Source organism: Diadema setosum, chromosome 18 (genome assembly GCF_964275005.1).
Source record: "Diadema setosum chromosome 18, eeDiaSeto1, whole genome shotgun sequence".
NCBI lineage: Eukaryota > Metazoa > Echinodermata > Echinoidea > Diadematoida > Diadematidae > Diadema > Diadema setosum.
The window spans coordinates 2,076,069-2,136,176 of record NC_092702.1 but is presented as its reverse complement, the minus strand read 5'-3'; the positions used below and the strand labels follow the sequence as shown (position 1 = coordinate 2,136,176).

Genomic DNA, 60,108 nt, shown 5'->3' with positions numbered 1-60,108 from the left:
ACATGATCTCAGCATAATTACATGACGTGTGTGTGTGTGTGTAGTGTGTACATATACATGTACAACGTGTATAGATGTAAAAGACGCACGAGGTGTGCAAGTGTCCACAATATGCTTTGAAGAACAGAATACCAGCCACTGCTAAATGTTGAACTACATATGTAAATTTACATTAGGCAGGCCATCTGTGCACTTGTCAGTCCTGTGTTTGTTTTCATCTGAATTTCATGATAATCTTTTGTGGCCAACAGACTGATTCCACCTAGTGCCCTCGTTGTCCAAATGCACACAATTCATCTGATAAAAGTGTGTGATACCGGTACCTCCTTGATAAAACTGTCGCACTAAATAGTGGTGACTTGTTCAGTGGTGCCTATGGTGTGACATGTGCCTGTATACATCCCAATGATTATGAGCTTGATAACTCTATGATAGAGAATTTCTAGGAAGATCCAGAAGGCTGTCAGTACCAAATGTTTCTGTTCCCAGATGGAAGATGTAGAAGAACACAATGCTCATAGTGTACAGTGGTATGACCCTTTTACAGAAAGAAAAAGCAATAAAGTTGATGAGAGGGTGACAGTACGGCTGTACGTCACTTACATACATGTACATGTACTAGATACCTCAACAGAAATGTTACCGTATGTCCATGAAGTATCCACTGGACAGGAGCTAGTGAGAGCTTTCTTGTCTCCGCTGTTTGAGAGATAAGAATATCAGATACAAAGTAATGTGATTAAAGCGCTGACAAAAATGATAGGTAAAGCAGGCTTCTTAGCTCACTGTAATACCAGTCTCAATATCAGTCAATATAACTTACTGTAACTATTTTTTTTTTTTTGGGGGGGGGGGGTGTTGTTGTTGTTGTCAAACCTGTCATTTAGTGATCAGCAAGGTTGTATCCTGAATAACTGTTCTATGGATCTAGGTGAAGATGTTGTAAATTGACTATTCTGAACAGTCATTCACTTCAAGTAATTTTGATCACAGTGCAGTCTGATATGCTGTGAGCCAGCCTGCATTGCAGGAGGGAGGTAAGGTGATGTAATCTTCGGAACAACCATTCATTTTTTTCTAATGTTATGCAATTTGTCGATTGTGCCTGTACATAATGCAGGACGAGGTCCCCGTCAGGCGTCATCTATTCTGTACAAGTAAATACATGTGTTCAGGCACTATAAGCTACAACAGCTGATCAAAATGAACAATGTGGGTAATCAAGCCTATCAAGCTATTGACTCAGTATGCCTTCTGCTCTGTGATTGGCTCACTTAAATAGAGCTGGGGTCTAGGTAGTCTCTGTAAAACAGACCTTTGATGATCATAGGCCCTTTGTTACTGATAGTACATGCCTATAACCTATGATGCTAATTTTTGGCACATACTGTTAGATTATTTGTGTTTAGAGTGGAAATCTCTTTGTTTGCCCCATTATCTGACCCGACAAACTCTATGGTACTATACAAGTCATTCAAATAGACTTTACAATGTCACACACTATTGTACAATTTTCATTAAGGTTAATGAGCATGTCTCCATTTTCTAGCCTATTTGGCATGGATTCCGTTACCTGCGTGGCATTATTTATTCCATCAAGTTCGTACTTGCTGAATGTAACAATAGTAGTCAGGTCAAATTCCCAGAAAATTCAAACATGATGTTGTGCACACTACTTGGAGTTTTTAAGACTTCTGTGGGCAAACACACTCCAATCTTTGTGCTCATAAAATTGTTCATAGGACTTTTAGCAATGCTGGCAATAACAGAAATGTGTCTATGATTAACATGTCAATGCAATCATTTTTGCATATTGCAGAAAAAAAAGGAAAAAAAACTCAAAGGAGATCATTTTGTGAGATGAAGTTTTTTTAATGCTTTTATCAATTTTAGTGTAAAATACCTACCGGTACTATCAATTGCACGGATGAGAGTAATTATGCGCGTTTAATTCTGATATCACTCAAAATATTTACTCTGTACAATGAATGTGCTCTTATTTAGCAGAGTGGTAAACTTACCACTGTGGTATTAGTGATGCTGATGAATACATAATTCATTCATTCAAGTAGCCTGCAGAAAGCCTAAACCGCGTACCAGTGCTACTGACTACTTTCGCACTAAAATTCAGTTAAGTCACTTAAAATTACAAATGGACTTGCTAGGTTCAACCACTGGCCATCTGTGCGAAATGTATTATGCATGCACTTCTTCAAAAATAGCCTGCTTGTTGTGGAAAGAAAATTTTACTCAATCTTTTCACACAACTTTCAACTGCACTGGAATTCTCCAAAGGCTACAGTATGTGCTTTCCAAATTCACTTTAACATGTCAAACCAATCTTTGCAGTCACTGAGTGAAAGGTAAAATACTAGAATTAACAACTAATTATGTGATTGTGAGTAAGCAGTTGGCTCAGTCGGTAGCGCGTCTGCCTCACGATCACACGGCCCGGGTTCGAACCCGAGTCTGGACTGAGCAATGTTGTGTGTAAGCATACCGTCCCCTCTAGCAAGAGGCAAAAACACTCTGTCCCTCGGATAGGACATAAAATGGAGGTCCCGTGTATGAGAGAGTAACAACTCATGCACGTAAAAGAACCCGCTTCATTCATTCATCGCAAAGAGCAGGGTGTTTAACCCGGTGAAGTGGTCCCACCTCACATCCAACTGGACCCCATGGAAGACCAGCTTAACATAGCTGAATATGGGCTATCCAGCCATCTTCACAGATGGAAAAAAAAAATGAACAAAAATGAACACTGTAACATCTTCACTTCTGAATTTGACACCATTGTCATAACACAATGTTTTCAATCACAATAAAATGCCTTTACTAGCCTACATTATGCACATTGACGAAAGGATAGTGGTGCAATGTTTCTGTCTGCTATTAAAGATAATAAAAAGTTTTGGCACCTCAAAAGTGTCCTTGAATTTCCTTGTCTTAGTTTGTGTTTCAGGTTAAAGTACCTTTCATATAACTAACACTGTGAGACTTACTCACCCCAAAGTGCTCTCATGTCTTAGTAATCATGCAATTAACTGCGACCAGCAGCCCCATACGCATAGCGACCAGCAGTCCCATACGCATAGCGTAATCGGGCTTCGCATTGTAGCATTCAGGATCATGACAGATTTAGTATCGCAGGGTAAATGTCAACTTAAAATCCCATAAATTCTTCAATTTGAAGACTTACCAATTAAGTTGAAGTATTGAAAACAGGCTTCGGGCAACGTTTGGTTCTGCCTATAGTCCCTTTCTGTTCGAATTGATGACTGAATGTGACTCGGTCGACAGGACCTTAGGAGAGCTACATACAGTACAATGAATACTACAGCCAGTGCCTGCGAACACATCACATGCGCACAAAATTTCAAATCATGAGATATGAACGGATAAGATGTTTGTGTGCGCACGTGCTGGCCATAGTATCCAGTGTATGTAGCTCTCCCAAGGTCCTCTCGACCGAGTCACATTCAGTCATCAATTCGAACAGAAAGGGACTATTGGCAGAACCAAACGTTGTTCGAAGCCTGTTTTCAATACTTCAACTTAATTGGTAAGTCTTCAAATCGAAGAAATTTTCGGATTTTAAGTTGACATTTACCCGCGATACTAATTCTGTCATGATCCTGAATGCTACAATGCGAAGCCCCATTACGCTCTGCGTATGGGGCTGCTGGTCGCAGTTAGCTATGCGTACAATGGGCTGCACGCTGCTGGTCGCAGTCAGTGGTTTCGTACAGTATTTATTGACGCTGTACAGCGTCAGCTCTGGTACAAAACCATGATTGCATGATTACTAAGACATGAGAGCACTTTGGGGCGAGTAATTCTCACAGACAACGTACTTTAACCCGAAACACAAACCAAGACAAGGAAATTCAGGGGAGCTTTTGAGGTACCAAAACTTTTTATTATCTTTAACCCACTGAGGATGAGCTGATTTTGCTATAAACACAGTCCAAGTATACTCTGGACTAGTCTCCAACGGGTTTAAGCCTTTAGGTGATCTTAGAAATGAAATACTCCACATGTGTTACCACCTATAATGATTATCAATGGTATGCCAGGGTGATGTGGAAGTCTACTGACATGTGACAGGAGTACTGGATCCATGTGAAAGTGAATGGACAAGCAAACATTGAACACAAGTGCTGTGTACTATTGTGACTACAGACTAGAGATTACTGTGGTTGATTGTGGTCCAGGGCTCACACAATAGGCTTGGTGCCTGATAATCACACCACTTCACATTGCTATCATAGCTTGCTACTGACACTCCTGTGACCTTCTGCAAGTTCAAGCCATGGAATATTTGACACTCCTCTCATATAGTGTATGTGTGCAATTACATCACAACCCCTACTGCGGCCCTACCCCCCCCCCCCCCCAAAAAAAAAAGAGAGAAAACATTTTAATGAATGACACAAAAGTAGGATGAGACAGAATTCTTTTAAGAGACAAAATTGTACTCAATCATAACATGCTATACTATTAAACAATTACTGTAAATAATGTTGCCATCGTCATAAGAAATTACTTATTGTATTGATAATTTTGTTGGTTCCTTAAAACACATTGATCCTGAGTTTGGCATGTCACCCATGATACTAGCAAAATTTAAGGGAAGTATCATCTTTCAACAGACACTTTTTTTTTTTCTATTCATATCAGGATTTATACAGATCTCAACAGACCCACCTGCTGACATGCTCAGCTTTGACTCTGTTTGTTCATGACTGTCAGTGGAACAGTGATGGCCTTTAAAACAGGCTACACCTCTCCCCAATGCAAAGGCCAATGGTACATTGTACCAATTGTGTTTTTGTTTTTATAGATACTATATATGTTCTCCGACAGTGACTCTGACAATTAGCACTCATACTTCATTCCTTTTTGATGCCTTCAGTGTATAAATTTCTAGTGTACATTTTGTGATTTGCAATTCAGGGACATTTTTTTTTTTTTATTCAAATCTTACCTCTGATAAAAACATAATTACATGTATGAATGTTGAAAATCAAGAAAACAAATGAAAATTGATAAATTTTTTCAGTTAACTTTCTTGACAGAGTAAGTGTTGGGCTATGCCCAATGTCAATGTGCATGTCTTTGTGTGTGTGTGTGCGTTAGGGTACCAGTACATTATTGAAGTATTTGCTCTCTGCTTTTGATGGACTTTTTTTTTCTTTTTTCTTTTTTTTTTACGGAGCAGCTCATGTATATGTCAACAACTCTGATAAATGGCATGTACATGTATGTACTGTAAAAGTTGATATTTTCACGTGACAAATTTTTCGCGCTTGGCCGGTTAAGATGAGTTTTTGTGTGTTTTTAATTCTGTGGAATCGAGACATCAAATACTCAAAATATATGGCAAGCAAAAATATTCGCATTCTTTTATTTTCAGGCTAGTTTGTGGTTGCATGAAATGTGCAAAAACACCATGAAAATTTCCACTTTTACAGTACTATTTTTTTTTTTTTTTGGGGGGGGGGGGGTTAAAAAGAACATGTACAATTGTAGGTTTAACTGTAGATTAAATGTATCCCATTTTCCATTTGAGGAATACCTGATTGCCTAGCGTTTTGTCACTTTGAACAAGAGGAGGAGTCAGTTTGAGAATCAAGTTCACAAAAAAAAAGTTCCCTCGAAAAACCTTAACACATACAGTTCTTCATAGCTTTAATGGTTAAAAGTTGTCATATTCTTTTTACCATTGTCCAGTCTGCATTTGAGCACATGAAATTGACATCTCACGTCTGATTAAGCCTTACAAATTTCTGTCCTGATTATTGTATTGTAAAAACAGAGACCCCAACTCTCCCGCTTTCGACGGGAGATCTCCCGCCGAAAGCTTATTTTTGAAAATCTCCCGTTCTTCCGCTTGAGATTTAATTCCTCCCGCCCTGGCTCTGTGTCTCCCGCTTGAAATGATTTCTTACTTAGTGTCATCGTACATGTTTGTTGAAAAATAAGCCTTAGATAGCATGAGAGAGCGTCTCGAATCCTAGAGCTTCCGGGGCCCTCAAGAGGGCCCTGGACCCTGGGCTGCAAGGAATTTCACGCTTTGCACTCGTGATGTGCGCCTTGAGCACATCAAGTTGGAGTCTCCCATTTGCTAGGGGTTTCAGGCGGGAGAATCTCCAGATCAGAAGGTGCTTGGGGTTGGAGTCTCTGTAAAAATAGTGATAAATATATCTGGTTAATTTTTCTCTGTGTTCTCTCCCACATTCATTTTCTGATCATCCTCCTTTTGTATAATTTGCATTTTATTTTTACCTGGCCAAATGGTAAATCACATCTTTTGTGAGGAATACAGCTCTTGCATACCAACTTGTGCAAGAAATGTGCACAGTGATAAATCAGCATGCTCATTTTATGCATTCACAAGGTAGACAAGACGAGGCTGATATGATGATCAAAACCTTCCAGCATTTTGTCTCTAGACAGTGAAATTCAAATGAGAAATTACTGGTGGTTGCTACTAGTAACCGATTTCTCAGAGTAATCCACAAAATGGAGAAATACAGTATATTTCAGCAATAGCACAGAAACCAGTGAAACAGAGACTGCCAAAGTGAGAAGTGTATAATGTGGAATAATGCATATACACAGTGTATTGCAGTTGATAGCATGATGTTATACAGCCATTGTACATCATGTCCCACTGAATGAATGCAAAATATTTTGATTTGTTTTTGTTTTGTTTTTTCATTTAACCAATCATCAAGGCAGTGTTGACAGAAATTGTAATTCCATCCTCAACATCAGTCAGCTATACACAGCCATTAAGGGGCTATCTATTAAACACACAGAATGAATATTATCGATCACACCCATCATACAAAATATGTACATTGTGGGCTGTACTAAAGGTATTACACAGTGGTGGTAATTATGTGTAAGGGAAAAGGTGATAGTTTTAATGGGATTAATCATTTAGATCTAATATCCCTGCTGCATTCCGATGTGCTTTTGCCATTCTCTTGCTGTATACTGTACATCTCTCCACATACTAGTAGTATTAAAAAACATATATGTTGCAAGCATTTTCATTTTTGTTTAGTCAGCTATAGCAGCCATTAACGGGGCTATCCATTAAACACACAATGAATATTATAGATCATGTCACCCATCATACAGCGTGGGTTGTAATTGAAGGTACACACAGTGATGGTACAGTAATTATACAATGTATGAAGGGGGAAATGTGATACATTGTAGTTTTATGGGATTAATCATTTACAAGAGTAGATCATTAAAATGTCACTGCTACATTTTGATTCTTGTGCTCTATCTCGCTTTCCACATAGTAAAAAATTATTTAAAAAAAAATATGATGCAAGCATTTTCATTTTTGTTTATTTCACCGAACAGGGAGTCAAACAAGTGGCTTTATAACAAGTCAGAGGAAAGAGGAGTGAGATTGTGAAGGCATTGTGAGAATCCCTGGCAGTACGATAAAGCATTAAAACAATAGTGAACTTGGTGGATGTCATGCCTGGAACAGACCAGATTCGCACCATGGATTTGATGGATTATTGGTGAGTGATAGCTAGTACACAGCTTTTTAACCCAGTTGAGACTGACCCCTTCATTTCATATTTGATTCAGCACGCCGTACACCTGGGTACCGTTGTAACTGGGGTTCGGCGTTGTGTAGCGCCATCTCGTGCCCGTTATCATACAGTTGTGCAATGTTGTCATGGCAATTATTTTCTCGTCATCAGCGCCGGCATAAATCGGTGCCGTTAACGATCCAAATGCCAATATTCCTTCCATGTCAACTTTTAAACAGTGAAGATTACATCAGAGCATGTAAATAAGAGAAAAAAAAATTATTATCAGCATGCATATAATGTTGCATAATCACAAACGAGAAAACATTTTTGTACAAAATAGTGCAAAATTATTTCTTACACATTTTTGGTAACCCAGGGTACAATGCCGACAGAGAAATAAATGATTCAACAAAATGGCGAATTTTCATTTGGTATCCCAGGGTACCAAATATTGCATCATTTGTCTCAAGTTGCAACTACTCTACCTGTGATGGATGGGGGATGGTATGGATTGCATGCACTTCTGTACTAACAATAACACTTGGAAATGTTTTTGTGACTAATTTGCATGGTTGTCTTCACATTTTAGGATTGTGATAATGGCCGTACATAACATAATTGTTTTGCTTCTGTAATGTAGACTTGCTGCCACAGGGTCAAAGCACTTTATCAACTTGATCCACCATCAAAACCTTGAACATGACATGGAAAACTCCCACTGCATCATCTTTAATGCTTAGATGTATAATCAGGCATTATTAAGATGCCCCCCTTCTTTAGCTCACCTGGGCCAAAGGCTCAAGTGAGCTATTGCGATCGCTCTTCGTCCGGCGTCCGGTGTCCGTAAACTTTTTACATTTTCACCTTCTTCTTGAGAACCCCATGACCGATTTTCACCAAACTTGGCAGGTACCATCCCTTGGGGGATAGGATCTCAATTTGTTCAAATGGGCACCATGCCCCACCTGGGGGGCCCTCAGAGGGGCCCAAATCCCCTAAAATTAAGGAATCTGAAAAATCTTCTTCTCTAGAACCAGAAGTGATTACTTAATACTATGAGTTGGTACATTGATGACTGTAGTTTCAAGTTTGTTCATGGCAGAATCAGGGGTGCCCCACTTGGGGCCCATGGGAGGGGGGTGGGGAGTGGTCCTAATGGGGCCCAAATTGTACATTTTCCTCTTTTTCTTGAAAATGCCTTGATGAATTTTCACCAAACTTGGCAGGTAGCATCCCTAGGTGGATGGAATCTCAATCCCATCATATGGGCACCATGCTGCACCTGGGGGCCCCAAGGGCCTAGATTGGGGCCAAATTGTAAATTTTAATCTTTTTCTTGAAAATCTCATGATGAATTTTCACCAAACTTGGCAGGTAGCATCCCTAGGGGGATAGAATCTCAATTCCATCAAATGGGCACCATGCCCCACCTGGGGGTCCCCAGGGGGACCAACCCACCCCCAGTAAGGAATCTTTAAAGATTTTCTCTAGAACCAGAAGTTACTGAGCTAAGTTGATACAATAAATTAGTATATTGATGACTGTTGTTTCACGTTTGTTCATAGCAGAATCAGGGGTGCCCCCCCCCCCCAAAAAAAAAAAAAAAAAAAAAAACATTGGGGTGGGATGGGTTCAAATGGGGACTTAAATTGTACATGTTCATATTCTTATTGAAAACTCCTTGATGAATTTAAACCATACTTGGCAGGTAGCGTGCCAGGGGATTAAGATGTCAATTTGTTCAATAGGGCACCATACTTACAATTCTTCCTCTCTAGAACCAGAAGTGATAGAGCTTTAAGTCTTTTTTTTTTTCCAACTGCATACATGTAGTTCAATATTCTGTAAAGTACAATGTACTTGGCAGATATTTTTACCAGTGTGATAGAATATGCAAATGGACACCATGCCCCCAGCTCTCAAACCTACCGAACCTGAGACCTCCGGATTGCTAGCCCAGTGCTCTACCAACTGAGCTATAGGAAGCCCTAGTACAGTGTTCGTCTAACTAGTAAGATTTCTGGCAAGATAAAGGAAGGATGTTGTTGAATTATTTGGTTGGGAAAATATTTTCATATATGTTCCGTCTTTGTTGCAACACCTGAATCACTTCATGTGATGAGCATGTACATGGGTTGAAAAGGGAGTAGACTGTACACATTACAATCAGTTTGCTAATTCACATATAGACAGGCAGAACTTCTTAGAAAGACAATTGAGGTCAATATGAGGTTAGCATTTGAATTGGCTTCAGTCGTTGGATGATGTTTGTGAATTGGAACGAAGGGTGGCCAGTTCATGGCATGTTGAACAATCACAATCAGATATTACAATGGGATCCAGACTTCAAGAGAAGACAATGCCAGGAACACCATTATTGATTGTCAGGAATACTATGTATTCAAAGACCCCTTTTTTAATCCCAGGGACCCTTTAGCAGCAATGTATGTCACAGAATAGCTTGAAAAAAATTAAAGTCATTAAGGTCAGTAGAAGATTTATTATGCATTCCTGGATATCAGTAAGAGAGTGAACCTATACACTTTGTATGTATTGCAGGCTTTTTAACTCACATCCATTGAAATTTGTGATTCATCAGTATTTGATGGACACAAAGGCAAATGAAATATACAGATTGTAGAGATCAAATACCTTCTGTGTGATGAATTACAGGATATTTGCAAGACTGCAGTTTCAATGCAGTTTTTGTAAGGATGCAAAATATTGCTTTTCAAATGCTCTCATTCAAATCGCTGGAGATAAAAGTGGTAGATAAAAGATGGGGGGAAAAGACATTTATTCCATTGCTTCGAAGAACTAGAGCAAGGTTTATCAAATGCAGCCGAGTCGCTTTTAAAAATGGTAATCGATGAAAGCTTTCAGTTTGTATTTTGTTTATAAATTGCTTTATGCATAACGGCTGTCACAAGGCTTCCAGAATTTTATCTTCCAGGCTTCCTGCTTCATATTTGAAGTCTTTTGAATTTTTCGAGGTCTGGGAAGGATTATATACGTAGCGGTCGAGGCACGTCAATACGTGCCCCTGGGAAGACACTTGAATCCATAACATTAGCATAAAGGATATTTTGTTCCCTGTTTGAGGGCGGATATAATGCTTGAATAGAATTTTGTGGTGGCATCTTGTGCTCTGCGTTTACTTGTATTAGTTGACTTCAGACAAGAGACACCACCATCTGCTACGTGTAGCACACATAACGTTATCGCCATGAAGCGAAGAAGAGTGAATAAACCCCAAAACTTGACAATCTGCCAGAGGTGAGATATTATATCACTGTTTGTATGTAAATTGTTGTCTTTATTTGATGAACAGTGTCATTCTGAGTGCATTTTACTGTCCGTCAAAAAACATGGTTACTGTAGATGAATTTCCATGTCCCTTGGTACCTTATTGAAGCTGTGTAACTTACTCTAGTCACCCACCAGTCACTGGTAAGTGTTTGTGTAAATCACATAATTTGTATGTAACATCTTCGGAAAGTGTTTTTACAAAGTGTTTGTTGTTTAACTGGTGTGTGGTAAATTTATAGCCATTGCATGTACTGGACACTGGTCAGTGTAGGTGATGACAGTTCCAGTAGGGTATTCAGTCCAGTCTGCACCAGAGACTTGGTGCATGACCTCACAAGGAATATCTTTTTGACAAGGCTATAGTAAGACTGAGTGTTCAAATAAGCCAGTGAAATGACAAGTTAGATTGTCAGCTAAGAGGCACCAGGTCCAAGAACCTTTGTGTAAGTATTGCTTGATCCATGGATGGTATTTGTGCCTAGAAAGGACCTAGAGACATATTCTGCAATGGGGACTTTTGATTGGGTGAACGAGAACGGTCCGCAGGGGACCGCAGGGGCATGTCAACGCGTCACATCCCCATGTCATCCTGCCGCTGAAAAACTTTTAGATTTCGGGCATCGCAGAAAAAAAAAAAATGTGTGATTTCCTACCTTCAAAATGACAGCATGTTTCTGTTATTTTAGGCTACAATTTCGCAGATTGTTGATTAGGGAAGAAATTATAAGTTTACACACTGTGAATGGACTTGTTAAATTTGCAACTACAGTATAAAGTCACTGGAGACTAAAAACAAGCACAAAGGGGGTCATCCAAACATATTTTCACTTTTTTTCGCATAATAAAAGAGCACTTGACTTGCCTCTTTCTAAAGGCAGGGGGAATAATATTACCTATAACATATGTCGGTAACGAGTCGGGGGAATGTGTACTTTTTTCAAAAGATGAAATTTTGTGAAATTCTCTTTATATTTTCCTTATATTGTTGTACGCATGTGACATCTAAGTTATTCACACACTGCAGTAGTCTTCTCATCCAGCGGTTACTGCACAAAAACTTTTAAAAATTCATAACTTTTGAACGGATTGTCCGATTTTCCTCAAACTTTCTATGATGTGTTCTACTAATATTGCTACATTCTCTCAATCCTTATGTTTATGAAGGTGAACTTGTCCTTTAAGCTATATGTACCTTTGGGATTTGGGCCACTGTGTTTAAATGGGGTCACATCTGCTGTCGTGTCAAAAGGCTGCTGACTTCAGAGGAAGTGTACAGTAATACATCAGTGACACAGTGAAGAGAGTACTGTATGTGTATACATGTATTTTCAGCAAGCAGATGAAAAGATACTAGTGAAGTGAAATATCACAACATGCTCGACCGTCAAGATAAAAGTTTAGGAGCAAAAATAGCACTTTGATAGTTTAACGGACATGTATCCTATCTGTCATTTTGTCTTTCATGGATGCATGATAACCATGAACAATGTGTCAACCTCATGTCCATTTGTAATCTCAAAATGCAGTGCTTATCAGGAAGAGCAGTTTGTACTAATCACTTGCCCTGAGACTAGCAGGGAGAGTACAAGTGAACCGCAGTTGAGGAAATCAAATTAGGCCTCTATTTCCCCAAAACTCTTAAGCCACCAGTTCAAGAATTAACACCCTTTTACATTGGACTTGTATGCAAATGAATTTATCCTGTCTGAGCGCCTATTGGCCACATGAGCAGAACGAGTTTCACTGCGCCAGGGGACCTGTTACGAAAGTTTCATCGGAAGGGTAGCACTGCATGGGAAATATTGCTTAAGTAGGCACTGCACTTCAGGACAAATTTTAGTCTCGCTGGCACTGGAATACTGTGATATCTTCTGTGAGCAGTTTATGTTTGAGCTGTGTTTTCTATGTTGCAAGACTGATTGATTAGTGGCACTTCACAAAGTTTTATTGACTTTTGAGCGCTTGCGTGATTTGCCAAAGAGATAGCTATCATTCAGAATTTGCAACTGCAGGACAAGAGTTGGTTTAAAGGAGTATGTCTGGAGTTCGTATATTACTCAATGGCCATGTGGAAATTAATGGATGCAATGGAACCGAACGTCAGCGTGCCAACACATTTAGGTAACACTCCTAATTATTTTGAAAAATGTGCCATACTTGTTCGATTTCTGTTGTGAAAACAGTTTTATGTTTTTATGCAGATTGTATTTTAATTCTAACAACACTTCAGTAGTTCAACTTTATTTCTCAGAACTAGTATTGATAATAACATTTTCACAGGGGTGATTTGATATTGTACAAAAGTATGATGAAAATTAGGTGTGCACATTGTACAGTATCTACTGTATAGTGATATGAAAATGGCAATACCTATAATGTACTACCTTACCACTTCTGTGTGAATGTCTAACAGTCATCTGAATTGGCATGCTGTGGGGACAGTTACTCTACAGGTTACGAGTATTAAAAAAAAAAAATTAAACACTTGTGTGCATTTTGACCTTTCTTTAAATGGAATGTGAATAACATCCATGGTTTACAAAGTGTAAGATACAATTCAGGACACGTGCATATGATATCATAACATTATCTGCCATATTGAAATAGAGTTTAGAAGGAAGTTCATCTTAAAGGACAAGTTCACCTTCATAGACATGTGGGTTGAGAGAATGCAGCAATATTAGTAGAACACATCAGTGAGAGTTTGAGTCAAATCAGACAATCCGTTCAAAAGTTATGAATTTTTGAAGTTTCTGCTCAGTCACGGCTGGATGAGAAGACTACTATAGCTTGTGATGTCACATGTGTACAACGATATAAAGAAAGAATGACGAAAATTCGACATATTTTCACTTTTCTTGCATAACAAAAGAATACTCAACTTCTCTTTTTCAGAAGGCAAGGGGAATAATATTACCCTTAACATACATCAGTAACAAGTCGAAGAAAGGTGCACTTTATTCAAGAAGTAAAGTTTTGTGAAATTCTCTTTTTATTTTCCTTATATAGTTGTACGCATGTGACATCATACACTGTACAGTAGTCTTTTCATCCAGCAGTGACTGCAAAGATACTTTAAAAATTCATAACTTTTGAACGGATTGTCTGATTTTCCCCAAACTTTCACTAATATGTTCTACTAATATTGTTGCATTCACTCAAACCACATGTATATATGAAGGTAGACTTGTCCTTTAAGTCTTTTGTGAAAGTGATATACTACAATGTATATATGCCATATCAACGTATTTCAAAGGGTTTTCATTTTTGTGAATTTTTGTGAATTTCGCGAGTTGGAAATGCTATTCACAAATTTAGCAATACATGAAGACATTAACTCTTATCCCAACATAAATATGATGTGCACGTTATATTTCTCCATTCATGACTCACTTACTGTACTCTGTGATTGCATTTAATGAATTCAACCACTTATGAAATTGTTGGGAAGTCCTGATTCGTGAAAAATTAGACTCGCTATTAGCATATTTCATTGTGTAGTTATCATTAACACAGTCTAAGCTAACATTTGATATCTTAGTAACAAGTTTTCATTGAGCACACTGTAAGATTACTAACCAATTTGTATATAGCCATAACCTTCCTGATATTTTCCTGATAGCCTTCAAACTTTCAAAGGTCAGGATCTTTATCTTTTTATGTTACATGTCTTTGTTGTAATCATAAATGTCTAATTTCTCTTTAAGGTCATGGATGTGTGTATTACACATTTAGCTGTCATTTATCATCAAGCAATGTTGGATGTACAATTTTTTGTTTTGAAGGGGTGCTATGGTTGTTTGGGTGTTGTTGTGTTTTTTTTTTTTAAATTACTAGCTGGCTTGTTTGACACAGTGTTACAGTACATCCATCAATTAAAGCGCTTGATAATTCGGTCTACAGACATTATGACAAGTACTGTAAAAGTGGAAATTTTCGCGGTGTTGAAATTTTCGCGCAATTCGCGCAACCAGAAACTAGCGCGAAAATAAAAACACGCGAATATTTTTGCTTGCCATACGTTCCTGTGCGTGATGTCTTGATTCCGCGGAATTAAAAACACGCAAAACTCTTCTGACCCGGCCTAGCGCGAAAAATTAGTCGCGCGAAAATATCCACTTTTACAGTATTGATTAAATTTGTTCTTGGAAGTAACGCACAGTATGCAGGTGTCAGATGAATGAGAAATCACATCATTGCTCAGGCCTATAAAGTTTATAATTGTATTACAGTTGTGTCTATGTACCATGATCTAACTATGGAAATATAATTTTCCATTGCATGTATCACCATTATTGATTGACCCATATCATACAAAAGCAATAGTCTTTTGAGACTCTGGTGTGGAGAGGGTTGTGCTTGGTTTTTGGCAGAAAAAAGAAGAAGTGTCAGAAAAATGATATGTATTTATATCAATGTACATTGTACATGCACTAGGATGCTACACATACAGAACCATGATTGTGTAAAATATTTTGCATACACGTGTAACTTGCAGCAATAAAGATGCCTTCTATTCTCAGTTATCTAAGATGTTACTAATACTAACTGTATGCCATCTTTAGCCCTCTGAGAGCTGAATTGTCTTATAATCTTAGACAGCAATCTGAAAACAGCCTTTACTATTCAAAGGTTGTCAGAGATGCTGGGATGTGATTACATGTCCATACATCCTGTGTGTACATAGAGCAATCTTGAACAATGGCAGGGTGCCCTGCAGGCTAGAGAATCTTGCACTTTGAACTTGTGTGTTTTTATACAATTGGATGCTTGCCATTTTTGTGGATTAAGCAGTGCTTATCATAGTTGAGTCTAATGAGGATTAACATGAGCTTTTAGTGGGGTAACTTACCAAAATGAGAGCAACAAGTTTTTGGGTCTAACCTTGGAATTTGCTGTATTGAATACTGGTACTCTAATCAAGTATCCCTGTACAATTATATTGCCATTACAATGTACTTTAACCGACCAGCTGTGTTTACATGTACACACACATTGTGTGTGTGTGTGTCAAAGTTATCAAAGTGAGACCTTGAAACTTGTAAAAAATAACCTGTTAAATCTTAATTGTCAGTGAAAGTCATTTCAAAAGGAAGTTAGGATTTTATTTGTTTTTGGGGCTTTTTTACTTGATTTTTTTTTTTACTTGGGGAGCTGAGATACATTGCAGGAAACAGTTGCCAAGTGAATATGACTGTTTTAACCTGTTGCGGACGAGCTGATTTTGCTATAGACACCTGCCCGAGTTTACTTGGGAGTAGTCTTTAATGGGTTTACAGTGGCGGATCCAGGGGTAAGCGCACTGGGCGCACCCCCCCCCCTTTATTTTTGTGTTAAAACAAAAGAAATAAAAAGACAAAATGGGGGAGGGTAGCATGCGCCCCCTTCAACCCATAGAGGACAAGTCCCTAAGGGCAAGTGTGTATGGGAAATGCGTGTTATAGCAAAATCAAACCGTCCTCAATGGGTTAATTTTGTAGAGGCGCCCCCTCTTTACGGAATTCCTGGATCCACCCCCGGTTTAGTACAGCGTATTATGTATTGTCCATTTTTCTAATCATCTGCGATTATTCTATGATAACTTTTACAGTGGTGCCATGAACACCGAGTCTCCAAGCAATCATGAGAGTGGAGACAGACTGGACTATGTGACCACACCCGGAAATGTCAAGAAATACAGACGAGAGGCCCACAAGAGGGTCTTTGTCAACCGCAGTCTCAGCATGGAGAAAATTAAGTTCTTCGGATTTGACATGGACTACACACTTGCGAGTAAGTGCACACAGAAAAAGTCCTGTAGAATTGTTTTAACTTGTTATTAAGCACCCCATTTTCTGGTGTATCAATAAAGCCCCCTTTTTTTCTTTCTTTTTTGAATTACTTAAAAGAACAAAAATAGTGATGGTAGTCAGGTGTGTTTGAGGTTTCAACTAATATCCCTTTTTTTGCCATTTTTTTTTTTTTTAGACCAGTACCACTGGAAAAAATAAAGTCATCAAGTTTTTTTCTCTGCTGAAATAAATGGTGCCATTGCTCATTAATCTTAGAGTTTTTTTTTTTTTTTTTTTTTTTTTTTTATGAGAGGAAAATTTCTGTGTCTATTCAAGCACTTAATCTTTACCAAGCCGTGCTGGTTGTGCAATGAATGGGAAAAAACAGGATGTAAACCACCGGAGTAACAACAGTGAAGGGATTATCAGATTAAACTGAAATTAAGCACGCCTTATTAACACATTCTGTCCTTAATGCCAACTTTCAAAGTAGTAGCATTATCCTTTCAAAAGTTATAGGAGTTGAAAATGAAGAGTGTTTACAAGGTTTTTAAGAAATGAAAAGGGGACTCTAAAGACACACTTAATCACACATTTCTGCCAAAAAATGTTCAAGATAAACTACTAAAAAACACACTTTCCTGCCCGTTTTATGATCCCAAATTTTAGCATAATGTAGAAGAAGACTTGCTCTTTCAGAAAATATGTAAGAGTCAAGGTCGGCTTGGTTGACCCATTTCACCTATTTTCAGTCCTCACACAAAATCAGTGTGTGCGACTTTTTGTTCATTTTGTGATGCACAGTCACATATTATTACATAGATTGGTTTTCCATTAGCAGGAATGGTGTTATTATAAAAATAATCTGCGAAGATTGATTTATAGTGCTATAGAGTCCCAGTCTCGTTTTGAATGATGCAGAAAAGATGTCAAATTGTGTCCAAATTGTGTCCAAGTCATTTATTGATACCTGGTAATCACTTTTACCAGTACATGTGTCTGTCATCTACCAAGTCAGACATGACTGTAAAAGGGAAATATTCACAGTGTGGAAATGTTCATGGACTTCATCAACCAGAAACTAGAAATGTTTACTTTGTTTTTAAAATTAGATAATAACATTAAAAAAAGGGGTGGGGCACTTTTCTGCCATTCTATGACTGCTGGGGTACATGGTAGGCCCTACATACAAATTGTAAAATTGTAAGTAAATTATTCAAACTACAGATATTGGCATTGGTAATCAAGCAGTAGGCCTATTTCCTAATAGATGCACTAGCAACAAGGTGCACCCATTGCACAGTTCTTCACAGAAATACAATGGTGTGTTACATTGTATATGACCCAAATGTATTTGATTACAGTAAACCTAGCAAGGGTTACCTCAGCTCTGACCTTATCCTTTGCTGTCAGTGTGATGACACTACAAAAGATTCTCACCGTTCCATTCAAGATTGTTCCATTGTCTAAAGGTCCACTGCAAATTCTTGTCAGTGGTATTCATGTGGGGGGGGGGGGGGGGGGTAATGGCCAGCTCAAATCTTTATACAGGTCTTGGGATCTTAGGACATTGATAGATCGGGAGAAATGTGATGCTAGTAAAGAAGGAGGGTATGTGATGCAGTGTCTGAGCATACCTATACAGCTGATCATACCTACGTCATACATAGTTGAGACATCATGTTTTGAAACCTGACACTTTTGTTGATGCTGAACCTTCCAGATGAATATGAAGCAGAGATGATCAGTTCTGAACAGGGCCAGATACAAACAGAGAGATAGGAGAGGGTATATTGCATGAAGGCTTCTTGAACAGCTGTCATCAAATTGCACTTTTCTATAGATTTTAGCTTCACTTGGGACAAACAATTTGTCCCTTCTCATAATTTACTAGTGGGGAAAAAATTGTTCAAATTCTCCTGTGTAGTCCCTCCCACCTAGCATTTTGTAGCAACAAATTCCCACCAAAATGCCACCAGGTTTTAAACCTAGTGGCATTTTAGTGGTAATACAATGCAACCCACTGCCTCAATTGAAGGTATTTAGTCTGAAATTGATTTTACCTTGACTGGGAGAGATGGGATGAGCTGAAAACAGGTTGTATAGAGCAGTGCACTGGGTGATGTCCAGAGATTTATGTTGCGTTGTTTTACAGCCCAGGATACAGTACTTCATAAACTGATTATTTCAAGTGAACATATTTTTTTTTCTCTCTTTTATGTTCAGTTCATTGCTGGATAGTTGCAGTTGTTATACTTGCAACTAGAGTATATTGATTTTGAATGTGCATCAATTGCCAATTTCACTACAAATTAGGGGCACACTGGGTCTAAAGAACAACAACAACATAAATATGAGGTTTTAATACACCCAAAATAGAAGTAAGCAGTACAAACAATGTTTGATCAGGATAGGCTGCAGCAGATACTATACCAGGTTTGAAAAATGTGACACCATATAGTCAGACAAAATTATTTATGTTTCTGAGGATTTTTGCAAGATTAAGACTCCTTTTAAATTGTTATTGTGTTTGTGATCCATTCCATCAAAATGAAATACTGAGTGTGACTCCAAGTGAGAGGCTTGTGGCAAAAACATGTTAGCAATTACAATGATGTCTGTTTTTCTCACATGAAAACACTGACACATAGCAAAACATATCTTTTGAAACAATGACATGTCATTGCTATTGTCATTCAATGTGCTCTTTCCAGCTCATGTTTGTGAGTGGTGCATTGTGCATCAATTCCAGCAGCACACAATCAAGCACCGTTAGAACACTACCTTACGTTTTCTGACCCACAAGCTAGCTGTATCAATCTGTGCCCGAACTGACGTGCAGCCTGTTTAAACACAAGTCAACTCCCGCATGATAGAGAAGGATGACATTTATTGGACAGGACACATCTTCGCCCATGTGCCTGATGAGATGAAAGCGGCAAATGGATATATGCCCTTTACCCCATCTTTGCCCATCTCATCAAATTGCAATCTCTCTTTCCAGTGCAGGGTGCAGCAACTATAATAGGCCCATTCACACTGATGTTGAAATACAGCATTATTCTACACGGTATTTCGTAACGTGTACACTGCAAAACACATCACAAAATACTGTGGTATTTCGGTGGTAAATCAAGCTTGTGCGAAATACAATAGTATACAGAATTTGGGTGTGAATCTTGTCACCGAATACCACCTGCCATACAGGAGTGTTATTTCTCTTGTGACCTGACACACTCCCTGTATTCTTCCCATAGGAGATACGCGTATGCACAGTTCTCACCTCAAACAGGTGTATTTTCGCTCCAGAAATACCATCAATGGTATTTCATGAATGAGGATGATATCAGCTGAAAATACTGTGCTACCTTTTATGGTGGTATAGATGAGAATGATGACAAATTACCAGTGTATTTAATTCCACAGTAAATTTCAATGTGAATGAACCTCATAATTGTCCGCAAATCTCGGAGAGGTGTATTTTCAGGCCAGAAATACCATACAGTATTTCATAAATGAGAATGGTACCAACTGTAATACCATGGTACGTATATCTTTTACGATGGTATTTCACCTATAAGAGTGATGACAAATTACATATTATACCATGGTATTTACACATATTCCACAGTAAATTTCAATGTGAATCCACCTCGTACAGTAATTGTCTGCAGACCTGGATATTCAGAAACCTGCCAAGGGGCTGCTTGGTCAAGGATCCCATCTAAAATTAATCTGTAAATGTCTATGGCAGGAAAGATGGTTTGAAGAGATAAATGCAGAGAGGAAATAATGACTAAAGTAGATATACAAATGGAGAGACAAACAAATTGAAAGATTGCCAAATGTAGAGAAAGGAGAAGAAAGATTTGAAAAGAAAAGAAAAATTAAAACATAGCAAAAGAGAGAATACAGGGAAATAGAATGAAAAAAAAAACAATAGAAAATAGAAGAAGTGTAGGACACTTAATGTAATAAGAAAATCAAAAGGCATCTTCATAATTGAAGCAAAAAAAAAAAAATGCAGAGTTGATAACAGTCAAAATGCCTCAAGATTTCTTGTCTTTTTGATGTCTTTAAGACATACTAAGACATATTAATAAGAGCAACAGGTAGATAATGTTAACTTCCTTTGTACTCGTAGGTCAATTATTTTTATGTAGAACATTTCATTGATCATTTTTATACCTCGGCCAAAAGGTTGCTGGGGCATTATGTTTTTAGGTCCTCTGTGCATCCGTATGTCTGTTCTACATCTCATTTTTAGTGCACTTTGAAAATATGCATTTTATAAGCAAATAAACCCACAATGACTTTTCTTTGTACCTGGTTTAACCATTCTACAGCTGTTGTACGTGGAGTTTAAGATGCACTGATTAGATTTTTTTTACAAAACCCCTGTATGTGAAGCTAAAAGGTCACTGAACTTCAGCTAAATATTAGATTCTACAGATGTAAATTTATCAAGGAATATCCACTGTTGATATGATTTGGTAGGAAAGGTAAAAGTGAGTACTTGGTTATTGCCATGAAATGATAGTGGTATCCCAGTTGACTGCACAACAGTTGAATTTCTTTTAATTTTTTAAAGACATGATTTGTACAAATGGATGAATTTGGGACAGTTACACTGCAGTGTAAAAATGTAAGAAATAGCATTCTAAATATTTCATGTGGGAGTAGATACTATTTCCACATCTGCAAAGATATGATCTTTGAGCATATTCATACTCCAAATCATATAAAAAAAAAGAAGCTCAGTTTCAAGGAATTGAGCTACAATGTACCTAGTTGTTAGTGATGCCAAGGTATGTGATTACACAAAAGATTTGTCATCAATTCTTTGCAACCCATTTGCTTTTACAAGGTATATTTTTACATTTTATTTCCTTAAGAAGATAAAATAGAAGTAACTTCATTTATTGTAATTTTATATGTAGTATACACATACAGACATGCATTCAGACACAGACACACACACATGCATACAAATGTACATACCCATTGTAAATGCATTCATACCAATCTAACTTTCCAAAATACTGTTAAACTGATGTGCAGGTATGTACGTTCATGGTGATACTTCATTGGTAATCAGTTTCATTCTACTGTAACTGATGACATTTCACATTTGACACTTCAAGCCTTCTTCATTGATTATGATTTTGACTGCAATAAGTTGGTTATTGGTGAGCAATATCACAAGATTAGATCTTTTTGTTGACACATGTCATGAATACCTGGTAACATCTCGACTACTTGTATGACAGGGTACACTGTACATCTGCCGTGCGAACTTGGAAAGTTCAAACAATGTGATTGCTTTTCATCTAGTGTCTCTTCTTTTCTTTAAAACAACAACAGCATCTATTGTCAAGCATTCATTTACTCTTCTTACCCCCGTTGTTGAGGACAAAGTACATTCTATAGTGATGTTTCGTGTTCAAAGACTTTGGGAACAACAAAGTTCTCCACTTTTACAAATATTGGACTTATGATAAGAATTTCATTGGTTCCATTGTGAGGCAGTAAATAGTTGAAATGAGTGTAAACAAATTCTTGGATGATCATGGTTCATATTGTATTAAAGTAATCTTTAAATGTGTGATGTTCAATGAATATATTCTTCCATTTTGACTTAATATATGGTAATATCTTGATCTATATGGCTTTTTGTTCTGATGAATAGATTTATAGTCTGTATGGAAGGATTTTGCGTTCACATGCCTCATGAAAACCTACTCAATTTCTGTAAGATCTTTTATGAATTCCTTTCCATACTACTATATTCCAAGACCCTTTTTCTGTGAATATTTAAGTACAAAACTGATTTTTGTCCATACATATTGATATCAAGGTGAGAGGAAACTACTTAGAATTTACTGGTGATTATTTCTGGCTAGGAATCTTTTAAAATTTTGTATGATTGAGCATTTTTTTTTTCTTATTTAAGTAATGCCAGGTCGTTGTTTCTTTCTGGCAGTAGATTTGTACCTGCCTTGAAATGTAACATTTTTCTCAAAATCACTCATGTTAACAATATCTTTCTCTCTTCTCAACAGTGTACAAATCTCCACAGTATGAGAAACTTGGATTTGAGCTGATAGTCCAACGCCTGGTTACCATTGGTTACCCGCAGGTAGGTCTTACATGGAATCCCAAACTTTTACCATTTACAAGCTAAGTAAGGAATGGTGGAATGACTTCAGATGCCCAGAATTAACACACATAGTTGTCATTAAATCATACAGTAATTTAGACAGGGCATTTCATTCCTGTATAAACAATCCTTGTTACGCAGTACATGACTGTTGGAGCATTTCAGTCTTTGCCAAAACTGTAGTGGATTTCTCAAAATCATTTACAACCAGTACCTTACTTTGAATTCTAAAAATTCAAAATTCAAAAAAAAAAAATTGTAACAGAGAATGAGATACATAAATGCTTTTCAACTGGACGTAAAAGTGAGCGGTTTATGGATATCAGTTGTCTTGTTGGCAAAGAAATTCCCTTTAATGTGACTGCATGGGATTAATCAGCCTTGAAGAGCATAATAGGTTGTTTCAAACAAAGGGCTTCAACCAGTACCACGTAAAAGCTACATATTACACATTCTTGAACATAGAATTAACAATGTTCATGCAAATTATGGGTAGATATGATTTTATCACTGAATTGTAATCTATTTTTGCATTGCTCTTTACTTCATGGAACATTAGATTTGCTTTAAGAGAAGATACAGGCAGGTATGAAAGTGATTTTCTTTGCCATGAATGCAAAAATATTGCATTACCACTACTTGCAAGCTTGTTCACTTTATGAAAATGAAGCAGATATAGGCTGAAATATTTTTTTTTAAAAATCAAAGAAATTCAAAAAAGAAAAGATCTTTGCACTCATTTTGGTGATATGTCCATCCTCAACCTGAAGGCTCAGTATGCTGTGGATGAAAAGGCAAATAAGTCATCCACGTATAGGCATTTTAGATATGATCACTCTCTCATGCGTTTCTTTAATATGAAAGGTGCATGTGTGCCATCTAGTCCTACAGTGTTTTCCAAAAATAGAGTGTTTGGAGGCAGCTCAGCTGTGGAGGTGTAATGTGATTTTGTGATCTGTCATCAAACGATCTCTAAAACTACCATTTCACTTCTAACACATTTAGATATTGAGTGCCCCACAACAGCAACAACACTATACCCACCCTTAGTGCACATTCCATATATTATCTACATCTGAATATTTAATTTGTTTGGACAATAAGGTATATTTTTCATCAAAATCCATCATCAAAAATGTGTAATCTCTTGAAGCCTGTACATACAGCAGGGTATCATGTAGTCTTTTGACAAGGCCTCGTGGCTGAGGAATGAGACTAACTTGCTGCTCTGAGCATTGCAAGAAACGAGTGAACGCAAGACCGAGTGGCCCAGCCACGAAGTCTTTTGAAACATGGATTTTGTTGCTGCTGCTTTGCAAATAAAGCGATGAATGAGTTATTCATATATTCATGAGTCAATCTGCAGTTGGTATGCTACTGAATCACATGTCAATGCAGGCAGCACAGGCTGCATGGATGAGCGAGCTGCTGATAAGCATCCGTCTTATGCATATTGATTATATGCTGATGCCATTGCGAGCAATGCAGTCACTGATTGGTCACTACCTTTTTGATAGCAAAATTGATGATAAACAGGGTTCAAAATAAGAAATTCATGTCAGGTTCCAAAAGGCGTCCTGGCTGCACCACTTGGTCTCACGTTCACTCGTTCCCTTGCAGTTAGTCACTTTTCCAAGCCTCATTCATGAGGCCTTGTCAAAAGGCTACATGTAGGTATCATGTAGCGTTTTGCACACCTGTCCTTCTGCCTATTTCCCCTCCCCTATCTCCATTCTAATCAGAACTAATGATGAACGTTCATTTTCCAAGGGATGCAAATTGATTTTATTAGAATCATGACTTCAAAATCATTAGAAACAATGTTTTTGTTATTTTCTATTAATTAGTGAATGTATTCGTCATTATTGTAATGAACCAGATAATGCTGATATTTTGCTGCATTTTGCCCTATGCAGTCATTTTAGATAAACAGTTACAGTAACATTTTTGATGTGACTTAATCACAGTACCTTGTATGGGAGGACCAAGTTTTAGACAACACATTGCTCCATTGCAAATTAATTCTTCATTATTATAGTGCAGTCCATTTCCTGAGAAACATTCACAGTACACTGCACATGGCCTCAACAATCATGTACCGGTAATTCTTCAATTATTAGGCTATAGCTCTGGCTGTCAGTGGTGCAGTAGCATGCAGTCATATTGGACATTATGCATCTTCCAGCAATTCTTTACCCCTGCATTCTGATGGAGGCTTGAGTGGCAGTGCTGCTTCAAAGTATTTTACAAAGTCTGGTGCATGAATTATTTAACGAGCGTGGAACATCATGTGTAGTAGGTCCATGGTGAAACCGAAAACTGTACAAGAACCTTCTTTTTTTTTCCATTTTCTTTTTCTTTTTCTTTTGTTTTGCAGATAATCAGGTCTTCTGTGCTCCCATATTGAAGTTAATGCATTACATTCACATATTATATACAGATCCAGTGCTGTGTGTGTATGATAGATTTTAAAAAATGATCTGTGTCTACAACTGGAACATTATTGCACTTTTCCACTAATTGTCATTCTGTTTTGCCTGTATTTTGCCTTTGAATTTAAAACTGAATAATTGATATCCAGTAACACTTTTCCTTTTTCCTATTCAACAGGACCTGTTCAACTTCGAGTACGACCCGTCCTTTCCCATTCGAGGTCTCGTGTTTGACAAAGTCTTTGGCAATTTACTCAAGGTAGGAACAGATATCCCTTTGTTTCTATTGTTAGAAATCTCTCTGCTTGTTGTAGCTCTGTGCTGTGAAAATTCTTGTCCTAAAACTTCCCATGAGTAGTGTTTGAAGAATAAATGTGTATACTGAATGTCATGTATTTTGTTCATCATGATGTTCTTTTGAATTCAGGAAACATGTAGAAGGGTTTATACAAAGACTTCTTCACATGAGACCATTACATCTAGCTGTAAATTGTCATTTCTGGATTTACTCCTGTAAAGATAAATGCCTCAGTGGGAACCAAACAAAACTATACTTTTAGATTTGTAGCAATCAAATCAAGTTTCCATTGGTTTCTTAAGTATGTTCTCCTTACCTCCTGGTGGTATAGTTTTCATTCTATGTTCCTTTTGATATACTTAAATAACTTCAAGCCATTAAGTTTCTTAAAAATAGATGTTTGCAAAGCTATGCGAAAAAATTCTTGTGTGTGGACAGACAAAATCACAAACACTCAGGCTTGTGATGCAATAATATATCCATCTTTATTCTTTTGAAACCTGTGGGATGATTTGCCTTGTGCAGTGGGTGTGAGTAGAGCATAAAACAATGTCCTTGATGCCTTTAATCCCCATCATACAACTTGCCACTCTAGGCACTGGGTGAGTGTGCCTAAGGTCATGCTTTGGTCTTAATTTATATGTGCACAGTTTGGAGATATAGTGTGTGATGCATGTTGTTGAGTTAGTCTTTTTAGGCGTGTGCGGACGGACATGCGAAAACTGCAGGGAATAGAATTGATTTTTACATTGCGATCCAAAAACCAATAACTCTTGTCTGTAAGTGAACCTAAACATGCCTAAAGAGTGAAACTATACCCTCTGCAATCCCATTACACGGTGATTTATTTGCATCCTTTCAAACAGATTGACACCTATGGCAACATCCTGGTCTGCGTGCATGGATTCAAATTTCTGAACTCACTTGAGATCGGTGAGCTCTACCCCAACAAGTTTATTGCCCTGAGGACCGAACAGGAGCGTATCTACGTCCTCAACACACTCTTTAATCTGCCAGGTGAGGAAGACTTCTGAGTGATGGATACTGTAAAAACAAAAATTTTCGCATTCATTTAACTCCCTAAGATTTCACAAGGAACTGGAAAGTAAAATGCATGTGAACGTTTTTGTCTACACAGTGCACTGAATGCCAGTCACCAATTTGTGAAAGTTTCATAGTGTGAATGTTTCTGGTTTTAGAGCATATAGAAACAGCAGTACAGCACCCAATACAGAGTGTTGTTGTTGTTGTTGTTGTTGTTGTTGTTGTTGTTGTTGTTGTTGTTGTTCATTTCCATCTGTGAAGATGGCTGGATAGCCCACATTCAGCTACACTAAGCTGGTCTTCCATGGGGTCCAGTTGGATGTGGGGTAGGACCACTTCACCGGGTTAGACACCCTGCTCTTTGCGATGAATGAATGAAGCGGGATCTTTTACGTGCATGAACTGTGACTCTCTCATACACGGGACCTTCATTTTATGTCCTATCCGAGGGACAGAGTGTTTTGCCTCTTGCTAGAGGGGACGGTATGTTTACACACAACATTGCTCAGTCCAGACTCGGGTTCGAACCCGGGCCGCGTGATCATGAGGCAGACGCGCTACCGACTGAGCCAACTCACCGCCCTTCTACCTGCTCCTGTGTAGCAAAATGATTTTCTCCAGAGGGATCACAGAGTACTTGCTTGTATGTCATATGGAATCAATGTTTCCTATGAAAGAGATGTTGCCTAACTCTTTCAGTGCTAGGGACTTTGGACAGTTTGTAAAATGCTAATGGTTTTCTTGCCACTCAGTGCTCGAAGCACACACAGGGTTAAAGGTAAAACATATTTCTGGTACGCCTGCAGAATTGTCAAATTTTGCTCCAAAATGTATACATATGCCTAAGAAATGCGTTGAATAATGCTGTAATAACAAGATATTTGTTGGGGTAACAATAAAAATGCAAAATATTAACCATTAACCAAAAAGGTTTCCCGGAATCGCAATCTCAGAACGGAGTCCGGGTAACTCGGACTCAGGGACAACTTGGCCTCGCTTTGACGGCAGGGTTGAGTTGTCCCTCTGGATTGTACAGTGTTGTACTATGGGAGTGCTTCGCATTCTGGCTGGTCGCAGTTGTGGGCCGAGTTGATTCAACGCGCGCATCAAAGAACCTCTTTGGTGTGCACCTATGTATAAGCTATGGCAATCTTCAACTGCGTGTAAATTGTGTGAAATTGGGCCGAGATGTCCCCGAGACCGAGTTAGCCTTGGTCCTGCTGGAATGAAAGTCGGTATACCAACTTTATTTCTGATCTCAAAATGCTCCAAAATAGCTCATCATCCCGGCAAATCACGTCAGCCAGGTAAGTTTCTTGGTAGACTCTTTCAATATATTGCAAGCAAATATGAAATGGTGCAAGACTGGTTCTTGAACCCTTACCAAAACTATGTTTTCACTGTAATTAATGCCTGTTCTTTTTCCTCTTCCCTCTTCTCCCTGTGATATGTCGGACCTCAGAGACCTACCTCATAGCCTGCCTGGTGAACTACTTCTCCACCCAGGCAGAGTTTGTGGAGACATCTAACAGGGGTGTACAGAAAGGGGACCTGTTTATGTCATGGGAGAGCATCTTCTCTGACGTCAGGAATGCTGTTGACTGGGTGCACATGAAGGTGAGGCATTGGGGTTCAGTTGTGACTTAACCCTTTCTTCACCATGGACTTTGGACAGTGTGTACAACACCATGGGTTTTTCATGGCTGCTCTGTTGCTGAACATTACCTGCAGAAGGGCACAGACAAAGTTGTTCTCGGTGCAGAGTCATCACTTATGTCCTTTTGGCTCTCAGCTGTGGACATTGGACTTCCCTTTGTCGCATTTGAGTGACATTGAGGAAATATATGAGACTTATCCATTTGTTTTCTGCTTTTATATATTTTCCAACTATTATCTTTATCTTTTATCTTTTTGAGCACATGCACAGATGTAATAAGAATGTATAGCTCTATTTTTTAAAGTCTCTTTGCTATACATTTTTGCAATGCATTTTGTGCCTGTTTTCGTATGCATTTTATCTGCACACGAAAATAATTTCATCTATGTTTTTCACCTGAATCTTTTTAATCGACCACTAAATTGATATAAAATCATACAAAGTGCTAAGGGCTAAGCCCCAGCTACTCACATGTGCATTTCTTCTACAACAATCACACTTCTAGCTGTCCTGTGATCTGTTTTTAACTTGTAACAATTCCAAGTTTCTGGTTCGCCTCAAAATCTTAAGTGGGAAAAGTGAGTCAATCTGTTCTGGCAAAGCACTCAAAGTGGAATCTTATTTCCATAATCCATTCCTGATGTTTTGTTTTGTGTGCCATATGTTTTACAGTGAACACTTTCCGTGGGACATTTGTTTTATCATTCTTTGTACTGACTTGTGAGTTTTCCTCTTTCCCCCATTCTATCAGGGATCCATGAAAGACAAGACAGTGGAGAACCCAGAAGAATACATCATCAAAGATCCAAGGTTACCTGTTCTCCTGCAAAGGTGATGGACTTTTCCTCAAAACTTTCCCATATTGCTCCCAACAATATAGTAATGAAGTCTTCCAAAGTGTCAGGGGGGTGCATCTCTGGAACGCCTCTAAGGTTCGATGCAGACGCCTGAGACAGCGAACCAATGGAAAGAGGTTTTTTTCTTTTTTTGCGAACTTTTGACTTGAAGTTTCCTGGCATTAAGCACAGCTTTCTGCAGGCGGGAGTGCCTTGGTCATCACACATGCATGCATTCTGTAAGCGTGTCTTTCAAACATACCTGTGGCAAAGGGGCACTACTGAGCCAGCCGTTTTGAATGTGCTCTCACCAAGTACATGTGTCCTTCTGCCGTGGGGGACAAACAGCCAAAGCATGGGTTAACTGCAAGTCCACCTGGGTTTATTTTGTCTTTCATTCTTGCTGTGTTTAGCTAATGATGCAGGTGAACAGCAGAACTTCAGGGTTTGGGCCACTGGAGTATATATGGTATAATTGAATAGTGTGTACTGTAGAAGCTGTTATTTTCATGAATGAGGAGGTCACAGACATTTTCACGAGATGTTTTCTTCACGATTTTGACATCGAGGCTATCGTTAATGCACTGATGCCTGTCCTTTTGCAATATTTTCACGTTGTTAATTTCGCAGCCCAACTGTGATTTACGATATTAAAAAAAGTTCAGCCCTTGTGAAAATAACAGCTTTTACTGTAATTTGTATGTGACCTGCATTATAGGAAGGGGAGTCAAGCTGTGAAATTATGCTACTGGACTGAATGAAATTAAATGAGATGGGAAAGCATGTCTCGGTCTGTAACATTTATTGATATCGAGTACATGAGTGTTCATCTCAAGATTACACAAACTAGCAACTCTGAACACAGATTTAAAAAAAAAAAAATATATATATATATATATATATATATATATATATCTCAACATATTTACATTGTTTCCCTTGAGAGAAGGGTGGAAGGGCAAGATGCTATCCTAACTGTTGATGGTCGTAGACTGCAGTGAAATCATTATGAATAGGAGATCAAACTAATTTTGTACAAAATTTTGGGTTTGTATGGTTATAGCGTACCTGCATGCCAGGTTTGCTATGAGAACTTGGCTCTAATCCTGCAGGGATTTACTTCCATGAATGAGTAGTCTAGTGTCCAGATTGCAGGCCTTTGCGAGACAAAAGTGAAGGATATGAATTTATAGAAAAAAAAAATGTTGTGCAGAAAACTGACTCTTACATCAGTGTACAGTCAGTGAATCATGAATGACCACACCCAGAATGTAAGTTTTCTCAACTAGGTCTCTCTCTTGAGAAAAAGAAAAGGAAAGAATCAAGTTCTTTCCTATGATTAGCTCGGTGTCTTTCAAAGCAATTGATGCCGATTGATGGTTTTCAGTTCATCGCAAACCCCTTCTTGTACAGTGGGTCACATCAGGAAACCAACGGAAGAGTTTCTGATGCAATATGAATTTCATAATTGACGTCATTGAAGGAAATGTCTCTTTTTTATCTCCATGTTTGTCAGGATGAGGGACAATGGCAAGCGAGTGTTCCTCGTTACCAACAGTGACTACAAGTACACAAAGGTAGTATGCCGAATTCACTCTCCATTTAAGCATATCATCCCTGGGATGACAAGCCCTTGTACCAGTATCCCAATTGGCGTGTGTTGAAACAGTTTTGGATGTAACTGATTGACAAATTGCCCTACATCGACGTAAATAAGCACTGTGCTTATTTACGTCGATGTAGGGCAATTTGTCAATCAGTTGCAATGAAAACATCTCGACGGAAGAATTTCATCAATTTGAATAATAAAGCAGTACCCGCTGCATGCTATAAGGATTAGAACCAACACTTGCTGTTGGGCGAAAGCTCGGTGGTCTAGTGGAGATGACGCCTGTCCGGTGATCAGGAGGTCGTAGGTTCGAATCGTGCTCGAGTATGTACGCCCATGAATTTTTTATCATGGCTACTGCTAAAATACTGATCAATTCAGTGCTTATTTACGTCGATGTAGGGCAATTTATCAATCAGTTGCAATGAAAACATCTCGACGGAAGAATTTCATCAATTTGAATTTTGGATGTCAAAGACACTGATTTTAGTTTTAAGACAGTACAACTATTGATGTGATCCATAACAATGTTTCTTCATTATTTGACATCTACATTGATGCTACCTTATTTTCTAAAAATGTTGAGAATATGAAAGATTTTTTTTTCACTCTCCTGAAAATTCATAACTTTTAAGGTACACGGTCTTGTCACCCAGGGTGAAATAAGTTGTTTTCCTTTCAAACATTATAATGTTTCAGTGACTACTGTGTATGCAATATATTTAGCGAGTCTGTTTTTTTTTTTTTTTTGTTAAGCAGGACTTCCCAACAATTTTGCAAGTGATTACATTGGAGTCCAGTAATGAACAGAAAAATGTGTATGCATGCACGTCACATTCATGTCAGGATCAGAGTTGATATTTTTGCATGTTTGTGAATTTGTGAATAGCACCTAACTTATGAAATTCTGGAAAACAAAAACCTTGCAAAAAATACAGGGTAAGCAGTAACTTACCCAGAATATGGACAACTTTTTGCATGACACAAAAGGATCAAGTAAATGAGAGAGAGAATATGTAGACATTGATGACAGTATACAGCATGAGTTGATGTTGGCAGGCATGGAATTTCCTTTGGCTGAACTCATGATTAAATGATAATTTATTAAACTGCAACCTTCGTGGTTTCCTATTTTAAGTGCATAACCCCCATTAATCTCTCTCTTCCAGTATTTGAAATAGACATTAAGTATTTCCTTTTTGTTTGTTGTTTTATAGAAAGAAAGAAGAGAGAGAAAAATGGGGCCCTATACAAATAATTTGACCCAAATTCAGTTGCCAATTGGCATAGACATAGACATCAGTACAGTTCATATTATCACACCAGTCAATGTGTGGCTGTGTTTCTTATTGTTGTTGTTATTGTTGGGTTTTTTCCATGTCTGCATACCCCAGACTTTAAATGATTGGAAGCTGGCTTTATGTGACAAGATGTTTTATTCAAGTTGTCTGTAATTAATGAGGAAGTAACACTTCAAATCTTGTCTGTCTACGATGATCAAATTTGTTTCTATATTTTTGTCCACAGAAAGTCATGAAGTACTTGTTTGACTTCCCACATGGTCCAACGGTAAGCACATAGTCAGACACATTTTCTAATTAAAAATGTTGACGTATTACATATTCTACGGCTTGATGTCCTCATTTTGATTTGATAGCTTGTGTTAGGGTGGTTATCATCTGATCAGATCAGAATCTTGCCTTTATCTTTACTGTCATCACATCAAAAATTAGAGTCATTGTCTACTGAAATGAAATTTGCTTATCAACTTCCACTTATATTTTTCACCACCGGGTTACTATCAATGAGTCATATAAGATCTAGGCCTTGTCTCATTCGTCTGACTTTGATAACGAATCCTGTACTCTGTTTTAAAAAGATATATATTATTTTCTACCATTTTCAAATGCTACTTGACACTATCTCCATGACATTGCACAGGAGACTGTCCCTTTCAAAAGAGCTGTTAGGATTGCATAGGTGTCTAGCCGTATTGCTCATTACCATACGTAAAACATATCACAATCAACCATATTGGGCTGTTCATTTTGCCAAAATTATCCTTTTAATGAGAATCCATCTCGCATCATCACATGAGTCTGATGACAAAGTATTATTTGAACAACAAAACTGTCTTGTATTCTGAAATCATGCTAATTCCCCCCCCCCCCAAAAAAAGGGAATTGTTTCATAATTGCATCACCAGTATACATCTAGAATGACGATGAACCCAAACTGATGTTTAATCTTGGATATGTATTTGTCCCTCCCATAGCCTGGTTCACCACACAAGAAGTGGTACGAGTACTTCGATGTCTGCATTGTGGATGCCAGGAAACCCAGCTTCTTTGGTAATGGCACTATTCTCAGGCAGGTGGACTTGGTAAGTACCATTCTCCTCTAACTCTGGCCCTGCTCAAGTGTATGTTTCATTCAACTGCCAGGTTGTTTCTAATAAAAGAGCACAAATAATAGCCATTTATTATCTCTCATCAATCCCCTGGGGTGAAATGTGTCATCAGAGTTGATGTGTTATTATCAATTTTCAATTAACAAAGTAAAGCTCAATCAAACTCATAATGTGATTGGCCTTGCAGGTGAACCTTCCCTTGTGGTAATAGAAGTTTATGAACCAGCAAGCTCTCAAAACTCAGAGTTCCTTTAATTCCTTTAATAAATTACGAAACTTATTTTATTTTAATTTCAAGTATTTCAAGTAATTTACAGTGTGCTCGTCATGCAGTATCAAAAATATGAAGAAAAAAAGTTCACGAAGATAATATCTATCCCTCCTTCTCCCCCCCCCCCCCCCCCCACGCACATATATATTTTTTTTTGGGGGGGGGGGGAGCGGGAGAAAGAATTAGATTTAATATTGTAAAAAGCTGATACACGGATAATGATCATGTTGTATTATCCAGAGAAACACTATTTACAATGTATCATTCAAAGCACACCATTTCACCATCATTTAGTGTTTTGACCTTAAGTAGGCTTCTCCCCTGTCATAACAACTGTGTGTTGGGGTAATTTATCAAATGTTATTATCAAAATGACTTGGACATTAGAAATGAGTGTATGGAATGTATGAAGAGTTAAAGGTCCAGTAGCATGTGGATACCATAGAGTGGGAAGGATGGCCCAGCTTGGCTATATTATAGAATCCACAAAACGAGTTGTTATCTCACCTGAGCCGAAGGCTCAAGTGAGCTATTGCGATCGCCCCCAAAATTAAGGAATCTTAAAAAATCTTCTTCTCTGGAACCAGAAGGGATAGCGCTAAGTTAATACTATGAATAAGTACATTGATGACTGTAGTTTCAAGTTTGTTCATGGCGGAATCAGGGGTGCCCCCCTTGGGACCCAGGGGAGGGGAGTGGGGAGTGGTCATAATGGGGCCCAAATTGTACATTTTCATATTTTTCTTGAAAATGCCATTATGAATTTTCACCAAAGTTGGCAGGTAGCATCTTTAGGGGGATAAAATCTCAATTCCATCAAATGGGCACCATGCCCCACCTGGGGGCCTCAGGGGGCCTAAATTTGGACCGAACACCCCCCCATCCCACCCCCTTCCTGTAAGGAATCTTTACAGTTTTTCTCTGGAACCAGAAGTGATTGAGCTAAGTTGATACAATGAGTCAGTATATTGATGACTGTTGTCTCAAGTTTGTTCATGGGAAAATCAGGGGTGCCCAACCCCCCCCCCCCCCCTCCACCCCCTTGGGACCCAAGGAAGCTTGATGAAATGGGGGGGGGGGGGTCCAAATGCGGGCCCAAATTTTTATCTTGCTGAAAGCAACATAATGGATTTTCACCAAACTTGGCAAGTAGCATTCCCATGGGGATAAGATTTCAAAGTGTTTGAATGGGCACCATGCTTTCCCTGGGGGCCCCAGGGGGTCCAAACCTCCTAAATTAATGAATATTTGATAATATTTTTCTCTAGTTCTAATCAAAAGTGATAGGGCTTTAAGTCTTTTTTTTTCCCCCAAGAACTGCATAATCCAACATTCTATAACGTACAGTGTACTTGGTAGGTATTTTTACCAGTGTGATGGAATATATGTAAATGGACACCATGCCCCCACTCTCAAAGCTACCCCCTCCATAAGTTTCCAATGTTCTCAAGTAAGAGTCTGCAAGAATGCATGGAAGGTGAACTTGCGATACTCAGGTGAGCGCGTGACCCCCGGGTCTCTTGTGTTCAACTTTATCACTAATCTCTATGTAAGTACACACACAGCTGAAGACTCTTGACTGGAGTCAATCGTTATTGATTAGCATACTCTTTGATACACATATTCACTGTTGGGCAAAATTGAAGGACAAGTTCACCTTCATTTTGATTATTATAATATGTGTACTTGCTGTACTTTGTTTAGTGTTATGTTACTTGTCCTTCAGTTATGTATACATATTTATTTTCCTTTACATGTGACATTTTTAATGGAGACTGTTGCAAAGATTTTTATGCCGTAGTGCATGACAATAAACAATCTGAATCTGAGTCTGAATAAACATAAGGATTGAGAGAATGCAGCAATATAAGTACAACACATCAGTGAAAGTTTGAGGAAAATTGGACAATCGATGCAAAAGTTATGAATTTTTAAAATTTTTGTGTTGGAACCGCTGGATGAGGAGACTACTACAGCTTGTGAGTCATATGCGTACAACAGGATAAAGAAAATGTAAAGAAAATTCAACATAGTTTCACTTTTTTCGCATAATAAAAGACCACTTGACTTGCCTCTTTCTAAAGGCAGGGGGAATAATATTACCCATAACATATGTCGGTAACGAGTCAAGGGAATGTGTACTTTTTTTCGAAAGATGAAATTTTGTGAAATTCTCTTTATATTTTCCTTATATTGTTGTACACATGTGACATCTACGTCATTCATACACTGCAGTAGTCTTCTCATCCAGCGGTTACTGCACAAAAACTTCAAAAATTCCTAACTTTTCAATGGACTGTCCGATTTTCCTCAAACTTTTAATGATGTGTTCTACTAATATTGCTACATTCTCTCAATCCTTATGTTTATGAAGGTGAACTTGTCCTTTAAGTAGTTTTCAAACATATCTCGATAGGCAGTGAATGAAGATCGATCTAGTCGTGTCTGCCCTTGCTACCAGGACTTTAATTTGCATGACAAAATATGTCATTTACAGGACACAGGCAGTCTGAAGATCGGCAGCCACGTGGGACCGTTCCAGAAGGGCCAGGTCTACTCCGGTGGCTCCTGCGACGTCATCTGCGACATGCTGGGTGCCCGGGGCAACGATGTCCTCTACATTGGTGATCACATCTTTGGAGACATCCTCAAGTCGAAGAAAGAGAGGGGCTGGAGGACCTTCCTGGTGGTTCCAGAAGTGGCTCAAGAACTCTCAGTCTGGACAGAGAAGAGAAGTAAGTCAAGGATGTTGTGGGGAAAAAAAAAATAACTCTTATGTTTTAACCCTTTATATGTCAGTGAGTCAAATGTACACAAATTTGGCACACATATTTATGGACGGGGAATTAATGTGGCACGCATAGAGTTAATGGTCTAGAATGTAGGTTAAATAGTTTTTCCATACCCCCAGTGACATCAAATCATTTTCTTTCAAGTACATGTACACCACATGTACCTTGTGTTTGTTATAATTATGTGTCCAATGCTGTTTAAGCTCTAATTTTGTCTTTTTTTCTTTCCTCCTTTGTTTTGTTGTGCTTTCTATGCTTACTAGGCAAAATATAAAAGCTGATAAGATACTTGGAATTGAAATAAAGTGAGCACAGTAAGACTACATCACCTATATCAGTACCATTCATGCTCAATTCAAAATTTTTGAAAAATTTTACGAGGTACATGTATGTGTTCATAGTGCAAGAGCACCAAACAAGAGAAGAGTTAATGCAAGTCACTGGATAGTAGTCTTGGCAGCTAATAGGTTAGATGATGACTATCTTGTAACAATGTGTTACCTTATGACTATGATTGATGATTTGTTTTGTCTGCTTATTCCTATTTTATAGCTTTGTTTGAGAAACTGGAGGATCTTGATGTTGCCTTGGCAGAGGAATACAAGTAAGTCCATGGGATGAGTGATAACTTTGGTCATACATGACATTTCTCTATCTACTGGATATACAAATGTGTGCATCATATTTGGATTGTAATATACAATATGTATGAGCATTGCTGATAATCCTGTCAATCTATGAAATGTAGGGGATCAACCCAGAACAGAGTGCAACTGTAACAGTTTAAGGTGCATTGGCTACCAAAACAGCAGACTAAAAGTTGATAATGACCCACGAAACAGAGTTGCATGGAGAACAGGCATTTGACACTCTAGCAGCCCACTGACTACCCCAGAATCTGGGACACCCACAGCAGATGTGAACTAAAAGACCAGGATCAAGTCAAGTAGACAAGGGTTTTATTTTCATGAATTAAAATTGGTCACCATTTAACTACTTAATCCATTGTCTCAGGATCTAAACCTTGAAGTTGCGTTTGATGTTTACTTTCGAGTCTCCAGGGTCAAGAAGCATTGTCATGATGTTATTACAGTAGTATCTTGCAAATATCATCTCATGCATAATTTGTATAGACGTGCATAAAATAAAGTAATGTATTATAGCTGAGGGTTCTTATGAATAGACATACATTTCTTATTCTTTCTCCACAGCAATATCATATTTTTTTGTGACACATGATCTGTGTAGACCTCAGCCTATATATCAGTAGGTATAGTCTTGAAGTGGTTGATTTACAGTAGGCATGTATGAAAAATATTTGCCAAAAACCCAGATCAAAGTCCATGTAATGTACTGTAGTTGAGAAGACATCAAATGCACTTTGTTCCTCCCAATTCAAAAATATAGGTACTGTATAGGCCTATTAGTGCTGGGCTGATGATAATGATACTTGAAGGGCACTCTAGAAAAACAATGCCCACCCTGAAGAGACTGCCTTGTAGGTACCCTGAGATGTAGATACCAAGTTTTTTTATTATTATTATTACTATTATTATTATTCATTAGTTAGTTTGTTAGTCTTCAGCTAAGGCCAAAAAAAAAAAAATTGTTGCATTGGCGTAACATGAGATTTTCAAATAGGGTCGGTTGGGCGGATTTTTTTTTTTTTTTTTTTTGCTACCTGGGGCCGTATTCTGAGAGCTTATTAAGTGTCTGATTAGCACTTAATTACCGAATTGGTATTCTGAGAGCATGATTAAATAGGGGGTATATTAACTACCATAGCAACAAGCGTTTTGGCGGGAAAGACTTACGTGTGCACCTCTGAGAGGACTTAATCACAGAGTTAATTACGAATCGGTATTCTGAGGGTGTAATTAAGTATGAAAGTTAATGGAAAACTTAATGATACCAAAGAGTGTCATTAACTACTCCGATATCACGCATTACATCGTGTTTTCTCTGCCACAATGATGCTTACCGTCTTCAGTAACCGAGGAGCGGTTGAATTTTTTTGTAATGGTATCCGTAGAATTCAGAGAAAAAAAGAAATATAGCCGATCTTCGAGGAATTTTGTCATTTTATGTGAGCAAAGAGGATTAGATCTTCGCATGCGTTGGTGAGGGGTTGTAATCAAATACCGGAGTGTGCGCACAGAGCTCTTGGGTTGTAATTACAGGGGGCGTGGCGGAGCGCGCATTGAGGGCATATTTGCGCGTGTAATCAACATTTTGGCTTTTAACAACGCGTCTGATTGGATGGAATAACAATTAGATGGGAGGGACCTAAGACAATTACAGGGGACTTAATCATACCTTAATTACGTCCTCAGAATACCGATTTTGCCCATGATTAAGGGCCTATTAACTTCACGACTTAATCACGAAGTTAATTACAGACTTAATTACGACCTCAGAATACCACCCCTGCATTTTACGTGTAAAGCTCGTGCTCAGCTCAGTAAACAGTTACAACTGCTACACCATATGTGCTGTGTTCATCTATTCTACAAATCATTTATGAGGCCGATATTACTGGAATTATACCCCTTCACAGAATTTAAAGATGTTGAAATCCCTATCCTGAATGTTTTCACTTCATATTTTACCATTTTGACTTAGATAAGATAGATGCAAATTGACCCATATGTACGATCTTTTCATCGCACACGGCGATCTCTATTACAGTCCCACATATACAGATTCGTGTAAGTTCTCCACACAAAAAAACCTACGACAAAACTGTGCACAATACATCGCAGTCTGAATGCTACGTATACACTGAATAAATCTTGTTAGAGTACGTGTCCGTGTTGGAAACAGTGATGACATACTGATCAAGGAAGGCTTATGCGAGGCGCGAGATCTCTCCCTCGTACATCCGATATCCCCAGAGCCGTTTCCACTTCCGGGTTTGTGCGATCGCGATCGCAATCAACAAGATATTTGATATCGATAGCAAAAAAAATAATAAAAAAACATGGGGTCGGCGGAATTTTTAGGGTCGGGCGGGTTACGCCAATGCACCAATTTTTTTTTTTTTTGCCTAACTGTCATGATTATTTTTTTTTTATCCATGTGTGTTTGTATATGTTACTCCTTTTTCAATTAATGTCTTTATTGTAGCCATTCATTAGCATCTTGTTGATTGCTGTATATGCCAATTATTTTGTGGGGTTTGTATTTTTGCAAAATAACAAGTTGGATGCTATTTGCAAATTTAACAACTTAAGAAAATATTAACTCTGATCTAGACATGAATGTGATGTGCAAGTATTTATTCATTACTGTACTCCATGGTCAAGTCTGGATTCGAAGAAATTAGACTAGTTAAAGGTATGGCATATACAATGTGTTTAAACTTTCGTTTGTATATTCTTCACTGTTTAAATTACACATGCAATTCAGTCTTGTGGCTGCAAGACTTGGATATTTCATTAAAACACCCTGTATCTCTCTACCTGTCTTTCTGTTTGGAATCCAGGAATTTAGACAGCGGTACAGACAAGATCCCAGACATCAGTCAAGTGAGGAAGGCCATTCAATCCATCACCCATGAGATGGACATGTGCCACGGGAAGCTTGGAAGCCTCTTCCGTAGTGGTGAGAGCAAACAGACATAACATTGGAGTACCCAAAAGACCCGGTAGCGTGGGGATTCCAGGGTACAAACCACATACAAAACGACAAACCGACTACACAAACTAACTATGCAAACCGCATACAGAGAAGTTTATAATTGATCGCAAAATACTATCAATGATACATGGCAGTCACGATCAGACATACCCTACATGTACATGATACAAAATTACTACACTGGTCGGCGCGCCCCCTTGGCTAACAACTCATATTTCGTTTACCTACTTACAAAAACGTAACTATTTCACCAACTATGCATACAAACATATATGGCATGTATATATCGTAAGACAGTATTGACAATTACAGCAGGCATAATGATCACGTTTTACCTTAATCTTATAAAGATTCTTCATATATTCAGTTCTGGGTTTAGGGACGTATTATGTACAAAATAAAGCATGTATATATCGTAAGACAGTATTGACAATTACAGCAGGCATAATGATCACGTTTTACCTTAATCTTATAAAGATTCTTCATATATTCAGTTCTGGGTTTAGGGACGTATTATGTACAAAATAAAGCATATCTGGTTAGTACCTCAGGTGTTCGTAATACATGTACAAATGATTCAAGTAATCTGGGGCGAGGCCGTTTAAAACTTTGTACATAATGCAAACTGATATCTAACTCTTTGGGACACTAGACTGCCAATTTGTTGTTTGTCAGTAGAGGGCGCTTCTCAAAGAAATGATGAAAACTCTCATTCCATGTTGTTAGGTGTGTGTTTGTATGGGGGGGGGGGGGTAGGTATTATGAAATGTATTTGAAGTTACATTCAGAGTTTGCATTGCAGTTCTTTGGGATATAAAAAGCTGCTGATTGAAAACAAGCATTAAATTACATTCATAATTTTTTAAGAAGTATTTGTCATGCAATGAATTCCATTTTACAACAGTACTTATTGCTTTGATTTGTTGTCATAGTGTTTAGTGTTTGCTGTAAGATTTTATATGACCAAAAGTCATGTCTCTTTCCACACAAATAAAATGGAGAGAAACATAACAACACATGATAATTTAAGAACACTGGAAGATAAATTTTCAAGGAATTTGAACTCAATAAAAAATAGATATTTCTCTCAAGGAGTTGATTGTTCAGTCGTACATACTTTTCATGTAGATTTTGTGTTCCGATGTGAACAGGACTAGTGGATTGCCCATCTTCAAGATTTTACATATGTCTGAACTAGTCCCTCCTCCTACCCCATTATTCTAGGCTCCAGACAGACATTGTTTGCCAGCCAGGTCCTTCGTTACGCTGATCTCTACTCCTCCACATTCCTCAACTTGCTACACTATCCTTTCAGTTATCTCTTCAGGGCCCCTCACCAATTGGTAAGTCTCATTCACATTTTCCTTCAGTTCCAAAGTAACCTGTGCATACTCCTTGAAACTTAAAGTCTATAAGTCTGTGATTGAAGAGTTAAAGAATTCTGAGTTCATACATATTTTGCTGTCTTTGAACACACAATTTTCTCCTTTTTTATGCCTGTTTGTTTTGTATAGCATCATTCTTCTCTTTCTTCATTATTTTCTTTGTTTCCTTTTTCATATTATTCTTCTCATTCTTATCATTACCATCATTATAGTCAGCAGCATCATCATCATTGTGATGCTTACTCTTCTATATACATGGATAACAAAGAATATGAGTTTAAAGCAGTAAACTGCAGGTTCATTTCTTTCTTGGTTTTTTTTTTTTTGTATGATGAAACATCCTGTTTTGCTGCCTCTAAAGTAAAGCATTATCGACTCATCCTTACAGATGCCCCACGAGGCTACTGTCGATCACCATGACCATTTCGAGGAGGAGCCCCAGGCCATGATGTCGCCAGCGTTGTCGCGGAAACGCGCAGCCAGCGACGTCACGGGCACCAGCTCCGCCCGCCTGTCCAACGGGGAGCAGAAGAGCAAGACGTTCTCCTCGCCAAAGCCGCCTGGAATCACCCACGGGCACGACGAGGACGACTAGACGCCGGCCAGCATCATCTTGAAGCTGGAAAGATCTTGGGGAAAATGGGACGGAAATTACTTGTCTTCCTCACTGTCATTTTATTGTTGCCAATTTGTTTGGATCAAGTCTTGTTTAAATCCCCTGTACATTGTAAGTCTGCGCCAAATGTTACGTTTATTAAGTGGCCAAGATACTTTGTTCACCATATTGCTGCCTGATATTTATTTTTTCTTCTTCTTTTTTTTTTTTTGTTTGTTTGAAGTCTTAACCATTGTGCCAATGAATACATGCATCACATAACTTGGGAGTTATTTATACCATTATGCTAGAAGGCCAACAGGGATATGTTGTTGTTGTTTTTTCACCAAACATCATTTTAGTAAATATAAAGTCCTTGACATACTCTAATCTAAACAGTAGCACATTGTGATACATACTAGTACTATACCAAGGTGCACATTTTGGGCAATTTATTTGAGAGCTGATTTTTTTGCACTTTTTTCAGTCTCATAGAGATGGGGCATTCGACGATAGATCAAGTGTCACTCTTATGTGATTAATGGTAAACTGTAAGGGGATACAGTGCATCATGTCATTGATGCTCATCTAGAAAGAGTAGAAGAACAATGTGTTGGAATTTCCTACAACTTGTGGTCCAATTAGTGTAAGTACCTGAGCTGCTTTGACAGTACCAGAAGGGGGTTTCCTTTTTTGATGCCATCTGACAAGTGTATAAAGTTGAAGAATCTGCACAATATTAAAAGCTTGTATCAAGCCTGCAATGAAATGTGCAAGGGGTTTTGGATTTGCACGGTAAAGAGAGGGGATAAAATCAAACAGTACTGCCATCAGAACTACACTGATTGCTTTCATCAGGTTTTGAAGTATAGTTTCTCACTTCCTTTTTCTAAGTGTGAACATCAATGAGTTTTGCCTAATGCTTGGAATGTGTTAGCAGCATAAATTGTGATTTATGTCCTACGGCCGGCCAAAATGCTGAGTTAATGCATTGTGAGATTGGTAGATTCTGTATGAATTTAAAGGAGACTGCTAAAAATGCCCTTCAGACCACCATCTTGAAATACCTCTCTCAGTGCATGTAGACTCTTTGCCAATGGTAATGATGGAGTTAAAGCTTGTGGCATGATATGCTTCAAGTGACGGCATTTGAATGGATTTCAGACAGGGGTTATGAATACACCTACAAAACCCAGCCTTGGTGACATATATTGGAGAAGATCCCACAAAACCTGGCTGTTGCAGTATGTGCAGGAATATTTTAGTTACATTGTGGAACCTTGTTTTAACTCTTTATGTGCCATATGGTGTAAAACCCCCATGTGACACATTATTCTGAGACAGCAATGTAGTCCTGCCTTGGGAAAACATTCTGTATGTCAAATCTATGAACTTTTACATACTTTTCGTACCCTCGCAATGACGTTATGAGCAAACGTGAAGAGAAAATGCCAAGCTTTGCTTTGATGTAAATTGTATAGCAAATCTATGATTGTTTTTCTTTCAAATGACCAGTAGCTACATGTACATGATTGGTAGAGGCATTACTTTTGCACGCATAACAGTGACAGAAGGTTAGAATTAAGTCGCAAATCCAGTAAGGAACACTGCTTGATATTCAATCACCACATAAAATGCAAGCTACGTATGACAGGAATGGAACAGCGTGAAACACTTTCATTGTACTGTGGCATTTGGCGATTTATTGATCGATTTGGACGGGTTTGTATGTTTGAGCAGAATATGCGAAGTTGGCACGCCGTCGACCGAGTCGGGTGTGCGAACGGGGCACATAAAGAGTTAAAGAGGTCAGGTATAACTAAACCCTTATATAACAAGGTGATTTTGCAGACTGTCCCAACTCTTTATATTTCTTTGTTTTTATACCCTGATATAGTGAATAACTTGAATATAACAAGGTATTTGTCATGGTTTGGGTAGTCATTCCCCAGTGATGACATTTTTTGGTGATGGTAGTACTCCAGCTTTGTATAGTCAACAGGTTTATAATTGTTTTAATGGATGTCCAGTTTGGTGTCAAGCAGGTGTGTATGGGAAGACTTGTATGTGTGCCTTTTACCGACTGGCTGATAAGATATGAGCCCTCTGGTGTTTTCGATGTCTTAACCCTTTCTTTGCCAGGTGCTGCAATCCTCATAGACTTTGTACATGGTTTACCAGGTTTCTGAAGGGTAAGGGATTAAAGAGCTATGAGTCATGTTGTGGTATGATTTCCTTTGTCATGCTGTCACAATAGGGAGCTGTAGATTTTCGCAACGTGGAAAGAGGAAAAGAAAAAACCTGTTCTGTGCATGCGCAAAATCGCTTATCAAAATCAATCTTGCACCATCTCGAGTTTTCACTACACTTTATACTGGGCCATATTTGTGTCTGCTCTATTCATGACACAGATAGCTTCTTCATACAATGATCACATAGGGGCGCCGTTTTACTTTTTATATGGTGCATCTTATAATCTAAAGCTACTTCGCAACACGATGCAGGGAGAGAGGAGAGCGTCCAATGCAATCGTCGTCTAAACATCTGCTTCGCAAATCTAAAGCTCCCTAATGATGGCGCAGTGGAACCTCGTTATAAAGAGGGTGTACATAGGGGGATGCCTGATATAACAACTTGAAGGTACATTGTAATTTGCAGGCCCTGTTGCTTGTATGTATGTTCTTTTGCATTTATCCCATCTATGAAAAGATGCCTGATATGATTAGGAAGTTTCAGTGGTCCTAAGCAACTTCTTGTAAGGAGGTTCCCCTGTGTCTGTATACAATATGATATATAGAACGTATGTGCACTTTTACGTTGTGAATATAACCCAGTACAAAGTGTGAGTGTAATTAGACGACTGCCTTGGACAGGAATGTTTGTAAAGCACTGTAGATTTCTTTTGATCACGCCGAACTGTCGGGCAGTCATCATCAAGTTGTACAAAGTCATTGTGGATTCTGAGGGACAGAATTATCGACAGTTTCCGTGACAATCATCCTGAAATGCAGTATATATGGGGCATTTCATCTAGAATTGTGTGAGAGGCAGAAGGGCATTAATCTTGTATATAGTCGATGGAGTTAATGCCCTTCTGTATCTCAACAAAAGGTTATATTAAACCGTTGTGAGAACGGTATGATTGGTCATGGATACCTGTGGGTATATCACACTTCAGGATTACTCTGGAGTTTCCTAGTTTTGTGTCAACATGAAATTTATGGAGAGCGGAGTATGCTAAAGTAACTTGGTCTCTTGAGATTTTTGTTGCTTTGTGTTGACAGTTTTAATTCGACATCTGTGCCACATATTATTATTTTGATGTGTGCATAGTTAATGCACATTGGAATGCTGTGTTATTGGACAAGTCAGTTAAGAAAGCTTTATTTCACTGTCACCAAAGTGAAGCAATTCTCTTTTCAGTAAGTGCAAAAAAGTTAAGCTGTGCCAATCAACTGATAAATCATTATAGTATATCACCCAGTGTAATATATTGCCCTCAACATATATGTGTGTGTACAATCTTATCATACAAGAATCATAATCAAAATCTGAAATGTAATAGAGTAGCAATCATCCATCCATAAAGATCAATTGCAAGGTACATTTGTAAAAAGTCTTCTTTTTGGGGGGCTTGATTTTGTACATAGTGTCAATTAAGCTACTTTAAGGTGTTTTTGTCAGGTTGTGCTCATTGGAAACAAATTATAGATCTGCCCGATAATGTCAAAAAAAAGGGGGGGTTTTCATTGTCAGCCATCATGATAGCAGAGTGTCTGTGATCCCTTCATGACAAACAGTTGTGGTTTGTATTGATTTCTTTTTGTATTCGTTGCTGCTGTAAAAACACTGGATATCAACTTAATTATAATTGCAGGTAAACATTTGACTGTATAGATGTAAGGTTTCCCATCAGACAGCAGCCCTGTTTGAGTTGAAGAATTCTTTATCGATCAGAATCAGACAGAACTCATCGTTTGTGTGAGTTGAAGAATTCTTTATCGATCAGAATCAGACAGAACTCATCGTTTGTGTGAGTTGAAGAATTCTTTATCGATCAGAATCACTCAGCATGCGTTGTGTTTGTTCAGAGATTGATTTCTGGAGTGCAACTACAGAATTTTCTAGGATGTTGACAAGTTTCTGATTTTCTTCCTTGGTGAAGACATAGATATCACTGACATTTTAAATAATCTTATCTTCTGTGCGTGCAAAGATGATTGTGATGTTATTGTAGGTAAACATCATGCTTCAATTCTTGCTTCAAGCTTGAGATGTATTTGCATAGGTGTGATGTTACTTAAGCTGCAACACAAGACTTGTTGCATGGCAACCAGATGTGTTTGTGTACAATGCACCGTCATGTGAGGGCAGGCATATTGTTCTCTCCTTTGCAATACCTCAAGTAAGAAAAAGAAAACAAAAAAAAAGAATTGTCAAATAGAGAGGCAGAATGAAGAAAAAGGTAGTTTGATTTTGATTTGGAGTGCGTTAGTGTGATTGAAGCTCTGAAAAACTTGATCACCACTCTGTTTTTATTCCTTTCTCTTTGGTCGCTAAAATCGAGGAACAATGAATCAGTCATCCGTGGTAGCAAATTTTCACACGCCAGTTACGTTGGATTATGTCTGGCCGTCAACTCTTTGTGACACGTGCGATGGAGTTTCACCGATGGCCGACTATGAATACAGACGTGAACAATGTGTGCACTTCAAGAAAAGTAAATCCATTTTCTTGCTGGGAGTTGGGAAATATGCAGTGCGGAAAAGGCAGCTGCCCTAAATACGCTCTTTTGTCCTCAAAAGTCAGATGGAAGTTAAAGTAATTAAGGTTGTACAGAACTTTATTTTTAGGAAATACATGCCATTGTTAGAAACCTAGAACACAGACATGCCTTATATCTTCAAGGTCTTGATTTAAATATAATTATTCCCACATAGCTCTTATCTTTATCAAATGTCAGTGTATTCCTTTTCTTTCTTTTTCATGTTATTCAACTAAATTTGTGAAAATATTGAGGTATCATAGAATTTAGGTAGTCATGCTGAGCCAGAACGGTAGTAATGCGGGATATTGTGAGTAATCCAGAGTCCACTGTCATAGCTTTGATATTTGCTGAACTTTCAGAAAGAAATCCAATCTTTTTGCTTCCTCTTTGAAGTTTTATATCACATTCATTTTTTGTTTGGTTTTTGTTTTTTGTTTTTTGTTTTTTGTTTTTAACAAAGGAAGGATGACATAATTAGTGCTTCCCCCTTCTCTACTGCAGAATCCTCCATAGCACTTAAAGTTAAGCAGAACATAAAGAGTTCAGAGAAAATTCAATTTTATTAGTTGTGTTTTGTCATCACAGATGATGCAATCTTCCAGATTTGATATAAGTTTTGTTAATAACAATATGTAATGTGGACAGATGGGTTGCTATAGGTTACTCGTATTCCAGTTACTCTGTGAACACAAGAGTGATCGGATCTTATCAGCATAAAATATTTCTCTGAAGAATGATGCACAAGTGAACAGATTTTTTTTTTTTTCAAGTTCTAAGTCTTGACCGGAAAAAAAAAAATCATAGTAATACAGGCATATGTTTCATATTAATGCTTGGACATGCATCATTGACTCATCGTTTTTGGAGACACTGAAATATAGCTCTATCATGAATTTCTGTGAATTTTTGCTGTGTTATAATGCTTCAGATTTATTGAATCTTCAGTGTTTTGTGAAACGGATGTGTTATGACAATCCTAAAACTAGTTGGAGTAATCAGAAACAGGTGTTACCTACTGAAATTTCCTTTACTGCCGTGGAAAAATTGACATGATGTATTCACAGATGAAATGCACAGATGTTACCCGACATTTGATTTCACTGTTCTACCAGCTAAATTACGTCAATCTTAATTGGATTGTTATCTGTCATTATTGCCGTACACAATTTTCTGCCTGTTAGCTGAAATACCACGTGGCATTCAACTCTGTTGCAATATTGTATATTACATTGATTTGCATAATGAGTTATGCATGATTTGTGATGTACATTTAGAGAAGAGCTTAGGTGAAGTGCGTCAGATTTGTGCAAAGTGTCTGCAGGCAAACAGGTTTTGGTTTGTCAACATATTGTACTGATGACAGGTGCATTCTGTATATTTTCTGCCAATAAGAGACATTTTTTACAGTACTGTAAATTCGCGGCATTAAATTTTTGCGAATTGGAGCCAGTGGCCTTTTTCACGGCATGAAATTTTCGCAAATTGCCAGTGGCATTCAATGCATATAGTGTAGACAAGAACTTCCGCGTGCATTGAAATTTTGCGAATCTTGGCTCTCGCGAAATTCGCAAAATTTAAATGCATGCGACCATTCCTTGTTTTACAGTGATTGCTAGATTATGGCAGGAAAAAAAAAATGCTATGGCTACCACAACAGGTGCAGTTTATGTAAACAGGTTGTGTAGTAAAACAGTAATTGTTTGACAAGCAGCAGTTGATGAAAATCTGGGCAATTCATGAGCAATGAAATAACAGCTTTATGCAACTCATCTCAGCAGTGATTGGGAAAATTGTGGCAAGGTATACTGTGTATTATAGACAGATTTAGCAGATGTCTTTGTTTTTGTTTTTTTCTTCTCCACATGGTATGGATATTTATTTGTATATATTGATGGACACAGACAGAGGTATTTCGGCACAAGTTTTATTTTTGTATAAAACATTCAAACTCCTGTTTTATTTGTTTTGCATGTAAACGTTTCTGCACGACCTCATCATTACTTCTGTCTCCTGTACAGATGAGAAGGATTCAAAGGGTCACTTTTTTGTTTTTAACTGCATCCGTGTGAGACATATCAGGTACGACTCTGTGGACATGATAAATCTCCTAGAGTAACACAAAGAGGATGATTTTTTTTTTTCAAAGCCCTGTAGCACCGGCATCATTCATTTCTACCCCTATTGACATTAGTTTCTAGGGTTGTGCTGAAGTGTAACTAAACCTACTTTGGGTGTGGCTAATACTGTGCATTGTTTGCTTCTTGTCACAGTCCTGTGGACTTGAGTGAACATAGAGATTATCTTTTCATGCAGTTAATGTAGTCAATGGTAGATGTTGCGAAGTGTAGAATATCAAAGTGTGATATCATAGCCATTCATTGCCATGGAAACAGGTCGTAAACAAACACCACCTTGCCCAAATATCCATAAACACTGTTGTTGCTAATGATGCCAACACCTTGTTCCATCCCGAGTGATAGAATGGATAGTGAGAATCCTGCGATCTCATTGGTTGAGAACTGTATGTGGATGTTCTACTGGCCACACGCTGCCTTGCAGTCGCAAACATGTTATCGCGCACTTGTAGCAGGAGTACGCACACTTGTAGCAAAGGTTCGTGCACTAAAGGTGCGATCACACATCCCCGGTTTAGATGGCGGTTCATGGCGGTTCTCAAACCGCCGTGAACCGTGTCCCAATGATGGCGGAAAACAGTTTGACTACGTTCTCAACAGGTTTTGAGCACGGAGCAAACGCGGATTGACGCGGTAGTAACACGTATCGTCCCGGAAGGTGGAGGAGTCCATACCAAGCCCATGTGGTTGGATGCAATCAGAGCCCTTTCACTTGTCCTCAATGGGTTTCAACAAGGAGCGTTTTGCTTTGTTAGGTAAACACAATTTTAAAGAAATTATGAAACGTTGTAATCCCCTGTGTTTTACAGATTGATATAAGTGATGCAACAAGCGATTATCTTCAAGTTTCAACGTGACTTTTCTCTTTCTCTTTTCATTTTTGAAATATCCGTATTAACTGTCATTAAAAAGACATACATATCAAAGCAGAATCCAAAATAGTTTCCAAAGTTTCCTGTTCATTTGTAGGTTTATTTATCAAGTGATGTACAAGTACTTGCTTGTTTCAACATCTCTCTTTTTTAATTCTTTCTTAATTAAGTTTTCACATAATCATTTCGCGTGTTGAATTTAAGATCTTGTAGCTTGTTTATCCATGTTTTCACAAAATTGCTCCTTCTTATCTTTCACAGCTTCATGTGAAATATGAGCCTAGGAGAGTTCCTAAATCGTAAGGGGAATCTGTATGTGATACCCTCGATCCATTACGACAAACTACTATGGTAAACGTGGTTTATGCCGCCCCAGAACTGTGGAAAAGCATCCCAAGTGATAGAACATGAAGTTCCATCAACATGTCCAAATGTTTTTTAAATACTTAACTGTTAAAATAGTAACATAGTGATTGTAGATGATGATTTATGCAGCATGTTACTGTTTCTGAAATTACCTTTTCCTGTTTATCTTTTTGTTCCCCCTCTAAAGCGAATAGAGACCTTGCCAAAGGTATTATGCGCTTTATAAGAACGGTAATGATGATAATACAATAATAATATCTTTAACAACAGTCAATAAAAAAGACATTATGTACATTATACGTTATCAAAGAAACATAGTATTATGTGCATAGTTTCCTTTTTACTTACAGGTTCATGTAACATAATAATGGTGTTTTTTCAAGTTTCAACATTGCTTTTCCCTCTACTCTCTTAAGTTTCAACATGTGATGTATCAACATGCAGTCTTACAAAAATGGCATACATAATCACGAAAGCAGAACCCAACATAATTATTTACATAAGTCTTCTGTGTGTAACACGTTGCTGGCCATCATAAAAGCTGTTAAGCTTTGATAATATGAACTTACCTTTTAATGTAAATGATGTACTATTCAACATGCCTAACAACTTTTTGAACATTAAACTTTATTTGTTACTGATATGTGTTAAAGAAGTAAGGAAACAGTAGCATTCAATATATTTGCCCGATCTTGCATTATGGGTTCATCTTTGCTTTTATCTCCATTTCTTATTGCTCCGCCACGAAGTGTCGCGGGAGCCATTATTATCTTTTAAGTTCATTGTTTCTGTTCGCTTGAAAATTATGGCGGTATTAACACGGTATTATCACGGATCTTGCGGTGCAAACAGGGAGGATGCTGTTCTTAACACGATGAACGGCGATGTGAACACGGTCCATTTCAAACCGCCAAGACCGCCACGAAAAATTAAACATGTTTAATTTTTCTGGCGGTTCCCCGCGGTTCCCCGCGGTTCTCGGGGTTCATGGCGGATGGGTGACGGATGACCACGGTTTGTGTACGGTGTAAACACGGTCTTTGGCGGAGCACGGCGATTTGCTGAACCGCCATGAACCGCCATCTAAACCGGCGATGTGTGATTGCACCTTAAGCAAGCGTTCGCGCACTCAGTACAAGACACCTATTGGCTGAAAAATCATGCATCCAGTACGTTTGCATGCGTCCAGTAATTACTGGATGCATGGTTTTAAAGTACTTGATGCATGATTTTTTGGCTTTCATCTATGGCAAGCCAAAACTAGCCAAAACTAGACTTTTTTTTTCTTTGTTTTGTTTGTGGTTATATGTATACTCTTCCCCTTTTCTAAATTGTTAAGGCCCTATTTTTGATGTATACAGTATGTAACAGAAGTGTAGTTAAGTTTATTTCTTTTGTTTATGTCATTGATCTGTAATTGTGTGAATCATGTTACTACAAAAGTATTTGTTGTTTTATTTTGTGTATATACAGGGCACCATTGTAAAGCGGTTACCAAACTGAATGTGCCTACCCTGTATTTTTTAAAGAAAACATGAATGAATAAATAAATAATAATAAAAAAAGGAAATGCATCCAGTAAATTTGCCATCGGATAACATGATCCAAAAACGGATTTTTGGCGAGAAAATTGTCCCCATTCTATGACACAGGTGATGCACGTTCGTCTTTTCATGCGTCAGTCGGAATAGTGTGCATGCGGTAACTATATAATTACCTTAGGCACACAATTCCGACTGATGCACTCAGACCTATGCATCATTTGTACACTATGGCAGAAGACTGTGACATCATCACGTTGGTACTCTATTGGATTAGTACTTGCATAATTCAAAGGAAAATGTGTTTGCACATCGTGTGCTCTTTTGTTTTGTTTCTCAGTTGGTTGACTACAAAGGCCAGATGGAACAGAAATAATTTTCTGGTGAATCAAGAGTCAAAATTTTTATTTTGTTTAAAGCCAAATGTGGCTTTCCTTTGAAACTTCTTCACAAGAAACTGACCCAGTTTCAAAAAAGTCAGATACAGAGGACAGTGTAGATTTATCATGACCATGATTTTATGAATGATTAAGATGATAATGCTAGTCGTGACATGCTGAAGATTACTCACTACAAAGTTACATCACAGATATGAACAATTTTTTAATGCATTTTGGTTATGTTTTTATACATGAAATCATATGTCTGTAATATCCCATCATGTCTAAGCGATATGAAAACAAATCAAAACTTGCAATTTTGTTTGTGATATAATAGTGGCCTATTATAAAGCGCTGAAAGTCCATCAATGATGATGCTCATGGCATGATGATCCCAAAACAGTGATCATTAGGAAACCTATATGTGGATCCATATATCATAAAATTATCTTATTTTGACAGAAAATTCAACTTATGGTTTCCTTTCTTTGTCAGTTAAAGAGGAAATTTCAGTTTGATCTCAAATTTGGCACCAGTCGGTGCCAAGCCACTTACCAGTTTTTGCAGTCCATTTTCCTTCTTTTGTCGTCTTCTTTCTCAGTCAGCATAAAATGATAAATAAGTTATAACTTGTATTAGAAACATGTCTAGAATTTACCTGAACATTTTTAGTGCAGCTGCATCTCCAAGGGAACATCTTTCGTTTACATTGTTTGTTTTTTTTTTCTTCTCTTTTTTTTTCCAACCAAAGAGGGAAAGGAGTTTAATCTAAGATATACCACTTTCCTTGCCAGGTTTATTCCTATCTCTGGTGTTGATATGTTTGATGGTTTGCAAAGCTGCCAGGAGATTGTTATACCTCTAGCATATCAAATTTGTTCTCATTTACAAGTTGCAATTCTAGTGATTTTTGCCATTCCATTATGTCTACTTGTTGGGGTTTTGTTTCTCATTGATGATTTAAAAACCAAAGTTTTAAATACTCTGAAGTTTAGTGTCATATTGTAGAAGTAGTTTTGCTGGTTTTATAGTTTCATTATTTTTGTATTTAGTAAGACGTGCACTGAGTACAGGTTTCTAGTCTTGGTTGTTTTCTGTGATTTCCGTTTGTCATTTTCTTCCTCTTGTTTTTATGGGAACAGTGACTCGTTTTGGTCAAAAATATCTTTTGTAAATTTATACTCAAGTGAAATATGTGGTATTGATTTGTCATTTGTTTTAGCAATGCCTCTTTAACTGTGTCAGTTAATAGTATAGGCTTGTACATTATCCTTGTATTAGTGTATTTAGAATTTATCTCGTATTAAAAAAAAAACACATTAATGATGTAGTATAGTGTATTATAAACAACTTTGCAGAATGTAGTTAAAAGACATTATGAAGTGCAAATGTGACATGAAGTTTTTGAGGACTTTTTTTCTATATACAATCTCCAGTGTCGAAGGCTTAAATAAGTTAAGATAATTGATTTACCTTGGAGTAATCTACTCATTTCTTATGACTTGTGCATAAGAAAAACCTAGTTGAATTTCATATTTTGATGCAACCTAGTCCTTCCATTTTGTACATGTACATGTATATTCCCTTAACATCCCTGAACATGCATTTGAATCAAAGATCAACATTTTCAATCATCCTAGCATGTGAGGGGATGTGGTTTGACCTATTTTAGATTTATACCACAGTAAGCATTTTTTAGATGTCTGTCTTTGGCATGTGTGTGTCTGTCTGTCTGTCTGTCTGTCTGTCTGTCTGTCTGTCTGTCTGTCTGTCTGTATAATGTCTGTCTGTGTGAATTTGATCCTTGACAGCTTCCAGCCATTTTAACCTGAGTGCATTATAGGAATACATACTGCTAAAGACAAGTAGACTCAAAATCCTGTAATCTTTACTCATCTTTTTTTTCCCCTTATGGAAGCAAAGTTTTATATTTGGTTTCTTTTCTAATTTGTGAGGTAGGTGAAAGGGTAGATAAAATCAGTAAATTGCGCATAAGGCTTTCCCCCATGAGGTACATGGTATGTTGTTGTGGTTTGCTTACAAAAGCAGTCACAAATTGTTTTATACATGTACTTGTGACAAGTGAGCATGTGGTCCTTGGTAGATAGGATTTTAACTTTGTTTCGCACCAACTTTTCATTTCATATGAAGATAGCATGTTATCTTCACCCATCTTTATTTCTGTTGTTGCCATGGAAGATAATTTCTGTAAGAACTGCATCACCATACCCTGTGCTTTACCCTACTCCAACCTCTGAACAATTCTTTACCCCTCCCCCAAATGTTTTTTTCCCTGCCTCCGCCCTTCCTGTAGACTTTTATATATGACAAAATGGACTTGATTATTAGTGCAAAAGGCTATTGTTTTGTTCTCTATTTTACTACAACCAAATATACATATTTTATATCAGCTGTAAGAGATTAGTTCTTGCATAATGGTATTAGTTTGATATTATTTTAAGTAGTGCTTATTGCATATTGGATTCATGACAATTATGCTTTTACCAGCCATGTTTAGATCTTGTAGATACATATCTTTATGTTCCATGTCGTAGAACTGTGGTGATGGGAACTAGTGTAGAGGAATTTACTGTTTCATTTTGCCATCTTAACAACTTTTGTCAATTATCACTGTATAAGTTGTAGGTATAGTTGAAAGTGTCATTAGTTTGTTCAGATTAATGTACAATTGTCTACAGCATGCTATTTCCTCTGATTTTTAATCCATTTAGTCTGCAATGGAGACAGCATGAGGAAATACGTTGCGATAATATGATTGGGTGGGAATACTATGTGTAAACGTATTACTATCTGTGCATTGAAATACACTTGCTGCTGTATGGGTAATGAATAAATTGATCTTGATATTTATCTGAATTTATGAAAGAAAACGTAACATTGAGTGATTTTTATGACAAGGTGACTGTGGTACTGTCTGATGAGTTCACATATTGAATGATAGTGATGATAATGATGCTGTTGTATTGACATAATTATAGAAGCTGCTTCATCAATTATATATATATATATATATATGTGATCATCTAATTTTTGCATCTAGTGTATATTGTCAGTTCATAATCTCCCACATGGATATTGTGCAATGCCCATTTTCATTTATGATAATTATGAAAGTGGGCATTGCATAAAGTGGGAGATGTATTGACAATATCTCATGCAATCCTAATCACATTACTGATGCTAAATGTAGAAAATATTACACATTCTTCTCATTTCAAATTGTGTCTTCAGCAGCTGTTCGCAACTGAATCTGCATGCATTCAACCTCCTAGCATGATGAGGATACTAGTATTGGGTACAACTAATACGATCACACAATTAATCACAATCACAATCAATCCAAGTATGATATTCCTGCCAGCTTATCTCAAGAGTTCCATTGCTGTAAGAATACCAGGGAACTAACCTATGATTATGACGTCATCGTCATTGTATAGCAACTTATGTAAATGGTACTTTCATCTTTATTATACGAATAATTTATGAGTTGTGAGTGCATAGGGCACGAATACCGCACGAGGCGCGAGATAAGCCACTGGTCTATTCAACAAGGCGCGTAGCGCCGCGTTGAATAGACCAGTGGCGAATCTCGCGCCGAGTGCGGTATTACGTGCCCCAATGCACGAACAAAATCATAAATTATTCGTTTTATACAACACCTTGTCCACAATCACAGTACTAAATTAGTGACCGCCAACTCAGGAAGGCCCAACAATAAATGTAACAATTAGGCCGAGAATTGTAAACCACCCTGTCAGGGGCGGATCTAGCTTTTTATAAAGGAGGGGGTTGGGGGCGGTATGCGAGGGAGCGTAGCGACCGAGCCCGAGCAAGCGGAGCGAGCGAGGGGGGGAGGGTGTGGGAGGGGGGTGTCCCCCCTCCCACAGTAGGGGGAATTTTGATAATCTGTGTGTGAAAATGGCGTTTTCTTGCATCTAAAACACCACTATTTTTGGTATAGAGGTCATTGCCATAAATAGAAAAAAATAAAATTACAAGTTTAAAAAAAAAGATAAGATAAAAAAAAAAATGGTGCCCGGATTTTTTTTTTTTTTTTTTGGGGGGGGGTGCAACCCCCCCCCCCCCCCCAACCCCCCCTCTAGATCCGCTTCTGCCTGTGTACTGCTTTCAAACACTCGTCATGATTCGACCACAACAGTCACAGTAATCACAAACTTCGCAGCAGGGTCTATACCCATTCTACGCTAACGTTAGATCGAGTTAGGCCTGACTGTTAGGCCGATCTGAGATGTCGGTAGATCTAGTAGTAGGTCTAGACTTTGTCTATTTCCGAAAATGATTTTGTATAAAAACACAGAAAATAACCAAATTACGGTTTCTCAACTTGAAATGAAGTCTTGATTTTGGGATCACTGTGGTCCACGTAGCAGATCAGAGTCAAAAGTAAAAACACAGCAGTAGGTATAAAGGCCGCAATACATGCAACTAGCTAGATAAAGCAGCTGCGCGTACTCGTTAACGTTGCAGTACTCCGCCGCGCCTGGTCTGTGAGACTTACCGGCAGCGCAGCGCAGCCGGCCAGCACGTACAATGTCGATTGCTGGCGCTTTGCTGCTGTGAGCCACAGAACTCTGTGAGCGGCCATGCATTAGTAGCCCCCCGCGAAGCCGTGCTATAGTACCTTCGAGCCGTGCAATAGGCTCATGCCGGGGGCCTATTGTATGGCTGTCACTCTCAATGAGTTTGATAGGTATTTTCTATTGAATGTCATGTGACATGTTCTTGGCCAATCACAATTCGACATCATTCTGAGGTGTTGTATGATCATTAATGCATTTGGTATAATGAGGCCTTTCTTGTGTAGAGTGAGACGAATGGATGCACAAGTACGAGTTGTGTTGTCGGTCGAAATGAATTTTTGACGGATATATTTGGGGCAGATAAAAAGTACCCCCATAAAACCAACCAATGGTTTATCAATGTTTTCATAAAACTGGGGACTAAGAATTTAATAACTTATGTGCACACAGAAAGACACACAACACACACACACACACACACACACACTTTTACCAAGATATCATTAAATGTTGAAGTGGCAATCCCTTGCAAAGTTTCCCCTAGCTCATTCACATTCACCACCACTACCACCACCACCACTATCAACATAATCACCACTACCACCATTATCAACATAATCACCACCACCACCACCACCACCATTATCAACATAATCACCACCACCACCACCACCACCATTATCAACATAATCACCACCACCACCACCACCACCATTATCAACATAATCACCACCACCACCACCATTATCAACACAATCGCCACCACCACCTCCACCACCATCATCACCGTCACCATCATCATCACCACCACTACCAACATAATCACCACCATCACCTCCACCATCATCATCACCACCACTGTCAACATAATCACCAACACCACCACTATCACTACCACTACCACCACCACCACCACCACCATCATCATCATCATCATCATCATCATCAAGCACACATTAATCCAATGTGCTATCTGAAATACACCTTGTTTGATGTTTTTTGTTCGTTAACCATGCCTATTAACAATGGATATCTGTGCTTATCTTCTACCAGCCTCTTGGTGCAAGTGAGATCTTGCAGTCTTCTAAAGACTGTCTTTTATTCAGTCATGCATGCAAAGATCCAAATGAAACTGGCTACCAAAAATATTCTGGGAGGATAATTCTACCAAGATATTAATATCATGAAGCCCGTGATTGAATGTTCATACTTTAAGCAAGACAACATAAAAAAAAAAAAAATTCTGACTCACTCTGTATTTATGCAGAGAGAGAGAGAGATAGGTAGATAAATATATAGAGAGAACATGAAAGAGAAATATATAGATCCATGGACGCGAAATATAACCCATTTCTGCGAAGAACTTCTACACCATGAATTATAATTCAAAGAATACTTCATTATTTCTATCCATTATCATGTGTACTAATTCAAAATTAATTGCGGCCATTGAAAGTCGATATTACATTGAACGTGTTTACCATTATTTTAGACATGCAGTTTTGTTTTCATCAGAGATAATTTACGAATGTTAGATGCATTACATGCAATTTTGAATTAGATTTACATTTGTTACTAAGTGAAAATTGATAACGTATCAAAATCTATGTATGAAAATAGGGCAGGTAATTGGATGCTCGGAAAACGAAGAGGTAGTCATTTTGCAATTTCCGAGTCTATCGTTAATCATTACATGCAATATTATTAATTGTATTTTTCCCTATGAAAAGATTTTAATCTTGTTGAGCTCATTCGTGGATGTGGTGAATGAAAAAAAAAAATGCGTGAGCTATGTTCCAAATTCATTTAGACTATGAATTATATCATGTAGGTTGAAGCATTATCTCGACAAACAACAACAACAACAATACACATAAAGGAAACAAGACACACAAAACCTAGTGCAGTCTAAGCTAAAAAACTTTCGTCAGTTGTTGGCGAGGAAACAAGAGAGACATTATAATCTAGACTATTTCCATTCGGTTTAAAACACATGTCAGATTATACCCAACGCGACATAGCAATGTGAGTACTGTGTCTACTTCATTATTTCCAGCCTAATTGACGCTATGAAGAGAACAGGTACCTTTCTCCTACTCCATTACAGACTTGTTCGGTTTTAAAACACTGTAACTTATGTTGACCATAACTTGAGGAGGGGGCTTTCTAACAAGAAGAAAAGACGATTCAATGGGTTATGCAATGAGTCAGGTGTATTGCTATGTCTCTGCATAAATTAACTATTGTAAGGGATACTAAAGCGACCCCCACCCCATTACCAAACCGCGGGATTGCGAACAGTTCTATATACGCCCAGTCATGCTATAGATTACAATATTATGCTGTAAAACAGTAGAAGCAAAGTTGTCTGTTTCGAGGAAGACAAAAAACTCTCTGTCCCTTGACTAGTATGGGACAAAGATGTGATTTTGTTTTGTTCATACCACGAAAGACACAATTTCCCTTGCTCCTGATGTCTGCATAAATTAAGGGTTACGTACAGTGCGTAACTACGGGGGGCATGGGGGCACGTGCCCCCCCCCCCCCCATCCGCTGGTTTAAAAAAGAGAAAAAAAAAGAAAAAAAACCTAACAAAATGGTAATTCAAGGGTTAGTAAACTGCTTTTGAAATCGACATGAAAGGATGATCAAGAAAAAAGATATTGTTCAAAGATTTCTTTTAACCATATAACTAAAGAGGTATTATAATGAAACATTGTTCAAAAAGCCCGGAGACGACAAAAGATTGTGATTCAGTGTGATTCCTGGTTGGCATTTTGAATACAAGCAGGATGTGCGCAGTGTACTCAGAACATCGGAATGGCAAAAAGAGTCGCTGCAATGTTGCGCAATGTGATGTTTGATAGGTTGTACACATTTGCTATCAAAGCTTGATCATTGATTTTGCAGTGTTGCTTTACATACTAGTCTATATTAAAATGCCTTGCATTGCCAATAATAAGACTTGACCTTGGCTATTTCCTAACTTTTCCATCTATATGAAACACACACACTCACAAACACAAACAAATTAGGGGATGCTCTATATAAAGTGCAGAGTTTGGACATCCTTCTCCCGCTTGGTCACTTCGACGCCCCCTCACTGATCATACCTCCCCCAATCATGAACATAAACCGACACCCTTGACTACCAGTGGCGGATCCAGGGGGCGCATCGGGCGCCCCCTCCCTCCAGAGCGAAAAATATATATATGTAGCTACAAACGACAGTTTTTGGACTGTAAAATGTCAAAATTTTCAAGCTCGCTCGCTTCGCTCGCTCGCACTCAAGCCCCAGTCACATAATGCTCTGCGTCCGGCGTTACGTCCAAAAAAGTCATTTTTTCCGCGGACCTCCGCGGATCCTTTGCCGTCACCAGAAATTTGTACAATTCATGCCGGCAAAAAAATGCGGGCGATACGGACAGATACGACTAGATGCGAATACTTGCGTCCACTTGCGGATATTCTTACGAATTGGCACATAATAGTTCTGAACACTTGCGGAGAGTTGAGGATATTTTCTGATAGTTACGGATAGTTACAGATTGTTACAGATAATAATTATGGACAATTTGGTTTTCTCTTACGATTCCTGCTATTAAGTTAGTGTATTATGACAGCAAGGTTATCACATTTTATTTTATTTATTTATTTATTTTATTTATTCATTCTCCACTCATGGGATGGATTGCCCTGGTCAGC

General features: G+C 38.1%; 1 protein-coding gene across 1 annotated transcript; it reads left to right on the top strand.

The window, feature by feature from the left end:
- Positions 1–7,482: 7,482 nt before the first annotated feature.
- On the top strand, positions 7,483–41,973 carry LOC140241508 (cytosolic purine 5'-nucleotidase-like). Its single transcript, XM_072321235.1, has 15 exons — positions 7,483–7,553; positions 16,471–16,652; positions 22,714–22,790; positions 25,422–25,502; positions 26,408–26,558; positions 28,048–28,202; positions 28,994–29,073; positions 30,595–30,655; positions 32,215–32,256; positions 32,963–33,070; positions 35,866–36,103; positions 36,713–36,764; positions 39,645–39,763; positions 41,024–41,142; positions 41,573–41,973. Exons 1-15 carry the CDS (start codon positions 7,507–7,509, stop codon positions 41,777–41,779), a joined length of 1,719 nt encoding a protein of 572 aa, XP_072177336.1. The 5' UTR covers positions 7,483–7,506; the 3' UTR covers positions 41,780–41,973.
- The last annotated feature ends 18,135 nt before the right edge of the window (positions 41,974–60,108 follow it).

What these genes read in the sequence shown, in the direction of transcription:
- LOC140241508 (XM_072321235.1), top strand. Translation starts at nt 7,507, where the DNA reads ATGCCTGGAACAGACCAGATTCGCACCATGGATTTGATGGATTATTG. An exon ending in ACTTCCCACATGGTCCAACG is followed by an intron (nt 32,257 to 32,962) that starts GTAAGCACATAG and finishes TCCCTCCCATAG; the next exon opens with CCTGGTTCACCACACAAGAA. An exon ending in TGGAAGCCTCTTCCGTAGTG is followed by an intron (nt 39,764 to 41,023) that starts GTGAGAGCAAAC and finishes CCATTATTCTAG; the next exon opens with GCTCCAGACAGACATTGTTT.